The sequence below is a fragment of the Rosa chinensis genome, chromosome 1, assembly GCF_002994745.2.
Source record: "Rosa chinensis cultivar Old Blush chromosome 1, RchiOBHm-V2, whole genome shotgun sequence".
NCBI classification, from domain to species: domain Eukaryota; kingdom Viridiplantae; phylum Streptophyta; class Magnoliopsida; order Rosales; family Rosaceae; genus Rosa; species Rosa chinensis.
Window position 1 is genome coordinate 20,079,327 of NC_037088.1, and position 69,854 is coordinate 20,149,180.

General features: G+C 36.9%; 3 protein-coding genes, 1 long non-coding RNA gene and 2 pseudogenes across 20 annotated transcripts; 5 read left to right on the forward strand and 1 right to left on the reverse strand.

Moving 5' to 3' along the window:
• Positions 1-8,009: 8,009 nt before the first annotated feature.
• LOC112199011 lies at positions 8,010-15,797 on the reverse strand (annotated as a pseudogene).
• Positions 15,798-15,974: 177 nt separating this feature from the next.
• On the forward strand, positions 15,975-20,218 carry LOC112182994. Its single transcript, XM_040516942.1, has 4 exons — positions 15,975-16,114; positions 16,198-16,260; positions 19,092-19,483; positions 19,572-20,218. The coding sequence occupies exons 3-4, from the start codon at positions 19,205-19,207 to the stop codon at positions 20,124-20,126; spliced, it is 834 nt and encodes a 277-aa protein (XP_040372876.1). The 5' UTR covers positions 15,975-16,114; positions 16,198-16,260; positions 19,092-19,204; the 3' UTR covers positions 20,127-20,218.
• LOC121048991 (protein ALP1-like) lies at positions 17,897-18,866 on the forward strand. The gene is made up of 3 exons (XM_040505373.1): positions 17,897-17,977; positions 18,057-18,282; positions 18,373-18,866. The coding sequence occupies exons 1-3, from the start codon at positions 17,897-17,899 to the stop codon at positions 18,864-18,866; spliced, it is 801 nt and encodes a 266-aa protein (XP_040361307.1).
• A 12,508-nt stretch (positions 20,219-32,726) lies between the features above and the next one.
• LOC112203349 lies at positions 32,727-34,170 on the forward strand (annotated as a pseudogene).
• Positions 34,171-46,277: 12,107 nt separating this feature from the next.
• On the forward strand, positions 46,278-48,701 carry LOC121051143. 11 transcript variants are annotated; one of them, XR_005805258.1, is made up of 5 exons: positions 46,278-46,646; positions 46,741-47,850; positions 47,967-48,054; positions 48,207-48,369; positions 48,466-48,701. XR_005805258.1 is itself a non-coding variant. In XM_040513166.1 (4 exons), exons 2-4 carry the CDS (start codon positions 46,752-46,754, stop codon positions 48,624-48,626), a joined length of 318 nt encoding a protein of 105 aa, XP_040369100.1. In that variant the 5' UTR covers positions 46,278-46,646; positions 46,741-46,751; the 3' UTR covers positions 48,627-48,701. The 11 variants fall into 11 exon arrangements, 1 of the variants encoding a protein (XP_040369100.1); XR_005805263.1 differs by having other exon boundaries at positions 46,741-47,622; positions 47,726-47,850; positions 47,967-48,369; XR_005805268.1 differs by having other exon boundaries at positions 46,741-46,872.
• A 2,759-nt stretch (positions 48,702-51,460) lies between these two features.
• On the forward strand, positions 51,461-59,538 carry LOC112187548. 7 transcript variants are annotated; one of them, XR_005806144.1, is made up of 18 exons: positions 51,461-51,667; positions 51,853-51,944; positions 52,764-52,853; positions 52,989-53,033; positions 53,885-54,037; positions 54,159-54,302; positions 54,396-54,558; positions 55,120-55,269; positions 55,482-55,708; positions 56,267-56,404; positions 56,491-56,577; positions 56,732-56,817; positions 57,349-57,458; positions 57,877-58,022; positions 58,504-58,649; positions 58,767-59,190; positions 59,315-59,378; positions 59,474-59,538. It is a non-coding gene; the product is annotated as an uncharacterized LOC112187548 (long non-coding RNA). The 7 variants fall into 7 exon arrangements; XR_005806146.1 differs by lacking the exons at positions 58,767-59,190; positions 59,474-59,538 and having other exon boundaries at positions 51,853-51,948; positions 59,315-59,379; XR_005806143.1 differs by lacking the exons at positions 58,767-59,190; positions 59,474-59,538 and having other exon boundaries at positions 53,885-54,055; positions 59,315-59,379.
• The last annotated feature ends 10,316 nt before the right edge of the window (positions 59,539-69,854 follow it).

Genomic DNA, 69,854 nt, shown 5'->3' on the forward strand with positions numbered 1-69,854 from the left:
TTTTGCAATTTCATGTTTTCTTCCCCAGCAACAAAATAAAGGGTAATCAAAAAGCAAACCCATTTTGATCTATCCTGAAGTCTGAAACAAAGCATTTTCTTCTCTTCACATACCAAAATAATCGAATCAAGTCCTGTGACTTTAGCTCAATTGTGGGTCAAATTCGTTGGCCGCAAGAACCGTGCCTTTATTTCCCCAAGTATCTCTTACAGTTCCAAATCCACCACCAAATCTTTTTTTTCATCAAAGCTCTTAGATGATGTCCCCAAAGCTCTGAAACCATTAAAGACCAAAACCCAGAAGAGCAAAGATGGAGAAGAAGCTCTCAGATGTAGCCATGGAAGGAAACATGAAGAAGCTCAATGCAGACGTAGTCTAATCAAAATGCTCACAATCAATCCAATCCGGACGAAACCAATACTTCCAATTTCCAAGATCCACAAAACTTACTCGATTTAGACAAAAAATAAAGAAGTGGATCCAAACCGGTTCTCTAATGAATGCAGAATTCTCTGAGAGTCGGAAAGAGAAGAGGACGACATAGTTTATCAGTTGTAAAGGAATGGGCACTCATATAAAATAACAAATTTCTAAAGAATGGACACGTGTCAAATGACGATAGGTACATGTATGACCATGGCTGGTCAATCAAGTTTTATCCTTTCTCATCAACCCTGGGAATCAACAATGGTAATGCTCTCAGAACTCATCTGCTCTCAGAAGCTCATATAACCCCTATGTGACGGGGATAGGCATCGATGAAATGAATGATGTCCTTGATTTCAAGTTCTGATGTATATCGAGGGCAATTTTCAACAAGAGCAACAATAAGAGATCTCAAGTACCTGCAACAAAAGCAAGAAGAAATTATTGTATCAATTCCAAAACATGAATGCTTCAACTAATAACTAAATCACAATTTAACATTTCATCTATATTATTAGTTTATTACAAAAAAATAAAATGAACTCAATGCACATAAACATCAAGAGTGTGTTTGGACAAGGGAAAAAATAATGGAATTTAATTGAAAATGAGGATTTCATAATTCTTAAAAGCCAATTCCCTCGTTTGGCATTATCAGATTGGTAATTTTAAATTTCTCTGTGTAAAAAAATGAATGAATTCGTTATTTAAATTCCTCACTTCAATTTCCACCAAAATAGGTGTTATTTACGAATTCCTCTGCAGTATTCAATTTTTATTTCCAAAACAAGACTTTTTTCTATTTTATCTTTTTATTTGTTTTAAACTTTCTTAATTTATTACACAATTCAAATACTAAATAGATACAACCAAACAATAGAAATTGCAATTAATAGAATTTTAGATTGAACGAGTTAAAGATTCCATCATTTATAAATTCCGACGGATTTTATAATTTTCTCATCCAAACGCATAGGGACAGATGAGTTCATAGACCATAAAAGGAAATCGGTAAACAAGTTAGACCATTGGAAGATATAATTTTATAATATATACACCTAATAAACAAGTTAGACCACATAACTAGGTACATAAGGATTTTGTGCGATCTAAAAATTCATAACTGGAAATCGGTAAATTTGAGATTATTCATCTATTTATACCGTATTAATAGGTGCTCTGTAAAAATAAAAAATAAAAATTAACCCACTCAGCAATCATTTCGACATCAAACAAAGTGGTCAACTCTTTATATATTTATACTTCCCTAAGGGGAGCTATATCAAGAGTAGATAAACTTCTAGAAATTTTTAAATTAGTTTATATAGCCCTTTCCCACGAGAGTGTGAGAGCTGACATATCGAAAACATAAATTGCGAGGACAGGTTATGAGCATATTAGTTTTATATGGTATTTAGGGTTTAGAGTTGACCTAATAGATCGACACCCAAACGACGACAAAAATAGCTGAAATTTTGATGATAACCATATCTTCTTATCATAATAACATCCAACGGCCAATTTTGATAAATTATGCTCCTCCACCAAGTTGCTCTCGGAAGGTATAACTTTGTAATACACCTAACAACAAGTTAGACCACATTAGTAGGCATATAAGGACTTCGTAATTGGAAATCGGTAAATGTGAGATTGAGTGTTTCTATTGAGACCTTCAAATCTACTCAGTTGACCTCACTCTATTATGAATTATTAAATGACATATATAACCTCTTATAAAATGACTATTAAGGACAATGATTATACCCAAATATATATATATATATTGAATTTCTCTAGACTTTCCAATTCAATAATAATTATTTTCCTTATTTATTTTCATTTTCCAATTTCACTACATACTCATTAAAGCATTTATATATATTTAATAAGAATTAAAACCATAATCAAGATCATGTGACATAAAAATTCCTATCATCATATACGTTGAACGCATATTGGTGAGAGATAACAAAAGAAATCATATTATGACCAAAATCCCAGTCTATCCATTATATTTGTAAAAAAACAAAAACAAAAACAAAAAACTAGCAGTAAAAAAAAAACTAAAAAACTATTAAATAATTAATCATGAGTACAGAAAAAAGAGAAAATAATTAAACATTAAGAAAAATTACTCTTTTTTTTTTTTTTGCACATCTACAAGAGAAAAATAAATTTAAAAAAAAACAATTCTTTTTATTAGAAATTAATTTTTAAAGCTCAATACCTAGTGTTTGAGTTTCTTTTTTATTGAATAAGAGATTTATGTAATCTGGTTAAGGAATGAATATGTAATTAATAGTTTGTTTGCAAATTACATAGATGAGGTTATTTCAAGAACTTGAGTGAGGTTTAGTGAGTAAATTTAGTATTTGAAAATTTGATAGAAGGTGTAAAAAGCAAGGAGGTCGAGTGAGTAAATTTAGAGGTTCCAAAAGAAAAACTCTTTGAGATTACTCGTCTATTTAAAGCATATTAATGGGTACTCTGTAAAAAAAATTAACCAGATCCGCCGTCATTTCGACATCAGACAAAGTGGTTAACTCTTTATATACTTATACTTCCCTAAGAAGAGCTATACTAGGAGGAGATAAACTTCTAGAAATTTTTTAATTAGCTTATGTAGCCCATGTCCACGAGAGTGTGCGAAGGACAGGTTATGAGCATATTAGTTTTAGGGTCCTTGACCCAAAGCACCAAAATTAGACAAAATTATCTCACTTACCCTAGTAACAGATTTTTATTCCCACTAACCCAATTTAGATTACAATGACAGATATACCCTCAACCTAATTAAACAACTACATTTTATGCCACTCTCATCTCCTATCCAAGTGAGTACGCCAGAGTTCTGTCGGGTTTCAAAAGCCCGAAGTTCTTGTCAGAGCTCGGGCTAGGTTTCATGTTCTCGTTGAACAAAGCGAAGACGTAGATTTTGAGATCCGAGCTTGATTAGGTTCCCCCTTGGCATTATCCGGCATAGCTCCGACCTCGTCCTCGTTGCCTTTGCACGGCCAGCTGGTCTCAAAGATGTGAATCATAAGCTTCTTGTAGCCGAGGGATCCGAGGGTGGAGTAGACGGTGTCGATTTGGGCTTATCGTACTTCTATTTCGGAGAGCTCAGTCATGTTGGGCCGGAAGAGGACGTAATTCGATGAGGCAATGACACTTGTTTGGGGTTCAATTTGTAGGCGAAGTAATGGTAGGCGCTGATCAAGAACAGAGATCCTATTTTGGTGTGGAAATCGAGGATCAGAGATATGCCTTTAGTCCTTTTTGGTATGAAAACAGAAGCTTTTCTTTGGTAGTTGCTGGGAATGTTGGACGATTGGGTGCCCAAAGCAATTTTTTTTTTTAGTAAACTGTCTAAGAAGAAAAGAAAAAGAAAAAAAAATGTCTATTGGGGGCAATAGGCATCTATTGGGAGGTAATAGACGTTTTAAATTGATGTAATTTCCTTTTTTTTTTCTTTAATTAAAGTTCTATTTTTCTAAAGTTAAGGAATTTAGTTCCCATTTTGGAGACTGAGGTGGTGTTTGTTACGTGGGACTATTATCCCCCACCTTATTTCCTATAATAGTCTAGGACTCTTCTAACCTGGGATATGCTATGTTAATACCTGACCCATGTTTGGTACTGCTTAGGACTAAAGAGAAGAATAGTCAAAATAGTCATATCCCATGTTTGTTTTGTATTGGACTAAAAGTTGGTAATTTGTAGAGACATGAACGATTTTATGAGTTTGTGAGAAGAAAAGAAAATTGGAATGAGAAAGCTGAAGACAAATCCTAATCTCAAGATGGCAATCAGAAAATGCCGTGAGAAACTATTGTAGCTTGTTTTTTGGCAAAGTTCAGATACAGCAAGAAGAAATCTAATAACCATATAGCTTGAGAAGAGCAACCACAATCTGCATACTTGTAGTTAGGTTTTACACATTCACAAGTCCCTAATACACAGATTTAACATTCACAAGTTCCATCTAACAATTACAAAAATGAATGTTAATCTAGCAAAAGAAGTAGCTTGTCCATGTTCACTGTGAGCTTTCAGTTACAGTTACTTGGTCAGTGACATGGTCAGTTACGTATAACCAGTTACATGACTAGTTACAGTGACTTGGTCAGTGACATGGTCAGTTACATGGTCAGTTACGTGACTAGTTACAGTTACTTGGTCAGTGACATAGTCAGTTACGTGACCAGTTACATACTCGTCATGAGAATAAACCAATTACATCAACACAAGTAAAACACAAAAACTAATCATGAGAATAAGGAAAACAATTTCATATTAAGCAATAGCTCCACTAATCAATAGCTCCTAACAATGCAAGTAACTGATGTACAGAATTAGTTACCTATTGTCTCATCTAGTGTTCACAACAAATCAAAAGCTACATAAATTATGATCCTTCGTACTAAATGGCCTATAAAGCAGAAACTACATCATTTATTCTCTTCAAACTTTGCATCCCTTGCAGCTCTTCCGTCCCTTGCAGCTCTTGCATCCATTGATCAACATCCAAAATCAATGAAAACAAACAACCAAAGAAGAAGAAAAAAACACAGACGTTGTTGAAAGAAAGAAAAAACCCAGAATTGATCAACATCCAAAATCAATGAAAACAAACAACCAAAGAAGAAAAAAAAACACAGACGTTGTTAAAAGAAAGAAAAAACCCAGAATTGATCAACATCCAAAATCAATGAAAACAACCAACCAAAGAAGAAGATAAAAACACAGATATTGTTAAAAGAAAAGAAAAACCAATCTTGAAATTGATCAATTCTTAGCAAATCAAGCTACCAAGACACCAATTGTTACAACTCATAAACAATTGTTAATAGAAAATCAATCCATAGTCTTTAATTTAACAAATCACAGTAGATACATGAGAAGAAGAAGCTAGACGGGGTCGAAGGGAAGAGGAAATCAGAATCAAAGCAAAAGGAGCATGACAAAGAAAAGAAATTGAACCTGGAAGTTTAAGGAGGATGATGCGCGATCGAGAGTGGAGAGACGAGGCTGAAGCGCGAAAGGGAAGGAGAGACTAATGCGTTGTTGAAGCCCGTGCTTCCACAGTCCGATGAGATTTGGGGGTTCTATGTAAGAAGGTCGGGAGCTGATGCGGGGACTCTCTAATCTCATTTAATTAAGTCCTCATGTGTGCCAAACGTGGGATGAGTCTTATTTTCTTACATAAGTTACTCCAATCCAGTCCAGTCCCATGTAACAAACATAGCCTGAAATTCCTATTGGGGGGTAATAGACATCTATTAGGGGCAATAGACTATTGGGGGCAAAAAAGCCTTTTCGGTGAGATTTTCGGCAAATTCCGGTGGGCGGCAGCTAGAGACCGGACTCCGGTGGCAGATGACGGGAATCCGGCTGCCGATGAAGGGGCTCTGGCGAAGTGTCCTGTGGTTTCTCTCTCTCTAAGTAACAAATGGATGAGGGTAAAATAGTATTAAAAAAATAAAAATAAAAATCTTAATGGGGTATTAGGGAAGACATCCTTAGAGTGTTTTTGGTAAGAGAGAATTAAAAAAACTTAATGGGGTAAGTGACAAAAAAAAAATCTTAAAATGGGGTAAATTGACAAAAACCCTTAGTTTTATGTGGTATTTAGGGTTTAGAGTTGACCAAGTAGATCGAAGCCTAAATGACGACGAAAATAGCTGAAATTTTGACCATAATCATATCTTCTTGTCATGATAAAATCCAACGGCCAATTTTGATAAATTATGTTTCCTCCACCAAGTTGCTCTTAGAAGGTATAATTTTGTAATACACCTAATAAACAAATTAGACCACATTACTAATGCATATAAGGATTTTGTGCAATCTAAAAATTCATAACTAGAAATCGGTAAATTTGATATTACCCATCTATTTCTAGCATATTAATAAGTACTGTGTTAAAAAAATTAACCAGATCCCCTGTCATTTTGACATCAGACAAAGCGGTCAACTCGTATAAGTATATAAATTCCCTAAGGGGAGTTATATCAAGAGGAGATAAACTTCTAGAAAAATTTAAATTAGTTTATATAGTCCATGCCCAAGAGAGTGTGAGAGCTGACATATTAAAAAAGTATATTACGAAGGACATGTTATGAGCATATTAGTTTTATGTGGTATTTAGGGTTTAGTGTTGACTTAGAAGATCGACACACAGACGACGACGACAAAAATAGCTGAAATTTTGACCATAATCATATCTTCTTATCATGATAACATCCAACGGCCAATTTTGATAAATTATATTTCCTCCACCATGTTGCTCTCTGAAGGTATAATTTTGTAATACACCTCGTAAACAAGTTAGATCACATTATTAAGCATATAAGGATTTTGTGCAATCTAAAAAGTCATAACTGGAAATCGGTAAATTTGAAATTACCCATCAATATTATAGCGTATTAATAAGTACTGTGTAAAAAAAAATTAACCCGATCCGCAGTCAATTCGACATCAAACAAAGCGGTCAACTCTTTATACACATATAATTCCCTAAGGGGAGCTATACCAGGAGGGGTAAACTTCTAGAAATTTTCACATTAGTTTATATAACACATACCGACGAGAGTGTGACAGCTGATAGATCGAAAAAGGGTGTGAGAGATGATAGATCGAAAAAGTGTGAGAGCTGATATTGGTGTGCTTTGTTTAGGGTACGACTCGGCTTTGATTATCCAATAAGATGCTACCAGTCTACTTTGTTCTTGGGATTTTATGATATGTACCTAAAATTGAATGCCTGACCGGGACGGCTAACTAGAAGACTCTGCTCTGATCAAGATTTTGTAGACTTTGTTCGTGGGATTTTATGATTTTTACTAATTTTGAATGCTATGGAAACTTTCTAAGTATATCATGTCTTTATTCATTTGAAATTCAGCTTCACCCAACCATTCAATTACACTGCTCAATCTCATCACCTCCTTGAGCTCCATCTTCCCCATGAAATACTCCATGGCCTTGTGGTCTGCCAATTCCACCATGCACGCACACAAAAGCTCACCACTGTCTTGCCCCACATAACCACATTAACTATATGAATGACTAGTTGATGAAACTTGGTTCTGCCCCTACCCTGGCAGTTTAAGCTTCAACATTTGGATATGAGCATTAAATTTCAATTGCAGAACTAGAATTTTGAATTTCTTTTCAAACCAAGAAAACACTTACCAGTGCAAGCAGTATGAAGATTGAAAAACTAGCGCACGGTAGAATGAATCATTCATGACAGATAAATCATAATACATACGAAGTAGTTAGTCCGCAGGTTACATGATGTATTAGAGACCTTGAAATGAACAAATACAGTTAGAAACTCACAAACAAGCCCTACACATGATGTATCGCAAAACAATGAATGACTATGCCACTATGACTCTGTTTGGTATGGCTGTGCAGATACAATGAAATAATAGCGTTATCGCATTGCAGGAAATGTGTAAAAGACGAATATACTTGACTCAATTTTAAGATGAAAGCATAAAAATGAAACAGAACAGATGGCATAGCAGCTCCTGTTAAGCATCCAAACTACCATCTACTGCTAAACACCAAAACTATCCAACAAAACAAATGGCCAGTAGCAGTACTCGTCAAAAATATGCAATGACCTAAGTAATTACAAACTTGTACAAGGGTGGAGCATAATTAGACTCTGCTAATGTCATTCCAGATATACTAGTTTTGCTTCTACCAAATGAAAACTTAAGCAGAAATCTCTTCGGTAGGGCACGATGAATTGAATTCATCTGATACAACAGCAAACAATAACGCTCCACAGATGATAGTAGCAGTCAAAAATGTGAATTCCCATCAACATTCTTGGTCAGTAGGGCATCAACTAAAGAGATGAATACTAATGATTCTAACAGAAGGTTTGAAATAAAACCCTTCTCACAAACCCCATCTTAAAGCTGGTTCAACTCCAACCCAAGCTGGAAGAACAAATCTAGTTCGAGTCCATGCAAACACCCATGGAATTGCCCGAAGATGTCCAATTCCAGTAGAGCTCTTTCTTCTTGAGGGCGGGCTTCCTATGTTGAGGAAGCCGAGCTAAGCCTAGGGTGTAGCCTCCTGGAATTAACTGCTAAACACCAAAACTATCCAACAAAACAAATGGCCAGTAGCAGTACTCGTCAAAAATATGCAATGACCTAAGTAATTACAAACTTGTACAAGGGTGGAGCATAATTAGACTCTGCTAATGTCATTCCAGATATACTAGTTTTGCTTCTACCAAATGAAAACTTAAGCAGAAATCTCTTCGGTAGGGCACGATGAATTGAATTCATCTGATACAACAGCAAACAATAACGCTCCACAGATGATAGTAGCAGTCAAAAATGTGAATTCCCATCAACATTCTTGGTCAGTAGGGCATCAACTAAAGAGATGAATACTAATGATTCTAACAGAAGGTTTGAAATAAAACCCTTCTCACAAACCCCATCTTAAAGCTGGTTCAACTCCAACCCAAGCTGGAAGAACAAATCTAGTTCGAGTCCATGCAAACACCCATGGAATTGCCCGAAGATGTCCAATTCCAGTAGAGCTCTTTCTTCTTGAGGGCGGGCTTCCTATGTTGAGGAAGCCGAGCTAAGCCTAGGGTGTAGCCTCCTGGAATTAAGTAAGGAATTCTGGATTTTTGTAGACTACGCTCCAGTAATTCTGACAACTGATCTTTGAGATCTCCTCCATGAGACTACACTTTTGTTCTTGAGGAGGGTGTGGTGGATGCAACGTTGCAAGCAATACACCTCCAGCTGTCTGAGTGCAATCTGTGATCGACTGCCCAAATTTTGACTGTACCATTTCTCCTTGCTCAGTTGATCGTAGAGTACCCTGAAAGATTTTACAAGCACTATACATTTAGATCGTTGAGCAGAAAACTTGGCTTTTTTATTCTTGAAAATAACACCATAAAACTGACCTAATATCCATTTTAGGAGTAAATTCCAAAATTTACCCATCCATCTATGAAAAATGGATTTGGGTTCGGCAGAACTATATTTCCAAATTTTTAGACCAAGTACTTTACAAATTCTATTTTCAAATCTACATTCCTCTTTGAAATTGCTAGGTATAAACAGTTGTTGAACACACCTTCATAGTTTAAGATTTTGGCCCATAGTGGTAAACCAAGACTTTCTCTTCAGAAAAGAAGAGTTGGAATTCTTGCAATTGCAAAAACTCCCAATTAAGTTGAACGCATGCTATGAAGTGAGTTTGAGAGTATAAAACAAATTGTTGACCTTAATCCTAACAGCTTAAACTTTTGGGAATAGTAAACAACTCCATCATGCTAGATCAACTTGTGCTTATTTAAAGTTCATTCCCTGTAGGTAAATAATGACTACCATAAATTCATTTAATTGTTGTAATTTTTTTTTTTTGAAAAATTCGGGTAGAAGTAACTTATTCTGAACTTTGGAGCATAGCAATCCTAAGTCCTAACACTACTACTTTACCTCCATGCTAGGTGGGACTAGCAGTCTTTTTCCTTTGAGCTCTCTTGTTAGAAATTCCAGTTTCTTTTCTTCATCCCACTCACTGCATGTGCCCATATCCAAATATTTGGTAATTGCAGTAAGAGTTTCAGAATTCAGCATGGATACCAGATTCCTGCCCGAATGCAATCTTCAGTTAAAATGACCAACATTTCAATTCTGGGATAGTGAAGATGACCAACATTGCATTCTGCAAGAAGAGGCAAATTTAAAAGAACTGAGAAACCATGAGTACCATTGGTCATAGAATACATTAGGTGCTGGTAAATAAACACTTCAGGAAGGCAAACAATCAAAGAGAGAAAAAAAGTAACTGCTAATAGAGATTCTAGGAGGAAAGAAAGCTCTAGCTCACTATTGTACAGCTAAATTAAGATTTTATTTATGAAAATTGATTCCCTCCATATTTGAAAAGGAAATAACTACAAGGGCTCATGTGATACACACTGCCTTTTTTGGAGCTGATGTCAGTTCTCTTTGTAACATACTTGAGCAAGTTCTCATTTATGCAATAAGGGATGGCGCGCAGCATATGAAAATAATATAAAATAACACAACTTCTGAGATCCTCAATTTTTCTATAATTTTTTTCTTAAAAAAGTAGTTTTAAGAGGATAATCGGATGTTCACCAGTGCAAGAGGGTTGATCAGCTCTAGCTGGAAGTTGTGTTGGAAGTGCTGCAGGTTGTTACTTTACCTGATTCCTATTATAACACTGATGATCCCAACTCTGGTGATCCTCAGATGCAGATTCTGAAGAGAGAATTTCAATTATGTTACCATTATAAATTGATTCACGAGTATATTCATCATCTATTAAAAATAAATTGAAACCTTAAGAAACCAGGAGGGATGAACAGTGTGTACTTACGCATAGAAGAGTTGGGGTAAGAGAAGTCAAATTCCCATAGGTCCATAAAACACAAAGAATTTTGTAAACTATGACTCCAGTTTTTTCACTCAATTACTTTCTCTAATTAACCATCTGGTCTATCCTGCCTGGCAGAACATAAAGTAAGAGTGTTCATCTGTCTTTCAACGTTTTATTCTGCATACACAGAAGTGATCTAGAGATTTAAATTGTTCTATTAATAAGATCCGAGTCTCAGAACAACATAATCCCAGCCCCTCAAACTAAAGTTCAAGCAATAAAAAAAAAAATCAGAAACATAGGAGTAACCTGTTAAGGAAATTGTCAAAGAAAAACAATGGCAGCTATGCTTTGGTAGTCTCCACATGATACCAAGCAGCCAAAATTAATGACCACTGAAAATAACTGCAATATGTCATACCGTGCTCTAGAATCTCTTGTGCCAGTTTTGACAAGCTATCGCTGCACCAATTCATGGATAGTTCAAATTTCAGGCTATCCACTTCTCTAATATAGAGATCAATAGTCATCCACCTAGATAAAAGCGAGACATCTTTTGTGACCTGAAGCAATAGAAAGAGGCAAGTCGATATAATTGTGTAGAAGAGCTAGACAGTCTGACAGCATTATAAATTCTACATAAACAATAATTTTAAGTTTGCAATCTAATCATGAAATCTGGCAGTAAACTGGAATCCTTAAAACTGAAACCTCCTCTCTCATACCCCAAAGAAAAGAACAGGGAAGGGATAGCAGAAATGAAGGTTAAACTGATGGTCTAAAACTTTACACAACTAAGTCATGCTTATCCATCAATGTCTCCGTACAGTTAAGTAATTGATTCTAAGTACGAGGGCTTGCTTTATTCCCCTCAAAACATGATTTACCGCCCCCATGAATTGCCAACACGATTACCAATACAGTAAATTAAGTTATGTATAACACAGATCTAATATATCCCAAAGTTATGGTTAGTTCATGCTTCAGGCCTTTTGTTGACATGAAAGGCTTCTCCTAGATTTAAGAGAGTAAATAATACCACTAGGAGAAGATTTATGAATGAAATATCAATAAGACCCACGAGTACATTTGCTGTCACATTGAGATTTCCATCTTGATCACCCCGCATCCAAGACCCAAACCTGATTGGTGTGCATTTCAACCGAAGTGATTTTCCGGTTTCCCAGTGTGCTGATAAATAAATTAAGAAAACATTATGACAAGAAGTATAGAAAGACAGAAGGTAGTATCTGCATATAAAGAACTGGAAACAGATCAATACCAGAAACGAATTTGAAGACAAACCTTCTTTAAAGCATTGCTGACACAATGTAAATAATGAGGTACAGCTTTCCAAAGGGACTGCTCCACAATGTTCAAACCTATGGTAAACAATATATACAATTTTATTTTGTCTGCAAGTGATACACACGATTTCAAAGAGCCAAAGCATGTGAATATCAATGAATCTAATCTTGAAGTGGTTTACCTGCCCTGGCTTCATCAACTGGTGTGGGTTTATGGTGCCTAGGCTCATCTGTTTGCCATACAGAAGTTATCTCTCGCACCTATAAAAGCAAGACTAAAATATAAAACACAAGGAAAATTAGAGAATATCCGCTATATCAATGAAATTAAGATGCAATCCCCCTGGCCCCAGCAAAGTGGTTTAGGAAGAAGAGAATAAGGTTGGAAAAACAATACCAGATCTTCAATCACCATATCTATGTCTTCACTAGTAAAATCAGTTCGGTATCTTAAATATAAAAGATGCTGCAAGTAACTTGATATTATTAGTCTAAACAAATTTTCAACATGTCTTTTAATCATAATGTTCAACATCCTAAAAATTGAGCAAAGTCACTAGCCACTCACAGAAAGTCTGATATGTTTGTATTATAAGGTTCCGCGATTAATTTGTGTAGGATGTGCAGTAAGAGAAATCTCAACCTCCTGCAGCAAGAAGAACTGAAGGTTGAGAACAAGACATCTAAATGACTCAGCAGCAGCACACACACATCTTAAGTTCAACAGTGTGCTGATAAAACGAGGCAATGTCAATGAAGCAACAACTTGAGCTCATTAAAACAAGATCATTTAATTGGTTGAGTTTTATCTTTTACAGAAACCTAAACAACATGAGTGATATATTTTCCCCACTATTTTCTGTCTAGGCATACAAATCAAGACAAAGGATAGAAGGAAAAGAACCAACCTGCTTGCAAACGGTATCGTAAAGCTGGTCCGGGGAAACACCATGCTGCAGAAGCTGATTAAAAATATCATCACAAGATTATGATAGGGATGCCACATTCTTTTGTCTATGAACCCTGCACAAATCAACAACTTTCTCTAAATTCACCAAAATGCTTATAAAATTCACAGCTGAAAGAATATCAACCAATTTTTGTTTTTTCATGGTATCTTTTCAGAAGCTAAGAATGTCACAATTTTAACCGTAGAACCAAAGTTAGAAGTCAATCCTTGATAGACACTACTATTTCCTGAAGCTCTGGTGCTTCATATTTCATTTCCAAACAAGTATAAACACACACATGATCACATATCTGAAATTTAACCCCTTTTTTTTTTCCAAAAATAAAAAAATTTAGTATTAAAAAAAAGTAATAATACAGAGAGATGAAGTCGTTGAGTGACCTGTGATGAACTTCAGCAATGCCCATCAAATTGAGGTAATGGCTAAAAACACGAGCGAGAGTGAGTGCCACCTCTAAGCTCATCCATACAAAAATTAATGAGCATACTTAGTATAACTAGAAATACTAAGCAGCTGTTCATGATATCTAACTCATAAATAAAATGAGAAACTACATAAGAAAGTCATGACAAAACCAATTGTATTGCATGTGAAGAACAAAGAACCCAAACTAAGGGAAATGAATGACACCTAGCTACCAACATCAGTAAAGCAGGGTCATTTAGGATGGAATGAGGCACATACAACACAATGATTACGGCCTGTCAAAACTGAAATACAAGTGAGTGACTGCTAGTGTTCCATATATGAATAGTCTGGTCATCACTGGCACTCAAAAACTACAAAACCCACAAATCCTAAAATTTTCTGCTACATTCTACATAAACTTGACAAAAGAAACTGCAAAGCTATAACAAGTACCAAAAAAAAAAAAAAAAAAACACGAACATGCAGCACCAGATTGTTGCAATTATTCACAAACTTAAAACAAAGACCATAATTCTTACTAAGTGAGATTATTATACCAAATATCAGCAATCACAGAAAGCAAGACATATCAAGTTACCCAAAAACTTAATCAAAGAAGAAGATAACAAATCAATTTAACTTGAGAGGCTCCAATCTCGGTCTCAGAATCAATAAGGGAGAAATCAATCATGGCTCTAACAAGTCTGTAATGGACCAAGAGTTATTTTACACGCATGATGCCTGAGGTGCTAAGCAGCGAGTTATAGGGCCTCATCACATTTTGACAAGACTAAAGACTTCATTCAAGCTTTGGTGATTCTATAACTACAAAATAGAAATTAGACTGATGAATGAGCAGCTTTCCCAGTCATGCCAAGCAACAAGAAAATATTCCTTCGATCAATCTTGCCAAAAACAGCGAATGAAGAAAAAAAAATTGCAAATTGCTATGAAAATTTTCAACTAATTGAAACTACAGGAAAAGTAATTCGTATGATAATCGAGTTAAAGAAACCAGAAATTCGATCAAGTTTACAAACCTGCAGGTGTTTTTCGCTTGCCGAAGATGAAACTCATGGCGGTGGATAGGAGGAAATCAAGACGTCATCGGCGGCCAATCGAGGTTCCGAGGCGGCGGCGGCGGCTTCGCAATTGTCAAAAGTGGCTGCAACTCAGGACCCGAATCCGATCTGTTGAGCTTTCAGTACTCGGCTCATGGCATTGCTACTCGTGGAGTTGTGGCTCTGCTCTAAGGTGCCGATATAGAGGAAGGTCGAAGGCGCCGCTCTGGAATTGTCGGCGAACCACTACGAGCTGCTCCCTCCGCCATTGACGAGTTTTTGCGTCTCCGATTGGTGCTTGACTCGGTGGCAATAGAGAAAAAACGCGAGCGCGGACAACATTTCCAGCGTGATGATTCCGACGGACATGGCTGGCTTTAATCAGAGAGAGAGAAACTGTTAATGGTCCGAGTCCGAATGGATGAGGGTTCAGACGGGCTTGGGTAACGGGAGGGAGAGAGGGCTGCCGTGGCAGTTTTTGTAATTTAGTTCAACTCCAGTGATAGGCCGTAAAGAAGTGACTTAAATTATCACTTGAACATTTATGTATTCTGAAATATAATAATGGTCTCTTTTATCATTAGCTCTCTTTTTTAAAACTATCTAATAGGTTTTTATTTTAATTACAATCTAAAGTTAGACGTGTCAGGGCATCTCAGGAAATTGCAAGTTGCCAAACTTGAGAACAGAGGGGGGATAAACCTGCAACATATAACACAACCTCAATCTCTGTATTCACTATATCAGAACAACTGAACCATCCGTCCTTAATAATTTAGTGCAAGTCGGTTAGATTTCAAATAAAAAGTCCACCACGTTTTCAAAATTAAGACAAATGGATATCAGTTCAAAAAGACAGTAAAATTCCATATTTTCAAGCTTTCAAAATGTGAAGAAGCAATTGCGTCAAGGTCAACTATATAACATGAAACAAGCAGCATTGATTACTTGCACACAAAATAAGTTTTGAGAGAGGAAAATTGATAGTAGTAGCCACTCAACAAAAAATTACCTTCTGAGTCTTGTTCGTGCCTGTGAATTGGGTAATTAAGGCTGAGATCCTCTTGGCATCATCATATATGATGAAGTCTGAGCTTGATGAACTCACATACAACAACTCATTTCTACAAATAAAATCTTCAAATCAAATTGAAGAAATTGCTCTTTCAAACTCAAAACATTTACAGTGTGTTTGGATGGGGGAAAAAGTGAGGGAATTTAAACAAAAATAAGGATTTCCCAATTTCTTAGGACTGTTTCCAGCGTTTGGATACTTATCCCATGAAATTAGCAATTTCCACGGGAAAAAAATCGTGGAATTTGAGGGCGCAGATTCCTGACTTGAATTCCTCTCAAGGTAGGTGTCATTCTTCAATTCCATCACAGCGGGAAATCTCATATTCCAAAGCGCCAAAATCAAAACATGTCGCGCTAGGTTTTGATCCAAAACAACTCTATATAAAGCCACAAAACTTGCAAGACCTGGACTCCAAAATTTGCGATCGTTCTCATATCTGAGTTTTCTTCTGCTGCTAAAAAGGTGGGTTCCAATCTATATCTTCTTATGTAAATAGTTTTATGTATTGAAATTTAATTTTTCAATGGGACTCTGATTATGGCTAGGTTTTGCAATCATTCTTGTCGTTGAGTTTTCTTCTGGGGACCCTCTCTACTACCGCTGAAAAGGTTAGTCTTTTTGCTCTGTCTGTCTGATTCTTTTCTTTTGCTTTCTATAGTCTTTCGTGTGCCTTGTTCTTCATCTATATCTGCATCACACAAATCATCAAGAGCATTATACAAATCATCAAGAGCATTATATAGCTTCTCATAAAGTAAGACTAGAGACTATACACAAAGAAAACAGATTGAAAACAGAGGCATTCACTGTTTATAGCATGAGATTAACAGAAACCAAACATAATGAAAACAGAGTGTTCGGCTTCTGCAGAAGGAGAGCTATGTATGTTACCTTTGCAAGAGAAATTCTTGAGCAGCTTTTCGATAAGCTTCCGATCAATATCACTGTCATCCACAGCCAAAACATGAGGTTGCTCCACATTTTCCATGAAACCCATTGAAGAAGAAGAAAATCCAGACTCCATGCTTTGCCTCCTTTCCCCAAAAAAAACAATAAAACCTTCACCCACCAGCCACCACTACATAAAGGCAATAAGTAGTAGCAGTACTATACTCACTACTTTTCACTTTAATAATAACAAAGGAAGCAGTGAAAGCTATGGACCAGAAGAGACATACACTAATAAAAGCAGTTGCAATAAAAGAGATGGATTATTAATTACACAAGACCAAGAAACCAAACGACTGCCTACTCAGTTCTTTCTGACAATACCAACTTAACATACATGCATAAAACAAAAACAAAATAACTCAGTTAGTACGTGGGAGGTGGGTCTTATATTTATAGTCATGGATAGACGAGAGAATACTAAATGCATTGCAATGGAGTCTCGGTTGTTGTTATTGTTTGGTGGGGCGGGGAATTTTAGAAAGAGAGAATCAAAGAGGATAATAAATATCCAAGGTCACAGATACAGACGAAGATTAGACTCAAAATGAAAAGAAAAAAATGGTAGCAACTATTAGTAACTAACAGGCTAACACACACACACTTGAAGAAAAAGTCATCCAGTTAACAAGACATATAGCTGTGAGTACGTGCTGATGCAATGGCTTCTTGTCATTCATTTATGAACAGTAAAAACTGAAATTACTAGTGGCTGGCTTAATTACCTCTATGCTAATTATTTTCTAACTAATGAATTTCAAACAGAAGCCAATTGGCCCTAACCCTTGTATATGACTAATGAATTATTTATGTATGTATATGATAAAGCAATAATGAAGTGTATACCAATTATTTTCTGTCAAATTCAACTATCCAATAGATTTGAAAATCCTTCTTCCTAAGTTGTCATCAACCTCTCGTGACTTAAAGTGCACACCTTCAGGATGAAAACAGTCGTAGTGATAGTTAGAGTGGTATCATAAGACATTTCTTGTTAAAGAGCCTTCACGTGATTGGGATCAAGAAAGACGGTCTTACTTAAATCGTTTGTACGATGGAAGAGAGGTAGATTGTATTGAACAACTACGAGTCAGCAAGAGCGCATTTAGGAAGTTATGTGAGATTTTACATGGAATAGGTGGGCTGGTTCGTACAAGAAATGTTCCTATTGAAGAATCAGTAGCTATGTTTCTGGACATACTTGGAAACAACGTGAAGTACAGAAAAATTGGTTTTATATATTATCGTTCTAAGGAAACAGTTAGTCGGCAATTCCATAATGTGTTATATGCAATGATGAGAATAAGCAAGGAATACTTGAAATTACAGTCATCTATCATTGGTAGTGCAGAAAGAGAGAAGTGGAAGTGGTTTGAGGTAATTCCCTACCTTTTGAAAACCAATTTCCACCTTTTTATATCTTAATCAATAACCACTTTTTATATTTTCCTTTTAGAATTGTCTAGGAGCACTTGATGGAACTCACATTCCAGTGACTGTGTCAGCTGAGGAAAGACCAAGATATCGAAATAGAAAGGGTGATATTTCTACTAACGTCCTAGGGGTTTGTGCCCCTGATTTAAAATTTATATATGTATTGCCTGGATGGGAGGGTTCTGCTTCTGATGCTCGTGTTTTACGAGATGCTCTACGTAGAAATAATCGGCTTCATGTTCAACGGGGTAATTTTCTATACTAATTCTAGATTAAATAAAACTTAGGTTTAGACGTTTAGTAAGCTTCTAATTCCTCTCATACATTTCTTATTACAGATAAATACTTTTTGGTGGATGCGGGATACACTAACGGGCCTGGTTTTTTAGCACCATATCGAGGAACTAGATACCACTTAAATGAATGGACTGGGAATCGACCTGAAAATTACAAAGAATTGTATAATCTTCGTCATTCAATTGCAAGAAATGTAATTGAACGGTCATTTGGGTTGTTAAAAAAGCGATGGAGTATAATGCGTACTCCATCATTTTTCAGCATCAAAACACAAGTTAGGATCATAAATGCTTGTTGTGTTTTGCACAATTTTATTCGAATTGAGCAAGCTAGTGATCCTGTTTTAGAAGATCAAGATTCAAGATTCTTAGTAGCGGTTGATTTGGAGATATTAAATCGTCCAACGTCAGAGAGTAATGCAAATAATTTAAATGATAGGATTACATCAGTTCAAGCAACTGAGCAGTGGACAAATTTTCGTGATACATTTGCATTGAAGATGTTCCAGGATTATCAAGCGCGACATGCCACATAAACAATAAGAAGAATTATTTATACCTTTTTTTTTTGTTCTCCTAGTGCAGTTTACTATTTGTAATGAAACTTTGTTCTTAAAGTTAAATTTTAGTATGGTTGTAATTTATTTCTGCATTCTTATTGTGTGTATGATTTATCTTGTTTCCTATTAAATCTTATGTGATTGTTGTGTTGATATGCTCAAATCTAATCATTTTCATTCATGGTGTCTAATTGTGTTTAGAAATGAGTAGACTTGGAGGAAACGAGGTCAAAAACCGAAAACCAAATGGAAAGAATGAAGGAAAGAGCAAAGGAAAGGCTGAAGGCAAGAACTATTTGTAGTGGAATTTAGATATGGAGCATGCTTTGGCTAATATACTTCGTGAGGAACGAGGTCTGGGCCATAAAGGAGATAATGGTTGGAAAGCTGTAGCTTATAATACAGCTGCTGATATTTTATCTGCACAGTTTGATATTCAAATATCTGCTGACAATATAAAAAACCGTGTGAAATCATGGATAAAGTTCTACGGAATTGTTAGTGATATCTTAAGCCAAAGTGGATTTAGCTGGGATTCCTCAACACAAATGATAAGCATTGATGAAAACAGTGTATGGGAAGAATATGTGAAGGTATGTAATTTTTATTAATTTTTTTTCATAATATCATTTGTCTATTTTACTAAATTTTTCGTATGCAGCTTTAATTATTTGTTTGCAGTCTCATGATGAAGCTATAATCTTTCGGTTTAAAAGAATCCCAAATTGGGATGATATAGTTGATTTGTGTGGCAAAGATAGAGCCATTGGAGAGGGTGCTGAAACAGGTTTCGAAGCCACTGAGGTTATGACTCCTCCTGCTAATGAAGATAATCATGTCGATTTGGAAGGTGATGACCAAGCATCAGAAGATATTCACATCATTGAGAACATTTCACCGAACCAAGCAAGTTCTCAGAAAAAGAGAAATGAAGCAATAGTCTCTTCTAGTGTACCTCCTCCAAAGAGAAGAGTTACAACTAAAGATGTCTTGGGTACTTCTGTGGATAGAATGGCTTCATCTTTTGAAGAACTCATTCGCGCTACTACAAAAAGTCTTGCCCCGAAAGATGTATGGACAGAAATCATGGCAATAACAGATCTTTCTAGAGAAGAACAAATAAAAGCATGCGCTTGGTTTATAGAGAACGACAAACAGTTTCTCATGTTGAAAGAAGTCCCAGTGGAAATGAAAAAAGATATGGTGTTGATATTTATTTCATATGGATCTGCATAGGATCTCTTGTTAACATGATAAGAGCTGGTACTTTTTTTTTTTTTTTAGAAAATTATTTTTGCTCATTTAGTATTGTTAGAACATAAATTTGGATTTTCCTAGCAAGTAAATTTGGATTTTTAGCACATGTGTTGGTTTAATTTAAATTTGGATTTTACATTTTCATTGCAGTATTGATTATGGTATTTCTTCAATCAGTTTATCGTTTATTATTTGATTCGATTTAAATTCCATTGACAAAAATTAATCCAAACACTAGAATTCATAATTCTTGTCATTTTAAAAATTCTACATTATGAAATCCAAACAATGAAATTCTCAATTAATGGAATTTAAATTCATGAAATTGTAATTCCCATGATTTTAGAATTTATGTGGAAATTTAAATTACTCTATCCAAACACACTCTTAAGTATTCTAAAACTTACCCGCATTTAATGCTGTAATCGTCCCCAATCTTCTCGATAATCCCAACAGCTTGTTCATCGGCCTAAACGATGATAGACGGATATATAAAATAAAATGGCATCCACATCTAACGAAACAATTAAGTTAGATAATTCTTTGATGTAGAATGCATACGATACTATAAAAATAGGGCAATTTGCACACAAATTCAAACTCAAAACAAAATATTTATGAGATGTATAGTCTGGTAACCTAATTTCCTCCAACGGTTAGATTCATGTTTTATATGGCAGGTAAATTCATTTGACCTTTCAACCCCCACACCCCACTATTCAATTACCAAGGTAAAGGAACAGACAATATATTAAAGTTGGTATTCAAGTTACAGTAAATCGCAGTTAGGGTACATATATCATGTTAGTTTCCCAGGACTGAGATTGTCTTTATTGCAAAGGCTGATTCAACTTTATCAGATCTTTGTATGGATTATGTCACTTTAATCTATAGGTTGAGAAAGTAGAGAAATTTGTTTATGGTACTTTTAGACCATAAACTTTGACAATTTTCAGTCCTTTCGGAACCCAACTAGCACCCAAAACACAGTTTCCTTGTCAAAAATATAGACTGCAGCCTCCAGACGTGGTTCACCCCCATAAAAGTTATGAATAACAATAAACATACCTTAAAAAGGATCAAGTCCTGATCCACCCCCAGCACTCCATGCATAAGAAATGGCAGTCGGTGCATTATAGCCGGACCTATTAAATCACTGGTGAAATCTGGAGACCCAGTAAGCATATGGAACCCAACCATACATGTGCGGAACTTGTTGATGACCCCTCCCTTGGGAAAAAAAAAAAACAAAATTATCATAATTAATCCTTATAACTAACATGTTGTTCTGCATCACACTTCAATTGGCATTTTCTGTAACAATTGTATTTCATATTAACAGTGGAAAAAAAGAAGAAGAGAAAAAGTAAATGATCTTAATGAATTATACTGGCCATTTCGGGTTCTATGCTTAGCAATTCATATGAAGTACACTGTTGCTTGGAGTAGATACGTACCCATTTCCTTGCAAAGCTATGTGGTGGTTCATGCATGGAACAGAGTATCTACACGTAAATTTAAGCATCATGTACACTATAGATGCAGAACAAGGAGCAGCTGTTGATACAAAAATTAAGATGTTTTTCTTACTTTCTTAGGGTTATGTGTGTCGACAATCGCAAACCACTGAGATTTTCCTGTGTCATGCTCTTCAATGAACTTAGTGGCTCGGAATTCTTTCTTATGGAAAATGAGTGAAAGAAGAGGTACGATCTAGCATTCATAACAAAAGAAAAGACTCATTAGTATGTTCAGTAACATGCGTTCTCTTTTTGTATGTAAACAATGCCTTGAAATTGTTCTTACTGGTTTTGGCCGGACAATTGTCAGGGCATTGGTTTGCCTTATGGCCAAGGCAGATGCGGCTTTTATGGCTGCAGCTCTAAACATGTTCCTGACTTCCTGCATTTCAATCCAATCAAACAACAGCAGTTACCCATCTTGCAAGTAACAAAAAAGTACAAACAGTTAAATGTTTAAGCAGCAACATTCTCACATATTTCATAATAGGATACATAATGGCACAACAAATTCAAACACAATGACACAATAAAAGAGATCAGAACCTTTTATTTGGCGAGGTAAGCTAGGGTTCAGGATTACGGGTTTCAGCAGCACACTGTTGTAGAATACTCTGGCCTCAAAATCAAAAACGCAGAGAAGCAGTGAGTGAGGAAATAACCTGTCACAATCGCCGCAATTCTAGTTAGAGAGAAAAGCATACAAATTGTCAAAAACTTCATGCAAAATAACAGAGCTACGAAAATCAGTAAACACCTTAAGTGGACAATCACAGAGCTAGGCAAATAATCAAACTCTTTATTTGAACGATAACAGAGCTAGGCATTTCATTAAAAACCTCATGTGCACAAAAACAGATCTAGGAAAATCATCCAAAACTTTATGCGCACAAAAGCAGAGCTAGCTTTTAATCAAACACCTTATGTGAAAAATAACAGTGCTAGGCATTTCATTAAAAACCTCATGTGCACAAAAACAGATCTAGGAAAATCATCCAAAACTTTATGCGCACAAAAGCAGAGCTAGCTTTTAATCAAACACCTTATGTGAAAAATAACAGTGCTAGGCATTTCATCGAACACTTAATGTGCCAAAACAGTTCTAGTCAAATCATCAAACGCCTCATTTGAAAAATAACAGTCCTAGGGCTTTCATCACACCTCATGTTCAAAAACAGAGCAAGGCAAATCATCAAACAACTCATGAGCGAAAACAGTTCTAGGAAAATCATTAAACGCCTCATTTGAAAAATAACAGTCCTAGGGCTTTCATCACACCTCATGTGTTTGAGCAAGGCAAATCGTCAAACACCTTATGTGCACAATGTCATGGGATCAATTTTCATAAATGAGAAACAAGGAAGGGAACAAACCTTGGCTTGAATTCAAGCAGCATTGATTACTTGCACACAAAATAAGTTTTGAGAGAGGAAAATTGATAGTAGTAGCCACTCAACAAAAAATTACCTTCTGAGTCTTGTTCGTGCCTGTGAATTGGGTAATTAAGGCTGAGATCCTCTTGGCATCATCATATATGATGAAGTCTGAGCTTGATGAACTCACATACAACAACTCATTTCTACAAATAAAATCTTCAAATCAAATTGAAGAAATTGCTCTTTCAAACTCAAAACATTTAAGTATTCTAAAACTTACCCGCATTTAATGCTGTAATCGTCCCCAATCTTCTCGATAATCCCAACAGCTTGTTCATCGGCCTCAACGATGATAGACGGATATATAAAATAAAATGGCATCCACATCTAACGAAACAATTAAGTTAGATAATTCTTTGATGTAGAATGCATACGATACTATAAAAATAGGGCAATTTGCACACAAATTCAAACTCAAAACAAAATATTTATGAGATGTATAGTCTGGTAACCTAATTTCCTCCAACGGTTAGATTCATGTTTTATATGGCAGGTAAATTCATTTGACCTTTCAACCCCCACACCCCACTATTCAATTACCAAGGTAAAGGAACAGACAATATATTAAAGTTGGTATTCAAGTTACAGTAAATCGCAGTTAGGGTACATATATCATGTTAGTTTCCCAGGACTGAGATTGTCTTTATTGCAAAGGCTGATTCAACTTTATCAGATCTTTGTATGGATTATGTCACTTTAATCTATAGGTTGAGAAAGTAGAGAAATTTGTTTATGGTACTTTTAGACCATAAACTTTGACAATTTTCAGTCCTTTCGGAACCCAACTAGCACCCAAAACACAGTTTCCTTGTCAAAAATATAGACTGCAGCCTCCAGACGTGGTTCACCCCCATAAAAGTTATGAATAACAATAAACATACCTTAAAAAGGATCAAGTCCTGATCCACCCCCAGCACTCCATGCATAAGAAATGGCAGTCGGTGCATTATAGCCGGACCTATTAAATCACTGGTGAAATCTGGAGACCCAGTAAGCATATGGAACCCAACCATACATGTGCGGAACTTGTTGATGACCCCTCCCTTGGGAAAAAAAAAAAACAAAATTATCATAATTAATCCTTATAACTAACATGTTGTTCTGCATCACACTTCAATTGGCATTTTCTGTAACAATTGTATTTCATATTAACAGTGGAAAAAAAGAAGAAGAGAAAAAGTAAATGATCTTAATGAATTATACTGGCCATTTCGGGTTCTATGCTTAGCAATTCATATGAAGTACACTGTTGCTTGGAGTAGATACGTACCCATTTCCTTGCAAAGCTATGTGGTGGTTCATGCATGGAACAGAGTATCTACACGTAAATTTAAGCATCATGTACACTATAGATGCAGAACAAGGAGCAGCTGTTGATACAAAAATTAAGATGTTTTTCTTACTTTCTTAGGGTTATGTGTGTCGACAATCGCAAACCACTGAGATTTTCCTGTGTCATGCTCTTCAATGAACTTAGTGGCTCGGAATTCTTTCTTATGGAAAATGAGTGAAAGAAGAGGTACGATCTAGCATTCATAACAAAAGAAAAGACTCATTAGTATGTTCAGTAACATGCGTTCTCTTTTTGTATGTAAACAATGCCTTGAAATTGTTCTTACTGGTTTTGGCCGGACAATTGTCAGGGCATTGGTTTGCCTTATGGCCAAGGCAGATGCGGCTTTTATGGCTGCAGCTCTAAACATGTTCCTGACTTCCTGCATTTCAATCCAATCAAACAACAGCAGTTACCCATCTTGCAAGTAACAAAAAAGTACAAACAGTTAAATGTTTAAGCAGCAACATTCTCACATATTTCATAATAGGATACATAATGGCACAACAAATTCAAACACAATGACACAATAAAAGAGATCAGAACCTTTTATTTGGCGAGGTAAGCTAGGGTTCAGGATTACGGGTTTCAGCAGCACACTGTTGTAGAATACTCTGGCCTCAAAATCAAAAACGCAGAGAAGCAGTGAGTGAGGAAATAACCTGTCACAATCGCCGCAATTCTAGTTAGAGAGAAAAGCATACAAATTGTCAAAAACTTCATGCAAAATAACAGAGCTACGAAAATCAGTAAACACCTTAAGTGGACAATCACAGAGCTAGGCAAATAATCAAACTCTTTATTTGAAAGATAACAGAGCTAGGCATTTCATTAAAAACCTCATGTGCACAAAAACAGATCTAGGAAAATCATCCAAAACTTTATGCGCACAAAAGCAGAGCTAGCTTTTAATCAAACACCTTATGTGAAAAATAACAGTGCTAGGCATTTCATTAAAAACCTCATGTGCACAAAAACAGATCTAGGAAAATCATCCAAAACTTTATGCGCACAAAAGCAGAGCTAGCTTTTAATCAAACACCTTATGTGAAAAATAACAGTGCTAGGCATTTCATCGAACACTTAATGTGCCAAAACAGTTCTAGTCAAATCATCAAACGCCTCATTTGAAAAATAACAGTCCTAGGGCTTTCATCACACCTCATGTTCAAAAACAGAGCAAGGCAAATCATCAAACAACTCATGAGCGAAAACAGTTCTAGGAAAATCATCAAACGCCTCATTTGAAAAATAACAGTCCTAGGGCTTTCATCACACCTCATGTGTTTGAGCAAGGCAAATCGTCAAACACCTTATGTGCACAATGTCATGGGATCAATTTTCATAAATGAGAAACAAGGAAGGGAACAAACCTTGGCTTGAATTCAAGGTTTCAGGACGGAGAGAACCAGAAGCCCCATTTGGGGAGGTAGGATTCTTTTTTTATATTTTTTATGGGGAGAGAATTTGGGTTTTATAGGGGGAAGTCGGTTGGGCAATTACAATTTTAACCCGAAAAAGAGATCTTCTTTTGTTCTGTTCAGAGGCTATTTTAGGTATTCAAAAATTTTCTGCACCGCACTTTTTTTGGGAATTCATGTTTTTGAATTTTCCCGCACATTCTTGTTTCCATTGTATGTGTGACCGTTGGACCGGATTGACAACCATTTGACTTTCTTTGTTTTTTATTTTTTGGTACTCTTTGTTTACAACGCTAAACAAGCTCTCCTAGTCTCCTTCACTCTTTGTCAACTTTTGAAATTTTTAAAAAAAAAAAAAACTATTGGAATTTTTTTTTAAAAGGCAGCAATTAATTACATGGGTACAGGCGGTTTTCAAATAATGCATTTGAAACGAATTTCTACACGCAAATATTGGATTAGAGAGAACTATTTTTGTTATTTTGATCCTTTGATTCAGTAACTAACATTTCCATTAAGGGACTGAGGGAATGGGATACTTTACAAAACGGCCTCACGCGCCCCTCTTTTGGGGAATTTAGGGTTTCCACTTGGGGTTTTCACCTGCATCATCACCTTGATCTTCTAGTTTGGTTGGATCAGTCGTTGGCGTGATACTTAGTCTAAATTCACTTAACAGCAACGATTCCTCCACCATGAAGTAGCTCACGAGGCTGCTCCAAGTTTGGAACACAATGTGGAGCTCGAGATTTTTTGCTAGGTTTTGAGGCTAAACTTACCTCAACAAGATCTTTTAGTTGCTCAATTACCTTAACTTTTGAAGATTTCATCTGGGAATCGCCTTGTCTTCCTCCTCACAATTTCTCTATGCAGATTTTGACAATTTCAAGTTGTCAGTGAGATTTTCTGACCCTTTTCTCTATCCTCTTTAATTACTGTCTACTTCACTATGATTGGAATGCTGGTTCATTAATTAGTCTGGTTTTATTCCCAATCTATTTTCGTCCATTAGTTTTTTCTAGGTCCTCGATTTTGCTTGATCTTATTTGCTTCAACACTGCATTGATTCAGATTTATATTTACCTAGGAGTCTTTCTGTCTTCCCATTCATCTCCCTCTAGCACGCGACCTCCTCTTTCCAGATACTTTATGTATCCCTCAAGATTATTCTCCCTTATAAATGAGATTAAGCTAAAAACACTTCCTCAGAGCACTGCAATCTTACTTAGCTTATTCCAGATTCTACCTCCTGTTATGGCTTTCAACCCCAACTCCCAAGCCCACATTGCCTCTGGCCTCCACAAACCCATCCCACCCTGACAATATTTTCCTTTTCCTCGAATCCAAAATGGGAATGACTCTATCCCTGTGGTGAAACACCATCAACGTTGATTGCTTTTCTATCCAAGTGGACATGCCTACTCCACCAGCTGACTTTGATACCCATTACTCTCGATTTTGTCTTGTAGGAAAAATCTTTGGCCCTCTGGTTTCGGTTGAGGCTGTGTTTAGCAAATGCTCTGAACATTAGAGCAACCTCCAAGGAGCAATCACAATGAATAGGCTGGCAAATAACTGGTTCTGTTTTGAGTTTAATAACGGGGAGGATGTTCTTTTCATCTTGGATAATAGACCATGGTATGTCCAGAGTTGGCTATTCATAGTGTAAAGGTGGACTCCTGACTTCGATGCCACCATTGTTAAGTGTTTTCTGTTTTGAATTAGCTTTGAATAAGTAAAAGTCCTAGTCTACTAGGAGTTTGTTTTGTTTACCAAGTCTTTAGGGATATCCCCAGGAGTTGTTAGTCATGGGTAGTTGTTCCAGATTTTTTGCTTAGTTTGTTTTGTACGTCTATTTATACAAAGCCTCTTTCAATCAATGATAATGCAATTCAGTTCCAATAATCCTTCTCTGTTTCATATCGTTCTCTTATTCTAACAATCTGGTATCAGAGCCCCCACTGGGCCTGAGGTGAAAAGCAGCAGCAAGGGTTATGGCAACAGAGAACAACTATGTGAAGCCTTCAATACCACGCTTTGATGGTCACTATGACCATTTGAGCATGTTAATGGAGAACTTCCTGAGGTTGAAGGAGTATTGGAGCCTCATTGAGACAGGCTTTATTGAGCCTGCCACTGGAGAGGGGATGACGGCTGCACAGAGAAGGACATTGGATAAGTTGAAGCTGAAAGATCTCAAGGTAAAGAATTACCTCTTTCAGGCAATTGACCACGCAATTTTGGAGACCATTCTCCAAAAGGACACAACGAAGTAGATATGGGACTCGCTGAAAAAGAAATATGAAGGCAATGCAAGAGTGAAACGCTCTCAGCTCCAAGCACTACGCCGAGAGTTTGAGACCCTTGAGATGAAGATTGGTGAGTCTATTTCGGATTATTTCTCAAGAGTTATGTCAGTGGCAAATAGGATGCGAACCCATGGCGAATAGATGCAAGATGTTACTGTGGTGGAGAAGATACTTCGCTCCTTGACTGACAAGTTCAACTACATAGTCTGCTCCATTGAAGAATCCAAAGACATTTATCAGTTATCAGTGGATGAGCTGCAGAGTTCGTTGCTCGTACATGAGCAAAAACTCAATCAAAATAATGGGGAGGAGCAAGCAGCCTTGAAAGTAGCAACAAATGGTGGTTTTTCAACAAGAGGAAGAGGTCGTGGGACTTGGAGAGGTAGAGGCAGAGGTTTTCGAGATGGCAGTGGAAGTAGGACTCGACATGATCTTCAATCCTACGATAGGACCAAACATGAACTTCACTCCTACGATCATCAGTCCTCGAATTCCCAAGGTAGAGGCAAGGGGCATTTTGATAAGTCCAAGGTTGAATGCTTCAGATGTCATGGGCTTGGTCACTTTCGTTCGGAGTGTTATGCGAAGCTTCACAAAGACAAGCAAAAGAATGGGGAGCAGTCCAATTTTGCAAAGAAAAAGGAAGAGGAAGAAGACACTTCTGATGGCATTGCATGTGAAGGAAGAGCCTGAAGTAAACACATGGTACTTAGACTCCGGGTGTAGCAATCACATGTGCTGTAGTAAGTCATCTTTCTCTGTTTTGGATGAAGCATTTCGCACTGTTGTAAGGTTTGGTGATAATTCTTCTGTGAATGTTATGGGCAAGGGTGATATTTGAATTAGAACTAAAGCTGATCATATTGAAACAATCTCCAATGTGTTCTATGTTCCTGATTTGAAGAGTAACCTGTTGAGTATTGGTCAACTTCAAGAGAAGGGATGTGCCTACAATCAAGGAAGGTGCTTGTGAAGTTTATGATCCTCAAAGAGGTCTAATTGCTCATGTAAAGATGACGCCAAACAGATTATTTTCGCTGTGAATCAAGAGTGCTCATTCATGCCATTTGACCGAGATAAAAGATTCAACATGGCTATGGCATTTTCGCTATGGTCATTTGAACTTTAATGGATTGCAGACACTATATCAGAAGAAGATGGTTACTGGTCTTCCTCAAATCTGTCCTCCCTCCAACAAAGTATGTGTAGATTGTTGTGTTGGCAAGCAGCATCGTGAGTCATTCCCAAAAGGAAAAGCCTGGAGAGCTCGTGCACCACTTGAGCTAGTTCATTCTGACATATGTGGACCCATCTCTCCGGAATCTAATGGTAAAAAGAAGTACTTTATTTCTTTTGTTGATGATTATAGCCGGAAAACATGGGTTTATTTTTTGTTAGAAAAATCAGAAGCTCTTGCTACATTTAGAAGCTTTAAAGTTCTAGTTGAGAAGGAAGTTGGCAGACCTATTAAGATCCTGAGGACTGATCGTGGTGGTGAGTACAACTCACAGGATCGGAGTTTGTGAATTTTTGTGCTTTGCATGGAATTCGGAAGCAACTTACTACAGCCTATACACCACAGCAAAATGGTGTATGTGAAAGGAAGGATCGTACTATTGTAAATATGGTACGAAGCATGCTTGCAAGAGGAGGAATTGGGAAGTCCTTTTGGCCGGAGGCAGTAAATTGGAGCATTCATATATTGAACAGAAGCCCTACATTTGTTGTTCAAAATATGACTCCACAAGAGGCGGGAATGGAGGTAAACCTGCTATTGATCACTTCAAAGAGAATGCTATGGATGTGGAGATAAGAGCAATAGAGAAGAATGACACTTGGGAGCTTGTTGATCTTCCAAAGGGGCAAAAAATTATAGGAGTGAAATGGGTCTTCAAGACCAAGTTGAATGAAAAAGGGGAAGTGGAGAAGCACAAAGCTCGGTTGGTAGCAAAGGGATACAAGCAAGAGTATGGTGTTGATTATAGGGAAGTTTTTGCTCCAGTTGTGAGGCTTGACACAATCAGGTTGGTGATCTCAGTTGCAGCACAAAATGCATGGCCTATCTATCAGTTGGATGTTAAATCTACGTTTTTACGTGGAGAGTTGCAAGAGCAGGTGTATGTTGATCAACCCACTGGTTATGTGCAAAAAGGCAGTGAAAAGAAAGTCTACAAGCTGAAAAAGGCTCTTTACAGGCTTAAACAAGCACCTAGAGCTTGGTATAGCCATATAGATGCCTACTTTGTTGGAACTGGGTTCAAAAAGTGTCCTTATGAGCATACTTTGTACATCAAATGTGGGGTTGCAGGGAAGTACTTGATTGTTTGCTTGTATGTAGATGATCTAATCTACACCGGAAATGATGAGCTGATGTTTCATGATTTTAAGAAGTCTATGATAGGGGAGTTTGATATGATGGACCTGGGAATGGTGCATTACTTCCTTGGCATCAAGGTAGTACAATCAGCAGCTAGAATCTTCATTACACAAAAGAAGTACGCACTGGAGGTGTTGGAGAAGTTTGAGATGAAGAACTGCAATTCTGTTGCAATCCCAGCAGAACCAGGATTGAAGTTGGTTAAAAATCCTAAACTAGGATTGAAGTTGGCTAATGATCCTAAAAGCAAGAAGGTTGACAACACGTTCTTCAAACAGATTGTTGGTAGCCTGATGTACCTCACAGCCACAAGGCCTGATATAATGTTTGCAGAAGCCTTATTAGCAATTTTATGGAGCATCCAACTGAGCAACACCTCCTCACTGCAAAAAAGGTGTTACGCTACTTGAAAGGTACAATTGATTTTGGTATCTTTTATAAGAAGGGAGAAATGTCAGAACTTGTTAGGTTTACTGATAGTGATTATGCTGGGGATGTAAATGATAGAAGGAGTACTTCCGGTTATGTGTTTATGATGGGTAGTGGGGTTGTTTCTTGGTCATCAAAGAAGTAGCAAGTTTTCTCTTCGTCAACAACTGAAGCCGAGTTCATTGTTGGAGCATCATGTGCTTGTCAAGCAGTATGGTTAAGGAGAATGCTTGGAGAATTAAATTTTCCTCTAGTGGAAGCTACTGCAGTTTATTGTGACAATAGTTCTACTATTAAGTTGTCAAAGAATCCGGTGTTACATGGCAGGAGCAAACACATTGATGTAAGGTACCATTTCCTTCATGATTTGACAAAGGATGGCATCATTGAGTTGGTTCATTGTAAAAGTGAAGATCAGATTGCTGATATCCTAACAAAGCCTCTCAAGGTTGCTACATTTATTAGGCTGCGAGGACTACTTGGTATGTGTTCTTTGAAAGAAGTTGCTGGTGATATTACTGATGCACGTGGATTGACTTGCTGGAGTTTCTTAGTTAAACTGATGTCTTGATGACTATCAGTTTAAGAGGGCAATTGTTAAGTGATTTCTGTTTTGAATTAGTTTTGAATAAGTAAAAGTCCTAGTCTACTAGGAGTTTGTTTTGTTTACCAAGTCTTTAGGGATATCCCATGAACTTAGGAGTTGTTAGTCATGGGTAGTTGTTCCAGATTTTTTGCTTAGTTTGTTTTGTACGCTCTATTTATATAGAGCCTCTTTCAATCAATGATAATGCAATTCAGTTCCAATAATCCTTCTTTGTTTCATATTGTTCTCTTATTCTAACAACCATAGCTATCATCGACCGCCTGATCGTCTAGGCTAGGTTGCTAAACCTCCCCCTCCCTCACTGGAATGATGCTTCATTAAGGCACCTGGCTCAACACCTTGTCACTTATATCCAAGCGGATGAGCATACTCTGACAGGGAAGAAAACTATGTTTGCTAGGTTCAAGCTCGAGTTTGACTTGCGTTACCCCTTAAAGAGAACTATGTTAATCAACAACAAAAATGGTAAGCCTTCTAGTTTTGTATAAAAAGTATGTCATATATATTTGCATTTTGTTACAAAGTTTGGCGCAAAGGAAGAGAGGTGTGATGCCTTGCACCCTTTTATCCCATTTGATCAAAGCTCTATATTTGTTAGTTTAGTGTAATTTACTTTTTAGCATTTTACTTTAATCTAGATTTAAATTAATCAACACAAATTCGACCCAGTACTATCATTGTTAATATCATCATTTTGGTGGCGTTGGCTTCCAAATGGTCTAGACCATTAATTTGTAAAAATGTAGACTTGCATGTGTTTTTTAGGTTTTGTTTTCACGGTAATCTAGCTTAGGATGGTGTTACTCAGTTCCTTGAGTATGATACTCTTACTTTCCCCTTACTAAAACTTGACCTCCTAATCATGGGAATAGGTAACATCACCATACACATTGCATATAATATAAATTGGGTGATGCAATACCAACAACAGACCAAAGAGAATAAAAGTGAGGATTGAAAGAAGAAAAAGATCAGAAGGTGTGAAGTATAAATTGGAAAACAAAAACCGATGTAAATGTGAGAAGAGATGAACTTAATGGAGAGGAAGAAACAAAAGTGAAAGACAAAGGACGTCTCGAAACAACGTTATCCTAAATTGCTTATTTAATGAGTTTTAATATTTATCTACTTAGGTTGCATGTGTTTCAACCATTGGATATCATACCGACGGTCTATATTTGAAGTCAAGGATAAAAAAGAACCACCCTATTCAGTTACATAAAAAATGGGTGAAGAAACTAATCCGGTAAGGATCGGAATTCATGCTCTCGATCATTTGGTTTAGCATTTATCTAAATCATAATGCTTATAACTGATTCATGCTCATTTATATTGTATAGGAAGAAATTAAGGTAGAGGAGGTTAAGCCAGAAGAGAAGGCAGACGAAAAAGCAGAAGAGAAGAAAGAAGAGAAGGTAGAGGAGGAGAAGAAGGAAGAGCCAAAACCACCAGCTCCTTTTGTCCTATTTGTGGACTTGCATTGTGTGGGGTGTGCAAAGAAAATTGAGAGGTCTATCATGAAAATTAGAGGTATGCATTTCCTGAATACATCAGTGGTCCATCACGTTCATCATATATACTTGGCATGCATTTCACTAATTCACTTGGTTTAATTTGCTAATATTGTTTCTTTATCAATTTGCAGGGGTGGAAGGGGTTGTGATAGACATGGCTAAGAATGAAGTGACCATAAAGGGAATAGTGGAGCCTCAAGCAGTGTGCAACAAAATCATGAAAAGAACCAAGAGAAAGGCTCAAGTCTTGTCCCCATTACCAGCTGCTGAGGGTGAACCTATTCCAGAAATTGTTGCTTCTCAGGTCCAAAACCACTACAAATCCTTAATTGATCAGAACTAATGAAATTCACAACTAAAAAGAGAAAAAAGAAAAAGAAAAAAAGCAAACTAAAACTCAATTTTATTTATGATTAATTCAGGTCAGTGGAGTAACAACTGTGGAACTCCAAGTTAACATGCACTGTGAGGCCTGTGCAGAACAACTTAAGAAAAAGATACTCAAAATGAGAGGTAAAAATGCATTTTATATACAACTTTTAATTTTCATTCATAGAATGCCTTAAAGAAAATTAACGATGTGATTAATCTGCAGGGGTTCAAAATGCCGTGACTGATCATACTAGCGGGAAGGTGACCGTGACGGGGACAATGGGCAGCGACAAACTAGTAGACTACGTTTACAGACGATCGAACCAGAAAACAAGCCAAAATCGTACCACAACCGGAGCCTGAACCCGAGAAGAAAGAAGAACCTGCGGCGTAGAAGCCAGCCGAAGAAGCAAAGCCGGAAGAGAATGCGGAGAAGAAAGAGGAGGAAAAGCCCGCAGAAGAGGCAACGAAAGAAGAAGGTGGCGGTGGAGAAAGTAATAAAGAGGGTGAGGAAAAGAAAGAGGAGGAGACCAAGATTGAAGAGCCTAACGACGTCGTTAATGGTATACCGGAGGAGGAATTGAAGAGGATAGTGCAGCACTATTATCAGCCGCTTTACGTGTTTGAGAGAATCCCACCGCCGCAGCTCTTTAGAGATGAGAATCCAAATGCATGTTGCATTTCGTAACTTCCATGCAAAACGTTCATTTCGTGACGGGAATCGTTTCAAAACAAATTAAAGTTTGTTATGTTAGTTAACTAAATCATCATGTAATCTATACTATTATTAAGAGAAGAGAGCTTGCTCTCTATAACTGAAATTTTTTATTAATCTATCTTTTATATATTAAAAACTTTGAATCAGAAATAATTCTATACTATTATTAAGAGAAGATAGCTTGCTCTCCATAACTGAAATTTTTTACTAATTTACCCTTTATATATTAAAAAACTTTGAATAAAAAATAATCAAAAGAGATAATAAAGTCAATTTACAAAATAAAAATAAAAACAATATTAAAATAAAAGTAATGGAAACGTGGTGGGTTTCTATAAGGAAACTCCCCACTACTTTTAAGTTTTAACAACTTCCCCACACACCTTCAAGAAAAAAAAAAAAAAAAAAAAAATGTGTGTAGGCCCATGCTACTATGTACAAAATGCATGTAAGTTTTATGATTATATATTATACTAGCTAAGTGCCACCACTACACGTGACTAAAATTTTAGACAAGTTAGGTGGGGATGGTATGTACGTACGTGTCAATTTTGGATTAATATTTCATCCAAATTGATATAATAATAATAATCATAATAATCATAATTATTATTATTATAATTATATAAAGAAACGGGATTCTATATTCTGGTCTGATCGAATTATATTATAGTTTCTTTTCTGGTCTCAATTATATTAATTTTTGTTGTTTATTGTGTGATGGGATGCTGGGACAATCCTCTATTTCCATGTGAATGAGTGTTTGTTTATGGTTTATACGCGATGAATCTATGATAAATCTCACCAAACTATATAGAGGAATTTTGGATTATTTCTTTTTTTTTTTTTTTTTTTTTAGCAAAAGGAATTTTGGATGATTGCAAAACATGGGTCGACCCTCAATGGCAAAAAGTTTATCATTAGCGGCTTTAGAGCAGATACAGTAATTTTTTTTTCCTACAATTCGAGAATCAATTAAGTCATTCTTCTAAGTCTCTAATCACATAAATAAGTCTTGTTCATAAAAATTCCGCCATACAAAATAATGAGATTAACAGTTTGTTACTAGCTAGCTACAAAGGTTCAACCTATCTACATTTTAACTTGCCTTCTTTCTATTTTGAGCAAACCTTAACGACTGTGGCCTAAGATCAATACGCTTAGATTATTTAATTGGTTAAGTCAGTGAAAAACAACTCGATTAGTCCACAGCGCAGCTAGTAGATACCATCGTCTTCATAATTAACTTAATTCAAAGTTTCACTTTCTCTAGTCAAGAAAAGTTGAAATAATCCAACCCCAATGAGAGTTGTGCATTGTTCATGCATGTGTTAACTATCGTCGTGTTTTCCAGCAGGAAAGAAAAAAGGGAAAAAAGTTTCATATAACTTTTTACGTACCCAAAACTATTTCACAGATTAAGCTGTTGTGGATAGTACATATCATCCTGTTTAATCAATCATAAGCCGTCCTCAATCATATCCCTTACCTGTGCTAGGATAGTAAGATCCACAAAATTTGTGCGACTACAATTAGTCGGTCGCATATTTACGTGGCATTTTATATATGCAAGAAAGTTACCCCATATATCGATTTGTTTAGAGTTTACCGGCCCCAACAAATAAAACAAATAGCATGATTGCACGTTTAAGAAATAGTTTTAACTGATTGTAAGAGATAAATGTATCTCAATTATATGTATTAAATTAAAAATTAAAATAATAATAATTTAAAACTGTGCATTTCTGTTCAGTTGCTAGATTCACTTGTCCCTCACATTTCTTTAAAAACTGTCATTTAGATGAAGATGGCTCGAACAAATAATTTGAAAAATTCGAAATTAACTTAATTTTTATGTGATGACTGTGTTTGTGCATGTCACATGCATTATAGATGATTAAACTGCGGGTCCATGGAGATTCTTCACCTGATTACAAATCAGTGGCATGGGTTTCACATGGTGGGGTGCAAATTGTATTTGAAATCCGAGTCATCTTGGATGATGAGGACCCATTTCTTTTGAGATTCTGACGTGGAGAGGATGGCGTTGTATTCCATCACAAACACCGGCCTGTCTATTTGTCTGTTTGTCTTATGCACAAAACAGAACACAGCCTTCCTGGCCGATCTCTTTTTTGGGAACTAAAGTGGGAGAGAATGTGAGGCTTAGGTAATTAGGTTGAAGAAAACTCTGATGAGCTATTAAGAAAATGAGAGAGCGTTGAAAAAAGGGCAGCAGGTCTGGATCCAGTTAAAGGAAGACTAATCAAGTTAAAGTAGCATGCATGAATTCAAGTTCCAATGATCGAAAAGCCAAACTTGGTCGATAAGGAAAACAAACCCACATGGGAGTATATATGATCCATCTGAAACTATATATCTATCCAAGTTGAAAGTAGTACTGCTGCTTCTGGATCCTGCATGAAAAGGTAGCTGAGAGATCAAATACATGGCACTTTAGGGTTTGTATATCCGTATGGTTGGTAAAAAGCCAGCTGCATATACATTCCACTTCATCGACCACTAAAGCAGTCATAACTCCACATCCTCGATCCACCCCAATTAAGATTTCTCATATGTACGTAAAACTATCTTTAATATGAAAATTAAGTACTGAAGCCGACCTCTATATATGCATACTTAAGCTAGCTTAGCTAGTGTGTGTGTGTAAAGCAGCAGAGAGCATCGGAGAAAAATGCCTTCTGCCTCATCAGCCTATAGCTTTATTTTTTATCCTTTTGTAAAGAGTTAAAGACTCTTAAGTAATTGGAATATTGATTAATTTAGCTGAGATCCACCACATATTTGAGACTCTAGTGAATTGACCCTGGCCTCTATATAAAGCCTCACAGAAGATGCAAGGGATAAAGTTAGAAACCAACTCTTGCATGGCTATAGACGCTCGATCTGTTATCTGTACATATAGCAAGGTAGTTGAAAATTAGAACAAGGGGAACCAGTACTCTTCATTAGCTTGCATGCATGCACAAATATATATAATCTGGAGTTTGTTAACTTGGAGTGAGTATTAGTTCTGCTGGGTAGTGGGTACTACTAGCAGGGCCGGCCTTGCCCAAGGGTGGGCTTGGCGACGGCCCAGGGCCCAAGTGAGAGGGGGGCACAAATTTTTTTTTAAAATAAGGTTATATATATATATAAAAAAAAATTATATATAGTATATGTCGACGGTAAACAAAAAAAAAAAATTGCTTTGTTCCCAAACGCAGTGTCTTCTCTTCTCCTCTCCTCACTTCGAAATGGTTTTCTCTTCTCCTCACTTTGAGAATTGTACACACAATTATAGCAGACGAATTTCAAGAGTCTCTTAACTCTCTCTAAAACTTTAAAAACAAACAAATTTCTCTTGAAATATTGGGGTTTCAATGGTTATTCAATCAAGCAATTTATTTTCATCATCTATCACTTCCTCTCAATCTTTCTCTCCTATATTTTTCTCTTCTTCTACGGTGATCAGACACAATTTTTGGCATTCCATCGATTCAGGCTGCAATAGAGATCGATCAAAATAGGTATAGTTAAATTGGGTGTTCTTTAAAAAATTTTTATTTTTTATGGTGGGTGTTCTTCAATTTTTAAATTCGTTGAAATTTTGGACATTATAAGTTCTATTACTGGCATTTTGTGGTATTTGTTGATTATTCTAACAACTATTATAAATTTTTATGCCTGTAATATCAAAATCTCGACTATACTGTCATCGCTGATGTTCAATTTGCAGCTTTCAACATCCTTAATCAGTTAATTACAGGTTCAATCTATACTGAACACTAGAAGATCGACTTTTTTTTCCCCTACAATGGAATTTTTTTTTTTTTTTGCTCTCTTTCTCTACAAACATAGCATCTTTAGATGCATTAATTGGAAGTCAGAAGTTGCAGGTTGATATGTTGATGCATACGTCTTTACAATTGCTACATCGCAATCCTAGTTTTATTGTTCTGTGCTCGAATGTTTATCGTTTAAAGTTGTACTGTTTTACATATGAATATATATATATATATATATATATATATGGGTAGTTAGGCACCAAATTTTTTTTTGCCCGGGGCATCAAAAACCTCAAGACCGGCCCTGGGTACTAGTTGGATTAATCATGCATGGCTGATATGCAAATCGTTCTGGCTTTAAAAACTAGTGTGGAAGCGCAGTATGAGGAAATTATGGTTCCTCTTTATTCTCCTCGGTTCGAGAAGAAAGTCAAGAAGGCCCTATCCCACCTCAAAGGTATGAACTTAATTGCATTAATTAAGTACTAGTCTCGCTCTTCTTCGTTTGCATCTTTAGCCTTAATGCCAGCCGATCCTAGTTAACCTAACTACTTAATTGGCCCGATCAATTTTACAAGGAAACAAGTTTTGTGGGCCTTAAGCTTAAGTCTGGCTTGGTCCAGTACTCCAGTTGGGACTAATCAGTAGCATCAATTAAATTGTAGTGACTATATAGTGGATTAGTGGGGGGCTGCCATAGCGCCGTTTTTGTTTGTGCATGGCCCAACTGGCCAGAGTTTGAACTTCAAAGTTTACTTGATTGTCAATCTCACCGTGAGAAAATCTAATTAATATGGTGGATTTTCCGGACTCTGTAGATGACAAAAGAGATTATGGAGAGAATAAAGAAATTCTACGTATGTGCACAGGAATATACTCGGTGAACGTAGACTGCAGCCAACAAAAGGTGACGGTTTGGGGAATATGCAACAAATACGATGTGCTAGCCACAAATCACAATAAGGACCAAGAGAAAACACGCTTGCTTTTGGAATCCTGAAGACAACGATATTGAAGAGGACGGAGAGGAAGAAGGAGAGCTACCACCAACGGTGACGATGTCGGAGTCAGACGACTCAACACCACCGATTGCAAAAAGAAAGTATTTATTAAGACAGCCTTCTTTAAAGGCTCTCACCAGGATTCGCTCTTTGAGCTTGAGAGCATGGAAGAAGGTCTTCACGAGGTCCCATTCATTCTCATGAGTTAATCAATTTACATATACAGTAAAGTACTTCAATGTCAACTCATTGTTGCTAGCTAGCTCCTGCCGCTTCCTCTCTTATATATAATCCAATTGGTTTATAATTCCTGCTAAAATTGAGTGGAAGTTTACCAAACTAATCGGCCAAGATTGATAAGTTTGAATGAATCTATTGGTAAGATTTGACATTCAAGTTTCATTCCTTGACTATTATCCTAATCTTCAGGGGTCAGCATGAACATGTGCTGCTTATTCGATTAGTAACTACTATTTATAACCCAGACAGCCAGACCTAATGTCACTAATACCGGAATTGGCCAAAATCAGTGTACATTATCAAGCTAAATAAGTACATGCATATGAATAATGCATTCTAAATAATCCAAACATGAGATAGTTACTCTTCAGTCTTCACCAAACCACAGCATACTTAAGCTAGATATATAGGCACACACCACATGGCATTATATGATTATATTTGGCATCAACAGAAGCCAAAATAATATAATTAAGATGGTTTTAGACCAAGACTTTTAAAAGATTGGTCCAATGACTCCTATCTACATGGGGTTCATCCCATCCAAAACCCTCCAAGGGGCTCTTGCCACGTCAGCCAACAAAAACGTTTTTTTTTTTTACTACAAAACGTTTTTCAAGCTAGCCGACAAGAACTGAAAACGTTGTTAAAGAAAAACGTACATAAGCCAGCCGAACAAAACTGGATTAGTAAACTTTATAATGATTTACCATTTACGCGTTTAGCTGACCAATTTCATCAAGTATTCGATTGAAAAAATGAACCTCTAGTTTGGTCGAGTTTCAATTGTAATCTTAGTAGTGCCTAATCAACCCTATTATATATACTGTATATGGAAGACAAACAATAAAGTGTTTTGCTTACACATTACTGTTTGTTTAGGGGACACTTAATCATGCATTTTGACTCAAGTAATATACCTTAGCTATGTATGTACAAAGTTAGCTAGCTAGCTCACCTTCAAAGTTCAAACTATAACCAAACTGGCTGAAGTCCACACGTTTACAACACCTAAAAGTCACTTTACGACCCCTTCATTCTGAATTTCTTGTTGAAGACTTTGAAGGGTTTTAGCTAGCTACCTATCTCGACCCACACATATATATATCAACAAGCTCCTCTCTCTCTCTCTCTCTCTCTCTCTCTCTCTCTCTCAGCATCTGAAGATACGACAATGATAACGGTAGCCATTGCTGCAGAGCTTTTAGAAGTATTGTAGATACCTCTACTAGCAAGGCTAGTTTGCTACCTCACCAAGCATAAACAACACCCTCATGGGATCCAACCGCTACTTGCATCTTGTAGCCCTATGTTCAAGCTACGCTATGGTATCCGGAAGTGGCAAATCCGTCGCCAGGAAGCCACCTTTCCGGCCTTGCCAACATGCCCTCACAAATAGGCTTTCTAGACTAGAAATGGTGGTTGCTTGTCCCACATCGAAAACCATGTAAAGGAGAAGCATTCCTTCACCTATAAAAGGAATGCCTCCTCCCACTTCAACATAATCCCATTACATCTTTTGTAATCCCCTTGGGCCGCAAGGCTCAACACACTAGTGTAACATTCAAGTGGACGTAGTTTCCCGCTAAGGCGGGAGACGAACCACTATACATCTCGTGTCACTCTCTCTCTCTCTCTTTCCCTCTAAAGCTAACTAGAGATCCCTCGGATCTCTAACGTTAACATTGGCGCCGTCTGTGGGAAGCCGACACATTGGCTTCGTCACCTACCATGAGCTAAGTCTGCTTAGCGGAACTCAAAGAAATAATTCTTCCCTCCTTCTTTGAGCCATTTCAAATTCATTGGTCAACCGTTTCTCTTTAGTCATTCTTGAGTCTTCATTGGTTCCTAGTGAGTTCATGTTTGAATTTGTGTTTCTTGACGGCAACTTTTGCTAAGACATGATCAAACACTACTCCAGCGGTACAATTAGAGCAGAAATGTGCAGAAACTTGCACCTTGAGGGCTGGTCAACGCCCAACAACAAAGTCAATGCTGAACTATTCAAAAAAAAAAAATGGTGCCAATTCTCTCTGGACACCCAGAGATCTCCTTTGGCCACCCATGATCATTCTTCGATCACCGCTGCGCGCCAACTGCTATGCATGAGCTCCGCTAGCCACCTCAGCTCATCAACCCATCTCTGCCAAGGCTCCGCCACCACTTCACTGCCAGCGGTGATAGCTACACGTACGCTAACAGAGCTAGCGAGTCTTTCGCCAGCAAGCTCGCTTGCTACAGCCAGTAGGCCATCCTCCGCCGAGCTCCAGGTCCGCTGCACCCCAGCTCCGCTGAACTCGGAGCCTCCGCCGAGCTCCAGGTTCGCTGCACCCCAGCACCGCTGAACTCGGATCCTCCGCCGAGCTCCAGTTCCGCTGCACCCCAGCTCCGCCGAACTCGGAGCCTCCGCCGAGCTCTAGGTCTGCTGCACCCCAGCACCGCTGAACTCGAATCCTCCACCGAGCTCCAGGTCCGCTGCACCCCAGCACCGCTGAACGCGGATCCTCCGCCAAGCTCCAGTTCCGCTGCACTCCAGCTCCGCCGAGCTCCAGGTTCGCTGCACCCCAGCACCGCTGAACTCGGATCCTCCGCCTAGCTCCAGGTTCGCTGCACTCCAGCTCCCCCGAACTCGGAGCCTCCGCAAAGTCCCGCTCTGCCAAACCACTAGCTTCACTGCTGCAAAAATGCCGCTGACGAAAACTCCGCTGACCAGCAAAGCTCAGCTTAACAAGCACCTGGCATCACGACGCATCCTCGATCACTGCCTAGCGAGTCACCATCATGATCGCCACAAGCACACTCGAATCACAACGCTCAACTCATTGTGCTTCAACGTCGATCACCTCACTGATGTTCACTTCACTCACCGCCTACTCTTCTGCGACTACTGCAGTTCCAGTTGATCAAATTGAACTTTGAGGTCTTCGCAATTAATTGATCGGCCCTCAGTTACCTACGCAAATATCCAGTCCAAAGATAAGCTCCCTTGGCTCTGACTGGTTTCTTATTGGTTTATATGCATAAGTCACCACGTGCAGCACATGGCCATATATAAACTGCTATAGTATAACTTGAGCACCTAACACACGTGCCCACCCCTACAAGCATGCAGCTCACCTTGGCATGCATAGCTACGTACATAGCTTACACACGTGTTTGGTGCATGTCCGCTAGCCACATTATTTGTTTAGTTACTTGCAGCCACATATATGTTTAATTACTTGCTGACAGGCGGTGTATATAGCCATCTCTACTTCACATATATACCTTCATCAATTCTATAATCTCAAATACCTAGTCAACTTCATGATATATGTGTGCCCCCACCGCCCAGGTGCCATTGAAATCTCATGCTTCTGACCATATCATTTGTGGGCGCCAACTTATATACACATATGTATAGCCTGTTGCATGCGTATATCAAAATAATTTTTGTCGCTTCGGCCATATACATTTACATATAAATGCTGCCATCACTGCCATGTTTCAATTATCATCACATATAATAAGAGTTTGTATATTTCCCGCAAATTCAACATTCGAAATAGATATGTATGTATGCAAGTTATTTGTCATCAATTATTAATTTGTGTATACACTTTGCTTACAATTTTATCAAAGTACATATGCAAATTATCTATATTGATTTTACAAATCCACATATTAATCATCTATTTTGGCTTAAGGATATTCAACTATTTCTATCAAGCATTCGACCACAACTACGAGTTGATGGACATTATCGTAGTACTTTATCCACCACAAGCAAGGGACCGTCATGATCGGCCAACTTTGCTAGCCTCCAAATTGGCACAAGATAAGTCACTATATCTTATCTCTTACGCTCTTGCAAATAGAGTCTTTGCCATGACTATACATGTCTCCATGACCCTTAAGCATGCCTACAAAATGTTATTAGCAACTTTACTACAAGTACATGCTTAAATGCACTTTCATGTGACATGTATCTAGAAACTTGTGACACTTACGACTTAATTAAACATTCTCGGATAAATGACTTGCTCGGGTTACGACTCGCTTGGGTATCGAGTATGGCCACGACTTGCGCTTGGGCCACGCCTCTCATGCTCGCACAGCCCCTACACACTCAACCACACCCAACTTGCTCGAACAACCCAACTTGCTCGAACAACCCAACTTGCTCGATCATGTCCAACATGTTTTACTTAAGCCCCAAGTTCACAAACGCTTCATTCTATGTCACGGGGACTACTCCCACAATATTGCTTTGGACACCCATTACACTTGCCACTATCTATTGTGCGTGTTATATGGCCATAAGATCCACATATACAACTACCAATATTTTACATGTTCATACACATTAATGGAATATTGAGTTCTTCTACCATTTGTCGCTTGCAACAAATCGAATTCTTTTCGCATTCCATTAATATGAGCGGTAACCAATACAACAAGCATTCTACATATGCGCGTTTTTGTCTCATTGTGTAGGTTAAAAGAGTCCCTTCTTGGTTGCGGAGCTCGGGGACTTGTAGGGGCTAGGCACCTCTCTGACATTGTTTATGCTTGATGACTTCATGATTATAACTCCCCAACCAAGAAGCTCCTCTTACTCGGGGACTTCGGGGACTTGTAGATACCTCTACTAGCAAGGCTAGTTTGCTACCTCACCAAGCATAAAAAACACCCTCATGGGATCCAACCGCTACTTGCATCTTGTAGCCCTATGTTCAAGCTACGTTACGGTATCCGGAAGTCGCAAATCCGTCGCCGGGAAGCTACCTTTCCGGCCTTGCCAACATGCCTTCACAAATAGGCTTTCTAGACTAGAAATGGTGGTTGCTTGTCCCACATCGAAAACCATTTAAAGGAGAAGCATTCCTTCACCTATAAAAGGAATGCCTCCTCCCACTTCAACATAATCCCATTACATCTTTTGTAATCCCCTTGGGCCGCAAGGCTCAACACACTGGTATAACATTCAAGTGGACGTAGTTTCCCGCTAAGGAGGGAGACGAACCACTATACATCTCGTGTCACTCTCTCTCTCTCTCTCTCTCTAAAGCTAACTAGAGATCCCTCGGATCTCTAACGTTAATAAGTATACACAGCAGCGGTTGAGAGGATGACGGAGCGACTATTACCTGCACAAACGCGCAACATACCATTCTACGGTCTCACCAGTCTTCGTTTGTTGCCTTCTATTTCTCCGGTCAACCACCACGACGACTACTCTGCTTCTTCTTCTTCTTTCTATCACTACTTTTAAGAACTCTTCAGTCGTCCTCTGTTCAAAGAATTGCAGTCGTCCTTGGTTCAAAGAATTGCAGACCTGCCTTTTTCTTTCTTTCTTCTTCTTCTTCTTTTTTTTTTTTTTTTGGTTGGTTTACAAGTCTTTCGTTCATTAATTTGTTGGCGAATGCATGCCAAATTCTTTGTTTATCTAATTTTTTTGTCTAGTTAAGTAATTGTGATAGTTATATATGTAATATGTATACATATTCTAATAACACTACATAGAAAAATGGTCAATAGCCACGCCCCTTTTGGATACACTTTACTAACCGTGTCATTTGATAGAGCAAATGACACCCTTTCATATTTTTGGTATTATTTGCTTTAAGAATACAGATAACTGTGATAAAATAAAAGATATAATAAAAAAATATTTTACTAAAAATATAAATTTAGATAAGCACAAAAGTCCGTATTCATTGGTAAATAAAAAACTAAATTAATTTATTATCGTTTAATGTTCAGATAAACATCTTATATACATACGGTTAAGGGTGTGAAAACCAATCTTTTAGATTTAGTTTATCCAATTTAAAAATTAATCTTCCCTTATTTGCAGAGTATTGCAAAATACCTATATATTCCTTCTTCTTTTTTCTATTTAAAAATTTATTTGAGCTTTTCCTATCGATAATTAATCTTGCAAAATTACTCAATACACTGCCATTTTGTGCACAGCTGCACACTGCTATCCGTATTCATTGTTCATTAGGCATGGATTTCTGTATGAAGGCAAAACAAAATCTATTTGACTACTTCTGCCATTTTAAGATAATAAAATCACTTTTACATATATTCCGTATAAAAAACAGACAAAATAAAATAAAATCAGGAAATTATAGTGACCATGTGTGTGTGGGTATGTTGTGTTGTATAACCGTATAATGATGGCCTTCCATTTGCTAGGAGAGATTTTCATCCAAGTCATTTTTCGTCTTCCACTTTCAGATTTGGCTTATTTCTCTCAAAACAAAAATGATGAAGATATGGCTTCATACTTTGATCTAATTTGGCAAGGCGAGACAACAGGGCTGCATTCTCCTCAAACAACAGGGCTGCATTCTCCTCAACAACTGGTCCACTTCAGTCAAATTTCAGTTCTATATGTATGACATACTTCCTAGCTAGGATATATCTTTTCTTCGCTGCAAGTTATGTCTATGGGCATGTTTTGGGATTTGATCATATTCTAAAGGCGGTGAAGCATATTGGAGGGTTCGTAAGTTTGAGTCGATCTGTTTCTCTACATGGGGTGATGGGTAGGGCACTTCCATGCCTCGACTCGGTTGCTCGATATGGCCTTGCACAGAGATGAAGATAACAGAGAAGAGAAGGGAGGCAGGGGAGAGGATTTGGTTGCAAGAGCCAGCAGCGAGATTGGAAACAAGATATGGGAACTCCCAATTTGCTATTCTACGTAGAGTTCAAAAACATACGGTTCAAAGTACAAATACAAACAAATACGGTGATAAACAAATAATAATTATTAACAAGAAAACAAAAGAACTAACAAATGTAGTATTCGGAAAATAGAAAATAATTAATATTTCTTTTTTAAAAGAAAGGGAAATTATGAAAAATGTCACATTAGAGTATGAAATGATAAAAATGTCACCTAGTTTCCTACTTAATAAAAAAGTCTATTGTGAATTGTTAATAGGGATAATGATAAAAAAAGGTTATTTTGAAGTTTCTTATTATAATTCAGATAACACAAATATCTCTATGATAATTAAGGTCACCTTTTAATAACCTGCCACTAAAAGCAAGAGTAATTACAAAAGATGCCACTGACACCTCTCCCTCCCTCCTGTTATCCAATCTCGTCTGAATCCTTCTCGACCCTTACCAATCTCTCTCTCTCTCTCTCTCTCTAAATTCCCAGTCTGATAATGTGATTGCAATCGCCGCGATCTAAGTCACTGTTTCTAAATTCGTCGGGGTTTGATCGGACTAGGAGTTTGTGACATCGCGGTGGCGACGGAGGAGGAGGCTAGGTTAAGGTTTGAGTTTTCGGGAGCTATCTGCTCGAAATCGGTGACAATGGCGCCGAGGCTCGGCTCCGGCGACGCATCCAGCTTCAAGTTCCTTCTCTTTCTGGTCGAGAATTACCACCTCATCGCCGTGCTTGTCCACTTGTTCGTTAACCTCGCCGTAAGATTCACGCTTTGGTTTTCAGATCGATGCATGATAGATTTCTGATTCATGTTTTTCACAATTCGGTAAATTTTTTCGCGATTATAAGTAGTGGTGAGAGAAATGAATGGCGGTGGAGAAGGGCTCGCGGCTTCGGCGACGTCTGGAGCGGCGATGGCGCCACTCGACTGGATGTTTTCTCAAGTTTCTGGAGAACAGACCGCCGACGAGGAAGTTCAGGAAGGTACTCTTCTCGATTCTTTCCTTTCGTTTTCGGTTGAATTAGGGATTTTACTGTTACTTGTCATTCTCATTCCGATTTTCACTTATTGGATGATTAGCTTTCAATTGATATTATGTGAGATATTCATGTCTTGAATCAGAATTGTCATATTCCAATGAAATTAAGATGAATTAAAGTGGGGTTGAGCTGGATTGATTATAGACGGAAGCACTTAAGCTTTAGTCTGCAGGGTTTATCATATATATAGTTTAGTTAATGGTTGTTTGCTCTGTGGCTAATCTTCGATGAAACATTTGGAGTTATCTACTTGGTGTGTTTTTCGAGCACTGTATTGGTGCGCTTGAAGTATATCGGGTTTGATTCTAAGAATTGTTGTAGACAAATTTCTGTAAATTGGGTGGTGGTCATCAGAGTTATAAGGGCGCCAGAGTTCCGAAAATACTCAAGACCTTTTTCTCTTTTTAGTTTTTCTTTCTCATTTCGTTATGTTTTCTCCATGGTTATGAATCATGATAAGAAGGATAGGGTTTTGATGCAATATTGATTTTTCAAGGTTCTGTTTGCTCAAGTGTATGATGAATCTATCCTTCATTCTTTTATTAGAACAATTGATCGTCATAAACGATTGACTATAGCTATTGATGCTACATTTGGGATGGAGTATCTGCATGGAAAAAATATAGTACATCTTGATTTGGAGTGTGAAAATCTGTTGGTAAATATGAGAGATCCACAGCGCCTGTATGCAAGGTTGGCTAGTTTAATTACCTTCTTTTCACTTGTAGTGTCTTTTCACTCGTAGTTTTTCTAACCATGCATGTGTTGGGACTCGCATCATATGTGCATTCTTTAGATTGGTGATTTGGGATTGTAAATAAAAGTCAAACAACAGACATTAATGTCTGGAGCTGTTCATGGAACTTTGCCTTGGATGGCACCTGAGCTTTGAATGGGAAAAGTCATATAATGACAGTGAAGGTAATACTGATGCCACCTATATACATATGTTGAATTTTCGGGCTCTTATGATTATTGACTCTTCAAATTGGTGACTAGCTTCCGAGTTGTCATGTGTTGTTATTTTGATCTTGTAGATTGATGTTTACTCATTTAGGATTGTTATGTGGGAATTGCTTACTGGCGATGAACCCTATACATATATGCATTGTGCTTCTATAATTGGTAAGAACCAATGTTTTGGAGGCTTATGTTCTGTTTGTGTATTGTGAATGATCCCTTCCATTTTACATCTGGTAGGTTATTTGTATAGGTTACTGTTATCAATTTTTTAATATATGCGCTCCAATCTTAGAGAAGCTTTACGTTGTGTGCAGATACAAATTTGATTTAAATTTCATTTCTTGCTTGGAGTTGTCGTCACTATTGTCTACTTCATATTTGTGTGTGTCAAATTATCTTTATGAAGTGTCAAATATGTGGTTCTTACCGGCAATGCTTCAGGATACCCAATAGGAGCTATGATGACACGACAGCAAGGTGAGTTTAGCTATTTACTTATTTTACTCTACGGAACTTAATTATATCGCTGTTTTGTCTTTAGTAGTGTTGAACTGACTTTGGCTTCCTTTACAGGTTTTTCTTATTTTGGTTGGGGACTATGGTACTCTGATATTGAAGCCCAGCTTTCCTTTTGGTTGGAGAACACATGTTGGACCAATTTGATGATGATGATTGATGAGTTCTTTTGGACCAATTTGTATGATATAGTTCTTTGTGCAATCTGTATGATATAATTGATGAGTGTTGGTTGTAATACTGCAAACATTATGTTCTCACATACAAGCAAAGAAAGACTTGCTATTTCATGATTTGACCTGCGAGTAGTTCATTAAATCTATGGTCTGAGCAATTAACATTAAATTAAAATCCACAAGAGAATGAGATTGCTGATAGAGTACATTTACTAGAATGACAAAGTAATCTTTGCAATATCAAAATTTGGTAAGAAAAGAAAAGAAGGGCATACCTTTAGTTTATGAGATATGGTCAGTGGCATGCAATGTGACTTGGCCAATGACTTAGTTAGTGACATATGATTAACAGTTACTTGGTTAGTGACATAGTCAGTGACATGTAAAGTGACTCGGTCAGTTACTTAGTTAGTGACATGTGATTAACAGTGACTTGGCTATTAACTTCTGACTTGGCTATTGACATGGTCAGTGACATGTGATTAACAGTTACTTGGTTAGTGACATAGTCAGTGACATGTAAAGTGACTCGGTCAGTTACTTAGTTAGTGACATGTGATTAACAGTGACTTGGCTATTAACTTCTGACTTGGCTATTGACATGGTCAGTGACATGTAAAGTGACTCGGTCAGTTACTTAGTTAGTGACATGTGATTAACAGTGACTTAGCTATTAACTTGTGACTTGGCTACTGACAGTTACTTGGTTAGTGACATAGTCAGTTACTTGGTTAGTGACATGTGATTAACAGTGACTTGGCTACTGACAGTTACTTGGTTAGTGACATGGTCAGTTACTTCGTTAGTGACATGGTCAGTTACTTAGTTAGTGACATGTGATTAACAGTGACGTGGCTATTAACTTGTGACTTGGCAACTGACAGTTACTTGGTTAGTGACATGGTCAGTTACTTAGTTAGTGACATGTGATTGACAGTGACGTGGCTATTAACTTGTGACTTGGCAATTGACAGTTACTTGGTTAGTGACATGGTCAGTTACTTGGTTAGTGACATGGTCAATTACTTAGTTAGTGACATGGTCAGTTACTTAGTTAGTGACATGTGATTAACAGTGACTTGGCTACTGACAGTTACTTGGTTAGTGACATGGTCAGTTACTTGGTTAGTGACATGGTCAGTTACTTGGTTAGTGACATGTGATTAACAGTGACTTGGCTACTGACAGTTACTTGGTTAGTGACATGGTCAGTTACTTCGTTAGTGACATGGTCAGTTACTTCGTTAGTGACATGGTCAGTTACTTCGTTAGTGACATGTGATTAACAGTGACTTGGCTATTAACTTGTGACTTGGCTACTGACAGTTACTTGGGTAGTGACATGGTCAGTTACATGGTCAATTACATAGTTAGCGACATGTGATTAACAGTGACTTGGCTATTGAAAGTTACTTGGTTAGTGACATGTGATTAACAGTGATTTGGCTATTAACTTGTGACTTGGCTACTGACAATTACTTGGTTAGTGACATGGTCAGTTACTTAGTTAGTGACATGTGATTAACAGTGACTTGGTTATTAATTTGTGACTTGGCTACTGACATTTACTTGGTTAGTAACATTGTCAGTGACATGGTTAGTTACTTAGTGACATGTAATTAATTGTGACTTGAGGTTAACAGTGACCTGGCCAGTGACCTCACTAACTAGGGATTTGGTCTGGACAATGATTTCACTGACCAGGGATTGACATTGACATGTTCATGAATATGACATGGCCAGTAACTTGGCCACTGACATAGCCAGTAACCTGGCCAGTAACTTCATATTTAATTTTAATCAAGTACATTAATCGCTAAGCTCTTATTAAATGACCCTCAACCATCTTAATAATCACAAAAGTAACTAAGTTATTGACTAATTCAAGCATGGAAATGAAGCCGAACCTGATGGTTATCGGATGCTTCACAGTCAGAGCAAGGCACATAAGTGACTAGTACTTCCAGTATCCACAATCAGAGCGAACATCTGAGGCAGTGTTCCAATCCACAACCGCGTCGTGTAGTACCTGATTCCAATTCCAAGTTCCAAAACCTTCAGTTCACTACAACTACAAATACCAAAGGTGAAAAAAAAAAAAAAAAAAAAAAGCTAGGGAGAATTGAGAAGAGAATCAAACCCGTTGGTAAGGAGCCTCATGTGCGCGTTTGGCTCCGATCTCTGGAGACGTCGACCATTGAAGGCTCGCCGGATTGCTGGCACTGCTTCAAGAACTCATCCACTGATCCCAACGATGCATCGCTCTTCGCCATCGACACTCTCGAGGTCGAGGATCTGACAGTTGGATCTTCGTATAATTGTGAAAAGACAATTCAAAAGAAGATCTGTGAGGATTCGACCGTTGGATAGTCGTATAATTTTGTGAGGATGATTCTAAAGGCGATCCGGAACTATCCAACCGTTGGATTTTCGTATAATTTTGATAGGATGATCCTAAGGGTGATCCGTGAGGATCCGACTGTTGGGTCTTCGTATAATTGTGAAAAGATGATTCAAAAGGCGATCAGTGAGGATCCTACCGTTGGATCGGCATATAATTTTGTGAGGATGATTCTAAGGGCGATCCAACCGTTGGATCTTCGTATAATTTTGAGAGGATGAACCTAAGGTTGATCTATGAGGATCTGACCGTTGGATCGTCGTATAATTGTGAATTGTGATTTGTGAATTATTTTTTATCAAAAAAGGAAAGGAAAAAATCTAAAAAAATACAAAATAGAAAATTTCAAAATAGAAAAACAAAAAAAGTTCATACAGAGAGAAAATGACAAATGCGGGGCGGGGAATCCCCCATTTGAAAATATCCCCAGATGGGGAACGGGGCCGCGGGGGATATTTGGGGCGGGGGCGGGGGAGGGGGTGGGGGGAATCCCCGTTTGCTCATTTTTAATTGCGTCAGACTTCTATTCCATCTCCTGTTTAATCTTCAGCAGCAGAGATCTTTCCAATCATCGTCTGCTCTTTGCATCGGACTTCTATTGGATCTTTAGCATCTGTTCTTTTCTTTTAATCTTGGTGACTGGATTGGTTTTGGGTAGACGGAGAAGTTGGGGCCAGCAACGGTAAGTCGTTTTTCGTTCTGATTTTGTGTATATTTCAACTATAACTATCAGATACAAGCGCAGCATCAAACGCCGGGTTATCGATTTTGGTTGTTGGTTTCAAATCAATCAATTTCCCATTTTTTTTAATGATGGGTTTTGTTGGATTTTGGTTGTTCTTATGGGTTTTGTTGTTCCCCCGACAGAGAGGAGGCGACAGTAAAAGAAAGAGAGAGAAGAGAACAGGGAAAGAAGAAAGAAGAAGAAGACGGGAAGCTGTGTGTGTTTTCTTTGATCGGTTGGTATTTGTCTACTGTTCTGCTTGAATTATGTGTTTTTCCTTTTTCTCTCCCATCTTTACTTGAAACTTGGAAGTAGAAGATCAAGGTTTTATCACTTGAGAATTCCTTGCAGTTTGCTTCGGCATAGGGTTGGAAAGGGTGCAACTTTTACTAGCTTGGCTTATTTTGTGTGATAAGGCTGAAATTTATACAACTTTTGGCCTAGATAAGATTAATGTCCTTTGCTTAAATTTATACACTTTAAGGTGGTGTCGTTTGTTGGGGAGCAGTATCTTCTTTGCTTTTAAGGAGGAGTAGTTTGTTAGTTTGCACTCATTGGTCTGCAATTTAGTTAGGGAGGAGCAGTATAGTTTTCATGCAAGGGCTTATAGATTTGCCTATTGTTATTGTTTTCAATTCATTATTTGTTGTAAATTTGTCTACAATCTCTAGGGAGGACTGAGGAGCAATGTAGTTTTTATGAAAGAGGTTATAAATTTGTTTGCAATCTTTGGGCAGTTTAAATTCAGTTTAATTTTTGTTATTTTACAATGAGTTGTTTTAAAAGGTTTTTTCTGATTCAATGATGTCCAGTTTGTATTTGGATTATATTCACTTTTAGGAAAGATTTCGGTTTTAGATTTGAGGTTTGCGATGATTTTCATGTAAGATCGTTTGAGTATTTTGATTTTATTTAGGTATCACTGAATTTCAATTTAGGAAGGGGGGAGGGCCTATCTTAATACATGTGAATTGTTTTTTGGCTTTTGTTTGATCTGTTTTATAATTACTTTCATGATCTCATTATTGTTTTTTTTTTTTTTTGGGTTTTGCAGATTGTGTGCGCCGGAATTTTTGTATCGTTTCACTGCCATTGTTCTTCTGTCTGTTGATTAACATTATCTTCATCTCTTATTGTTATTCAGGTAGATCTGTCACAGTTTATTATCTTGATTTTTGGTTTCGTCTGTATTCGGTGCTTTTCTTTTTCGTATTCAGATCATAGTTTGTGTGATAATGCTGCTCTACAATTGTCTAAATTCAATTGTTTGATTCTGTAGACACTGGGAACAGTGTGCTATCAGCTTCTGTTACTGTGGATTCAGGTATGAATTTTATAGGAACAGTATTTGCTGCAATGGACATTGAACAGTTATTTGTTTAAATCATTGGTTTTTATGTGAACCATGATTGCTGACATTCAAGAGTTATTTACTTGAGTGAGTAATTTCAGTATTATATGGTTCGGTTCTTAAGATTTGTTCATATCCTGCATTTCTGCTTTATCTAGATCAACGGAAAAAAGAAACAATGAATGGAAGACAAGTAGGTTTGCATTTGTTAATTTCAGGTTTTATGGTTGGAGTTGAGGTTCAAACTATTGTGTTGACAGATTGTTGAAAGAACTAATTAACAAATGAGTATTAGTCCAATCATTTGTGTCTCAGATTGAATCAATGTTGTAAGTTGTAGATAGTTTGATAAGGATGGTAATCCATAATTCTGTCTCAGATTTAGTTTTGTTGTCTTATTGTTATTCGGGTATGTGCTTGACATAGGATTAATATAAACTTCTACTTTATTTCATCTGTCATCGATTTATAGTTTTTCCATCTAAAGTGTTATCATTTGTTGTAATTTTTTTTTTTTTTGGCATTCTGGAGATTTAGAGGACAGTGTGCTGTCGGTTTTTATAGTGAAGTTAAATGTGTGCAGATTTAGTTAATGGTTTTGAGAGAAAGTAAAGTCAGAACACAGAGAGAGAGAGAGAGAGAGAGATGGCCTTAATACAACTGTTCTCATTCTTTGTTTTGGTATAGGTGAAATGAAATCATACTGTTTAGTGGTGATAGAATGTTATCTTTGCTATCTGTGTTTGAGATTAAATTAAAGACATTCGACTATTTGTAATAAAACTATTTCGACTTAAAACTAATGTGTAGTGTTTTGAATGCAGTTGTTGTTCCAAAGATGAGGTGGATAAGACTTAAGAGATTGTTACAGGATTGTCATGGTGAAAATCATAATAGTCAGAGAGAAGTGCAAGAAACATCTAATAACCAGTATTTAAGTGGTGGTATAGTTGAAGCTGGAACTGTGATACTTGAAGGTAGGGCTGCAATTTCTGGTAGGGATGAAGAACATCAAATCTATTATCCAGTTTCAACTTTTTTTTGTGTTTTCTGTTTACAAGTTTAAAATAAGTGATAGTTTTTGTATTTTGTTTATAGCGTCCGACTTGGGAATGAGAAAAAACAATCAACGTTCACAGAATCAGTCTACTGCTGCGAATGATGATGTCAATCGATTTCAGCATCGTCGCAAACGGCTTAGAAGTAGTCATCGTCTCACAACTTCAAATTGGACTTCTTCTGGTGATGCAGATTTGGATATTCATATTACTATTGAAAACAGTAGATACTGTTTATCTGCAGTGGGTTTATTTTTATTTTTATTTTTGTATGCAGGAACCTTGCATTCTTTAGAGACAGACAGTTCTTTCCAACTTCCAAGAACCAAATGTGAATGAATAGTGACAAAATGAATGTCATTTTGTGTCTCGACCATTCTACCCCTCTCTTGCCTGGTCTTTTACGAAACTGTCCTTCCAATTTCCGTTCGATATCTGTGGTAACTCCTTTATGCCGGATCGATTATCTGTTCTTGGTCCTCAACTTTTATTTTATTAGTTTTGATATTCACGATGTATCTCAATCTATTGGTTTCTGCATCGGAAAGGGTGAGTTTTTATTGGGATTTTCGATCAGCAAAGCATATGTTTCTCTCTGAATTTTGGTTTTTCAGTTTCTTTTTCCGTCATTTTTTTTCTGGGTTTTGAAATTTGATGCTTGGTTGATTTGTGTAGTGGGAAAGATTGGGCTTTTATTGACATTTTTCATCAACAAGGAGTCTGCTATGTATTGTTGAAATTGAATAGGTCCTATGTATTTGTCTTCGCAACATTGTTTCAAGAACTACGTTAGCGGAAGTGGAAATTGTTTGGTTTTTATTAATTACTATTCCTTATAAACTGATTAATATCTTTGGGTTTTAAAAATCTGATCTCAGGGTTTTAGGGTGCAAAATACATTTGTTTTTGATTCTTTGATTTTGTATAATCTCTAGGATTATTTGTACCACATGTTCCAGTCTTGCTATGTCTAAATCTCTTGCTTATATGTGACGCCGCAGGCATATACCAATTTGCTTGAAGAAAAAGAAGAAATAGACATTGCAGGCTGGTTTTGGTTTGAGTGGGGATCCTATCATTACAACTCATGCAAGCAAGTTGATGCTGTTGAAATCAATTGCACACCATCTAGAATATTACATACTTGCAAGGTATGATCTCGGTCAATTAGTTTAGATGCTCAATTTAGCCTTCATTGTCGCTTCTGTGTGAATGAGATCATTATTGAAATAGGTTTTTGGTTCCATTTTTTTGTTTTGTTGACTTTGTTACTTTGTTGCTACTTGCTAGATGGTTGATCTCATTTACACATTAAAATTCATCTTAAACTTTTTAGTGATCTGTGCATTCATCAATTTTTCAGTACCAGAAGCTGCAGTTTGTCTCCTTCCTCATCAAAAGTGAAGTTGAAGGCATATACTGATCGAACTTCATGAAAAAGAACGAGTGGAACATATATTCCATCCTGGTTCGAATGAGACATTGCTTTTGACAGTGCAAGACAACGGGAAACAACTTCTTCAAATCCAAGGAATGTTAGAACAAAAGATGTAGCAATGAGAAACAATTCAAGCAGCTAATGTGAGGCTGGTAACTAAGTTCACTTCTCTTGCAAATTCTTATTTGTTTCGCCCGAATTTTTCATGTTCTACTGGAAGTATACTTTTTCCCTTAAAATTCCAAGAAGGCAAGAAGAAGAAATAAAAATTAAAATAAAAAGCTGGTGAAAAACAGAAGGACTATTCAAAGTCCCTTAATTGCCTAAAAAGAAATTGGTGAATGATACTGGGGCTGGAATTTCTTTTCCTTTTTATGATTTGGATCATGAATTGGGAGCACATTCTTCGGTTTTGCAAATCTTGGGAGACAATTTTAGGAAGAGAAAGCATTAGCGAGTAAAAAGGTGGGATGATTCAAAGCCACTTGATTTAGACGGCTGGATATATAAGATGGTTTGTTTACCCAAAGTGAAATCATAATCAAAGGCAGATTAGATAAAATAAGCAAGCAAAAATCCTGAAAATATGTTTCTTACATTTTTCTTTTTTTATTGGCTTGAGTTCTTTCATTCCCTATTTTAGGGCTTCTGTGGTAGTTGGAATTGATCAATTATTAGTTTTTATATAACATGCTGTTGTTCATCCTCAGGCAGGGAAAGGTGGAGAGTTGTCACATCATGAAACTACCACTATTGGTGGTGCTTTGGATTTGACGCGGAAAACTGCTGAAGATGTTTTGACTCCAATATCAGAAAATTTTACCCTTCATAAACTCCAAACTTCACATGTAGATATTTATCCCTCTAATCTGTACATAGTATTTACTTATGTTCAACTCTAGCTCATTAATGTATCTTTTTTATATGTCCTTAGGAAACACTGGATTTAATAATGAGCAGAGGTCACAGCCGTATACCAATCTATTCAGGAAATCTAAATAATATCATTGGCCTCATTTTGGTAAGCTTTTCAGAAACTTTAGTTGTTCATTAGTTTTGGCCAAGTCCTTCTTTGTTCTTCCTTTCCGTATAAAGATGCAGGCTTCCTTGTTTACTAAGCAACCCTTTTGGCCTCATCTAACCATTACCTGTTGTTTTCTTTTGGCCTCATCAAGCACTGCTTTTTTTGAAACAACCTCAGCATACAACACGTCCTAATCTGTCTAGGAGTTGGAGAGGGTGGCTCATATATGTCCGGAAGGTACAGACAGTTTCCACGCGAGACTCTGTTTCCTTTCATACATGTTTAGAGGGTTTCTATATTTCATAAGTTAGTGATGGATTAGTTGCTTCATGATATTATCAAATTGAATGATCTGGAGATGGGTCTGCAACATTTTGGGTAGTACAAAAAAAAATCATGCTTCTTTCAATAGATGTACAAATAAATGGTCAAGTTGATTTTGCACACCATCTAGAATATTACATACATCTATCATTTTCAAAGACGTACAAGTTGATGCTTCTTTCAATCATTTTCAAAGACGTACAAGTTTTTCTTTTCTTTGTTTCTGGCATGTCTAAATGAATACTTTCTGATATTTTCCATGAACTTGCATATATGATTATTTGAAGAAAAAAAAAAGAAGAAAAAAAAGAACAAGGTGACCAAGTTGTAGTAGGTGATTTAAGTCTCTGTTTTGATTTTATTATTTTTATTAATTTGATAGTTTGATTTCTTATTATATGCTCCGATTCATAATTTTCGGATTTTGTTGTTCATCCAATACAGAAAGAGAGGAGACAAAACAGAGAGAGAGAGAAGAGAACAGGGAATAAGGAAAAGAAGCAGAAGAGAGAGGTGGAAAGTTGTTACTCAAAACAAAACAAAACAAGTGGAAGGTATTTGTGATTTTGTGTGAATTTGATTTGAAATTTTTTGCGGATCCTGTATTTGATCGGTCAAGCATTGAATGCTTCAAAATTCAATACTTGCTGATAAAGAATCAGGTTTTCAATGATTTTGTGTTTTCATAGTTACCACATATATTCATTACGCTGTTTGTGTTGTTTGTGCATATATATTGACTTTACTTTCAACCATATGAAAATACTATCCTGTTCTTGATCAATGAAACTAAAACACTATTGTGATTCAGTTGACGTTATTCTGCCTTTTCCTTATGATATGCATGCTTTGTGCTCGGTTGGTTATGTGTGGCAGGTGTATTTTTCAGAAGTTTCTCTCATTACTTTGTTTTATAGGGTACAATAGTGAATCTTCTGTTTATGATGCTTCATTTGATATGCTGCTGATTAGGTATCAAGTGCTCAACAAACCAAGAGAGGCCAACACCTTATGAAATGAATATCTAAAAGCATCAAAAGAGCATTCTACCTGCAACTACTCTTTTGCTGGAGACCAAAACGCAAGACACACCTAAAGAATAGTTTATCCCTTCCTTGGTAAGTTTTCTCTGCAAGCTATTTTATCATTATGATTGATAAAAATATACTCTGCTACTTCTCCTCTCTTTTCATATTAAAAACATACGATCATAACTGTTTATATTGATTCTTTATCATTTCCTATTTTCAGCATGAAATTGATGATTTACTCTAAAGTTACTTTTGATTAAAAGTAAATTGTATCAATGTTCATATAATGTATACTAGATTTCATTTCAATTCAATCTTGATATAATGTATACTTTTAAACTTATTTTCTCTCTCCCAACAGTTGCTCTCTGCATTCATCATGGTTTTCCTTCTCCTTATTATTTCTTTTTTCTTTATTTAACTTTAGCCACTGAAAATCTGATCCAACTGTAAATATTAACACTGAATTGAATCAGTAGCATGTGTTTTTTATTAATGTTGACACTATTTTTGCAAGTTTGTTGACTACTCAGCATTTGATGACCATGGTTCCTATTGTCCTTCGCAGAGTCAAAAAATGCCTTGATTGTATCTAAGCAGACCATTCTACTTGGTGTGGAGGTAGTGCAGTAGCTGCTTATGTCTTTCTACAACTGCAGCAATTGGATGTTCACTGATACACAGATTTGGAAGCTTAAGATATTGTGCTCCAAGGTTAGCATAATCACTAACTACACAAATGAAATCAGCACATTCCCCAAACAATGCTGACTTTTTGAAATCAGCAATAGCCATTCATTCTTGATAAGATTTATCAAATGTACATTGCAGGAACTTCAGAATAACAAGCCAAACCGCTAATTTTCAACATCCATCAAACAGTTCTCATTATTGTCTTTCATCTATTGCTCTATTAGATGATACATACCAAGTTTGATTTGAAGTTATTGATTCCAGTGAGAAATTTTTGTAACATATTTTAATCATTCTTTAATCAAGGTGTGCAACAGAAACATTCTGCTATGTAATGTTATCCGAGTAACATATAACAGTAATTCCCGCAGCAAAGCGCGGGCGAATATTACTAGTTCTAACTATACTAAAACGCAAATTAGATGAGGACAAACAAAATGAATAGTTGAAGGACGTTTTTGCCCTTCACTTTTCTGCTGTTTTACTCAGTTGTCCCTCCCTTACACCTGTAGTGCTGCTCAGAAATGCTTGGCTCAATTAACGACAGATAGAGAGTGAGAGAGTGAGTTAGACAGGTTTTGATTGACCATAAAATATTACTTGATTCAGTAATTAACATGTTGCATCATTCAATCCTCTATACTTAAATGTTCTTGATCTCTTATCTGCCAGTTTTCTCTTTTCAGGGATGGAGTGAGTGAATCACAGTTCAACCAAGTCTTGAATGTAGAACTGGATCAGATTATTGAGGTTTTCACATAGCCAATCTACATTTTCTTTGTACATGCTTCAGATTAGTAAGAGGAAATGTCTAACTTTCCTCTGGGAATCTTTATGACTTGCAGGCCTGCAAGTTTCTTGACGAGAGCTGGTGTCCAAAGTCCATGGTTATTATTGCACAAAAGAATCATCATACAAAATTTTTTCAGGCTGGTGGTTCTCCTGACAATGTTCCACCTGGTTAGTCATCTTACCATTTTTGTCAAAAATTGTTTTTCAATCACACTTATATTTCTATTATTTGATCGCAGGGACTATTATTGACAACAAAGTCTGTCATCCAAAGAACAATGATTTCTACTTATGTTCTCATGCTGGGATTATTGTGAGTATTCTTCTCCAAAACCTGTTGTTTCTGAGTTGGATGTTCTCTAAAGATTTTTATCCACTAAATTAATTGAATCCAGAAAGTGTTTTAAATCTCTCTTTAGTGTTTATGGAAATTATAGACATAGCATGAATTATTGCTAAATGAACAAAAGCTTGACTACCTGGATGTCCTGTCTACTTAAGAACGAAACTGAGTTGACTTTGAATTTTTTTATGTAGGGAACAACTCGTCCTACTCATTATCATGTTCTATATGATGAACATGGCTTCTCAGCGGATGACTTGCAAGAACTTGTTCATTCTTTATCATATGCGTAAGTATACTTGTGTTCATTCTTTTTTTTTTTTGGTATTGCTTATTATGGTTGTGAAGAAGTTGAGTATGTTGTATACCTGACTGCCTGTCTTTGAATTTTTGTACAGTAACCAATGAAGCACAACGGCCATATCTGTAGGTAATATATTATCTTCTCGTTTGGGTTGTTTGATACTCAATTTCAATTACACCCTTCACATATGCTTAAGAGAGTTCAAGGAATTAAGGAAGAGAATTATAGTTTAATGCTTATTAGTTATTAGGAACTTAACTTAAAATGATTGCTTGCGTGGGTCCTCTTTCTGGTAAAGATTCAAGGGGAATGATAGCAACAATTAATATACGAGACTAAAACTTGGATTTTGAACAAGTGTGGTGTTTTCTGCTTACTGCAGTTGCTCCGGTATGCTATGCCCACCTAGCAGCAGCACAGATGAGTCAGTTTATTAAGTTCGATGAAATATCAGAGACTGCTTCTAGCCAAGGTGGTTCTGGTGGTGTTACTGTTGCTGGAGCTGTGCCAGTGCAGGAGTTACCAAGGCTACATAAAAGTGTCGTCAACTCCATGTTCTTCTGTTGAGATTTAGGACTGGTTTCATATCCCATGGTGATGGTGCTATGCTACACTGCTAGCTTGCTGCCAGTGGGAATTTTAGGAGGGATTTCAAGATTTCAAACTTCCCCATTGACTTTTAATGGTTTTACATCGCACTGAATATTGAATATTTTGAGGATATCCAAAAAAGACATGTTAAACTCATATTTTGGCATCTGTTATTCGACTTATTTCTACAACTATTCTGACCTTTGTTTCTATTCTGCTCGTTTTTGAATAGATCTGGTCACTGGAAGAAAGTGAGTGATTTTGATTTGGTTAGTATTTAGTAATATGAGTGCAGTCAGTTTGGAAAACCTGATACACTGAGTGGGAAAATGATTGTTTCGAAATCTGAGCAGAGAAACAGTAAAGTGAAAAGAAAAGAATGAGGAAGAGTGGTGCTTTGATGTGGTAAATTGATTCTATCAATTGTACCCTAAGTCCCTAATAATGAATCCTAGTGTTGAATATGACAACAGATATTTTGGAGAACTGATCAGCTGAAGTATCACATAGTTAAATATAACCACTGTCTAGTGTGCTTTGATGTTCATCAGCTCGTTCTTGGAGCTTTCAAGCAGAAGTGACGAATATAAAGCTTGGACAATCCAAATTCGTGTTTCATCTAAGAACGATTCTGTTTTTTATTTTTTAATTTTTTAAGTGAGAACAATTCTGTTTTGTACTTTGGAGTTTTGATGTGTTATTGGATGTGTGATGTCTAGGAATCATGTGAAAAGTTTATTTTGTGTTGTGTCCTATTTGTTGCTAATTTGTTATTAACAACAAAATAGATCATATTCTGAGTAGCGATCATAATAGAAGCCGATATTTCTTGGATTGCGAGTGTTCATCTATTACATACAAAATTCGGAAAAAAATGAAACCTGCAGCATCATGCAGGCCGACTTGTTGGTATACAGCTAAAGATTCAGTACAAAATAAGTGACAGAAATCTCATTCCATCCTAACTGCTAAAACTGAAAGTTGCTTTTAGGATTGGTCAAACTAGTTAAAAGCTCTACCATTCAATTTGGAATAACAAATATTAAATTTAAATCACATCCTGAAGCCAGATATTCTTTATGAAGTTCTTCACTTTAACCCAGCCTGCAGCTGCCTGCCATCGGGGATTGCAAAGAGAACAATAGGCTTTGAAGGCTTGAGGTAGGGAACATCACATCTGAAGTATCCTTTCCTCTCAAGTTGCACTCCATCTCCACACTTCAGATTTCGCATGTTGGGATCCCCAAGGGCTTAGGCCTCATCAAAAAGCCCGCGGATCAAGTGGGCCGATGGAGGCCCGCCGGCCCGCAGGGCTTTTGGCCCGGCCCGGCCCGTCAAAAAACCCGCAAAAGCCGGCCTTGGTGGGCCGATGGAGGCCCGCAAAAACCCGGCCCGGTCCATAGGCCCGGCCCGCCAAAAGCCCGCTAGGCCCGGCCCGTAAAAGCCCGCAAAATATTATATATATATATGTGTGTGTGTGTGTGTGTAATTATATATATATATATATGTGTGTGTGTGTGTGTGTGTGTTATATATATAGATATATCTATATGTGTGTGTGTGTGTTTATAAATATATATATATATAGACACATATAGATATATATTTGTGTGTGTGTTTATATAGATATATATATATATATATATATCTATATGATATATATATATATATATCTATATATATATATATCTATATATATATATATATATCAATATATCATATATGTGTGTGTGTTTATATATATATATATATATATGTGTGTGTGTGTGTGTGTGTGTGTGTGTGTGTGTGTGTGTGTGTGTTTATATATATATATGTGTTTATATATATATATATGTTTATATATATATATATATATATAGAGATATATATATATATATAGAGATATATATATATATATATATATATAGAGATATATATATATGTGTGTGTGTGTGTGTTTATATATATATATATATATATATATATATATATATTAATATATATGTGTGTGTATATAGAGAGAGAGAGATGTGTGTGTGTGTGTGTGTGGAAGTTCTTATATTATTATATTTCTATATAAAATATGTGCATATATATATTCTACATATCGGTTGACCAATCCGATCGGATTCGAAAATATGGTGAAATTGGCTAAATTTTTTACCACACTCATAATCTATTGTAATAAACTCATTCAACGGTCGGTTTTTCCATTTTCTTTAAATTGATAGGGGTTGCTCTTTGGAGTGTATGATATATAAATATAGGTTTATAAGAGTAACTACGTTTGACCTAGTTGATCGAATTCGAAACGAGAACCAAATTGGCTGAATTTTCTACAATCACCATAAAACATTACAATCTCTCCATCGAGCGGTTGGTTTCTCCGAATTCATTTTCTACTTCATGGTTGCTCTAGAATGAACTTAAACAATTTAAATGCAATGTATAAGTCATACAACTATAGGAATAAAATTGGTATAGACCAATGTGTTTGTAATTAAAATTAATTTTTTTTTATCTTATATCCACGCACATCCATTGATGGAATATATACAAACGTGATGTGAAAAAATAAGCACATTTCGCAGTTGTCACGGCATCGGTCAACCAATAAAACATATAAGTGACTACGGTTGACCAATCCGATCGGATTCAAAAATTATGGTGAAACTGGCTAAATTTTTTACCACACTCATAATTTATTGTAATAAACTCATCCAACGGTCGGTTTTTCCATTTTCTTTGAATTGATAGGGGTTGCTCTTTGGAGTGTATGATATATAAATATAGATTTATATGAGTAACTACGTTTGATCTAGTTGATCGAATTCGAAACGATAACCAAATTGGCTGGATTTTCTACAATCACCATAAAACATTACAATCTCTCCATCGAGCGGTTGGTTTCTACAAATTCATTTTCTAGTTCATGGTTGCTTTAGAATGAACCTAAACCATTTAAATGCAATGTATAAGTCATACAACTTTAGGAATAAAATTGGTATAGACCAATGTGTTTGTAATTAAAATTTTTTTTTTTTATCTTATGTCCACGCACATCCATTGTTGGAATATATACAAACGTGATGTGAAAAAATAAGCACGTTTCGCGGTTGTCACGGCATCGGTCAACCAATAAAACATATAAGTGACTACGGTTGACCAATCCGATCGGATTCAAAAATATGGTGAAATTGGCTAAATTTTTTATCACAGTCATAATTTATTGTAATAAACTCATCCAACGGTCGGTTTTTCCATTTTCTTTGAATTGATAGGGGTTGCTCTTTGGAGTGTATGATATATAAATATAGGTTTATAAGAGTAACTACGTTTGACCTAGTTGATCGAATTCGAAACGTGAACCAAATTGGCTGGATTTTCTACAACCACCATGAAACATTACAATCTCTCCATCAAGCGGTTGGTTTCTCCGAATTCATTTTCCACTTCATGGTTGCTTTAGAATGAACTTAAACAATTTAAATGCAATGTATAAGTCATATAACTTTAGGAATAAAATTAGTATAGTCCAATGTGTTTGTAATTAAAATTAATTTTTTTTTATCTTATGTCCACGCACATCCATCGATAGAATATATACAAACGTGATGTGAAAAAATAAGCACGTTTCGCAGTTGCCACGCCATCGGTCAACCACTAAAACATATAAGTGACTACGGTTGACCAATCCGATCGGATTCAAAAATATGGTGAAATTGGCTAAATTTTTTACCACACTCATAATTTATTGTAATAAACTCATCCAACGGTCGGTTTCTCATTTTCTTTGAATTGCTATATGTAGCTCTTTGGAGTGTATGATGTATAAATATAGATTTATAAAAAATTAGTGTCTTTAAAAATTGGGATAATGACCACTTACCCATAGAATACCAAATACAACCCCATACACTCCACCAACTTATTTTCAACCCCAATCACCCAAAAGTTTTCTCTTTTTCTCCCAACTATTCCTTTCACTTATTGTTTATCCCATTAATACCCCTCTCTCTTGCTTTTACTATTCTTTTGCTTCTTTTTATTTTCCTTTGATGAAACGTGGTGAGCCCATCTCAAAATTATTTGTCTAGATATAATTGCAGCTAAATTGCATCCTCTATTCGAAGGTAAACAGTTAAATCTTAATATTCATAATTTCGATTGTTAATAGACTTGAGTTGATTGCTATCTGCAAAATTACTACTAAGGAACTGCAAAAAGAGAGAGAGAAATTGAGAAAATTAAAAACTTATAGAGATAATCTTAGTAGAGATTCTCCCAATTACTGGGATATTATCTATAGACTACAGACTAGAATCTATCAAATAGAAGAGGAGATAGATAATCTCTTAAATGTTCTGGAAGAAGAACAAAAACCTCTTGATTATTTGAGCATCGGTTAGATCTGCACATCACTGGTATCAGAGCTTGTAAAACAGCTCAAGGAGAACCCCTCCTTAATGGGGACAATGTCAGAATTGTTATTAGAAAAAATAAATTCTCTACTAAAATCTTCTGATGAGAAATATCAGAATCTGTTATTAGAGGTATCTAGATGTCAGTCAATTCTAGAAAAATTACCTGCTATAATCCACCAATTGGAAAGATTGGAAAACAAACTGGATTATATCAAGTAACTTCCAAAAACGGAAGAAGAAAAGCTGACAGTTGTCAGTAAAAAAATCATTGAACAGCAAAAAACACTGGATTCTATGAAAAATATACTGAAGGACAAGAAAGTGCCTACAGTAAAAAAGAAAACTAATGGATTCAAACCATTAGAAAAACCAGACATAAATCGTGTTCCAAACATGATTTTTCTGGAACCATCTACTAGCCAGACTAGTATCCGGTATGAAAACCCGGAAAAAAGAGAAATGAAGATGTTAAGCATCTTTGGAAAGAAGAAAGGAGTACAACTCCTAAATGCTGAAGAGTTCGAATTCAACGAAATCGAACAAGAAGTAAAAAATTCTTCAATCCCAAAGTTAGATTTCAAACAGATCTACAAAAGAGGAAAGTTTGATTTAATGGATAGCCATTATTTTAAACTACTAGAAATTACAACTCCCGCTACAGCAGGTGGAGAGACTGATCTTCTACTAATCACTCCAGCAGAAGTAGCCAGAGCTCAAGCAAAGAAGTATCAATTTATGCATATTGGAGCGGTCCAAGTAGGCATAAATCTGCTTGCTCGTGAAGGAATAAACTGTTCGGTCCTATGTGTTCTACAGGACAACAGGTTAACAGACTTCCAAGCTAGTCTGTTGGGAACACTTGAAGCATCCTTATGCGACCAAGTGGCATATTTCAACTGCTTCCCCAACTTCACCACCAGCTTGAAAGATGCAGCCCACTGCCTCAGACTGAGAGTCAAGACAGATGGTATATCCATGAAAGAAGACATGCAAGAACTCGCAATAGTATACAGGATATACTATAAATTGATGAGTACCACAGTAGCCCTAAGACAAGGATAACAAACATCCCAGGTCTTACTACTGGATTCCTCACCAATCAGAAGAACCATTCACAGCAGATCCACAAAGTTACTTGGAATGAAGTAACATTTCCTATTGAATGGAAATTATCAGGTCCAAAAAAGCAACCGGAAAGAGCAAAAGCAAAAATCTACGAGAGTAGAAGAACTGGAGAAATCAGCCTCAACTTTGACAATCACAGGAAAAGTGATGTCTGTCCTGAGAACCTCAGAATAAACAGCAGTCTTCTGAGAAGAAGCTACAGCACCAGAGAAGCTAGTGTTAGTGGTACAAAACCCACTATTGAAGAGCCAATATCAGAAGAAGATCTGGAAGCTGATCTATGCAGACCAGTCCACATGCTCAGAGCTGAGAAGCTCTATGATCTCTATGAAGAAGCTGAGAATTGTGAAAATCCTGAACGATTAGAAAAACTAATCGAGGATATGAAAGAATTCAAAATCAGAAAGACGAGAAAAGTCTTTCCTTATCAAGATATTGAAATGGAAGAAGGAGAAAGCTCCAGAACCTTCATTAGCAGAGAAAAAGGAAAAGTAAAACTCCCATTACAAAAAGCCCCCACGGGTAAAAAAGGGGAAAGAAATTCCTAAAGATTTGTCCCAGAGGATAATCTGCCTAGAGTCCCTATCACGAACTACGGTATCTGGTTAAATCTAGACAAGAGTCTAGACAAAAGAAAAACCATTGACCAATGGGTAGATAGCCTGATGATGGCCTATGCACTTACCCTTGGCAAATTCGAAGCACCAGATTTGCAGGTGTACTATGAAACTACTCTCACAGGAGTAGCAAAAAAGTACTACCTATCTTTCAAAGAAACTGCCAGAGGAAGAGACTGGCTTGAAGAAATCAAAAATTCAAAGTCTCCGTACGATTTTGCAGTACCTCTGTATGATCAGTTCTGTGGAGATCTTTCAAATCTGAGTGAGAAAGCCAAAGAAACGGCAAAGTCGAATATCTATGCTCTCAAAATCTGTGACATGAGATATTTCGAAGAATACCTGAATGAGTTTCAGGAATATTACTGTACAATTGGTGAACTAGAGAATACTGATCTAGTTAATCTGTTGCACAGAAAACTCCCTGAACCATGGAGAACAGCTGTGAGAGAAAGCATAGCTGAAAAACCAATTGAAAGATTTTCAGTTGGAGGAATTGCCGACAGAATCCGACAATTACTGAAAGAGCAATGCAAAGCCAATCTTAGAGCTAAGATGGCCAAGAAACAACTCAAAGGAGTTGACAATTTCTGTTATGGAATATTAGATATGCCCACGAACTGGGGATGTCATGAATCCAAATTCCACAGAAAAAAGAAAGAAAAATATTACTCTAAAAAATTCAAAAAGAGTAATCAAAAAAGGGATTGGAAATTCAAGAGGAGTTCCAATTACAAGAAACAAAAGGATGAAGATCCTAAAAAGAAATTCTTCAAGAAAAAGAAGAATACTCATCAGCATAAACAACCAAGCAAGAAAGCTTGCAGATGTTGGTTATGTAAAGCTGAAGGGCACTATGCCAACGAATGCCCTGAAAAGAGTAAAAGATCTACTAAAGCTCTCTTTGAAGAATATGAGCAAATAGTAGAAATAGCAAATATGAAAGGCTACGAAATAGCCTATTCTGATGATGAAGATGATGACAGGTCGGTCTACTCTGCCTGGTCTGAAGAAGAAGAATCATCAGAAGAGTCTGAGATAAATTCTGAAGTAGAGTACTTCGAATCCAGACAAATGAATGTTTTGAAAATCAAAAATTGGGAAGAAAGCAAGACAGAAGCATTAATGTCTTCTTATCAGGTGAACCCTGGTACATTCGTTTGTGACTATTGCTTATGTCATGAAAAGAATGGTCTCCCTATTTTCTGTGAAGAGTCTAAGAAGACTTATCACAAAGAATGCTTCATAGCTGAAGCAAGAAGAAAAACCAAGAATGGCCTTGTCAGCCAATTGGTTGAACAAGAATATGAAGAATACTTCTCTGAACAAAAAGAGAACGAAGAAGAAAAAGAGGTAGAAACTCTGTTCCAAAAAATTATAGAACCTTCTCCTCCTTCTTCCTCGAAAAAGGAAGAAATCATCAATGAAGAAGAAGTCGATGAAAACGTTGAACTGGTTGAAATACCAGAAAAGGTAGAACTGGTGAAACCACCAAAAACTGTTCATCTCTTAGAACGACAAGAGGATACTGAAACATGGGATCTACTTGGCCAACCTTCTGGCAAGTTTGACTATAAAGTCAGATATGACCCTCCGTTATGGCTCAGTAATCCAGACATCAAAGAAATAATTCCTACAGATTGGAATGATGATGTAGATAAATCTCCCACTCAGGAACATGTTTCAGAAGAATGTAAACCATTCATTCCAACGGAACAAGCTCAAGAAAATGGGCTTCATCAATCGAAGGTCGTCTCTACCAGTAGATACAGCAACTACATAGAGATCGGGCTAAAATTCCCGGATCATAGAAAATATCATCTACATGCCTTTGTAGATAATGGATCGGGATTTACTGTTGCAAAGAGGTTTGCAATTCCAGATGAACTCTGGAAAGAAGACAAGAAAAAGTCAGCTACTGGTGTTACTTTTGATGGAAGCCATCTCACCATGAAAAAAGTAGCAAAAAATGTTCATATCACCATTGGTGGAGGAACATTTATCATCCAGAATGTTTGGCAATCTGAAGGCCAAGGATCTGATTTCTTGTTGGGAAATGACTTTATTCTCCAACAACGATTCATTCAGGATGAAGAAGCAATCGGCTTCAGGAAAGGAGAACGGGTGTTCTGGGCAGACCGCCTCACACAAGCCAGAACTGTGGTTGGTCCCGGTTTTACTACTCAGTATCAGAGATCGCAACAGAATAGTGGTGGTCTTACCCCCTACAAACCAAAATTCGAACCCATACTCCAAATCAAGCAACAAGAAGAATTACTTGTTGAAGAATCTTCTGAAGAAGAGGAAACTAGTGAAGAAGAAGAAGAAGCTAGTTTCATCCATGAGCACAACCTCAAGCACTTTCAGAATAAGCTTGAGTCTCAGAAAATTCCCACTCTCGAAGGAATCAAGAAACTACTCGAACAGAATATCGATGTAGACCCTCAGAAGTTTTGGGAAAAAGACCCAGTGGTCTGTGAATTAAGATTACATGACATGAATGCCATCTGTCATGTCAAAGCCATTCCTCACTACAAAGAGGAAGATCAGAAGGAATTCAGAAAAGATATTGAAGATCTCCTGAAAAAGAGATTGATTCAACCTTCCACTAGCCCTCATCATGCTCCAGCATTCTACGTGAGAAATCATGCAGAAAACCTAAGAGGAAAAGCTAGAATGGTTATTGACTACAGAGACGTCAATAAGAAGACTGTCAAAGACGGTTATCAAATTGCTCAAGTAAGAGTATTGATTAACCAGCTCAGAGGAGCCAAAGTCTTTTCAAAATTCGATGCAAAGTCGGGTTTCTGGCAGGTCAAGATGCATCCTGAGAGCATTCCTCTCACTGCATTTGGAACACCACAAGGCCATTACGAATGGTTAGTAATGCCCTTTGGTCTAAAGCAAGCTCCCTCGATCTTCCAAAGAAAGATGGACAACATCTTCAAGCATGTAGCGGAGTTCTGTGTCGTCTACATAGATGACATCCTGGTCTTCTCCAAAAACAGAGAAGAACACATGAGACACCTCCATGAGGTAGTAAAGCTG

What these genes read in the sequence shown, in the direction of transcription:
- LOC121048991 (XM_040505373.1), top strand. Translation starts at nt 17,897, where the DNA reads ATGAGAATAAGCAAGGAATACTTGAAATTACAGTCATCTATCATTGGT. An exon ending in AGAAGTGGAAGTGGTTTGAG is followed by an intron (nt 17,978 to 18,056) that starts GTAATTCCCTAC and finishes TTTTCCTTTTAG; the next exon opens with AATTGTCTAGGAGCACTTGA. An exon ending in TCGGCTTCATGTTCAACGGG is followed by an intron (nt 18,283 to 18,372) that starts GTAATTTTCTAT and finishes TTCTTATTACAG; the next exon opens with ATAAATACTTTTTGGTGGAT.
- LOC112182994 (XM_040516942.1), top strand. Translation starts at nt 19,205, where the DNA reads ATGGAGCATGCTTTGGCTAATATACTTCGTGAGGAACGAGGTCTGGGC. An exon ending in TATGGGAAGAATATGTGAAG is followed by an intron (nt 19,484 to 19,571) that starts GTATGTAATTTT and finishes ATTTGTTTGCAG; the next exon opens with TCTCATGATGAAGCTATAAT.
- LOC121051143 (XM_040513166.1), top strand. Translation starts at nt 46,752, where the DNA reads ATGAATGGCGGTGGAGAAGGGCTCGCGGCTTCGGCGACGTCTGGAGCG. An exon ending in CGACGAGGAAGTTCAGGAAG is followed by an intron (nt 46,873 to 48,333) that starts GTACTCTTCTCG and finishes GCAATGCTTCAG; the next exon opens with GATACCCAATAGGAGCTATG. An exon ending in TATGATGACACGACAGCAAG is followed by an intron (nt 48,370 to 48,465) that starts GTGAGTTTAGCT and finishes CTTCCTTTACAG; the next exon opens with GTTTTTCTTATTTTGGTTGG.